General features: G+C 45.8%; 1 protein-coding gene and 1 pseudogene across 1 annotated transcript; both read left to right on the top strand.

Annotated features, from left to right (window-relative positions):
• Positions 1–14,600: 14,600 nt before the first annotated feature.
• LOC146341002 (vomeronasal type-2 receptor 26-like) lies at positions 14,601–21,210 on the top strand. Its single transcript, XM_084808251.1, has 3 exons — positions 14,601–14,697; positions 19,197–19,323; positions 20,203–21,210. The coding sequence occupies exons 1-3, from the start codon at positions 14,674–14,676 to the stop codon at positions 21,099–21,101; spliced, it is 1,050 nt and encodes a 349-aa protein (XP_084664377.1). The 5' UTR covers positions 14,601–14,673; the 3' UTR covers positions 21,102–21,210.
• An 11,923-nt stretch (positions 21,211–33,133) lies between these two features.
• On the top strand, positions 33,134–56,889 carry LOC146341001 (vomeronasal type-2 receptor 26-like; annotated as a pseudogene).
• Positions 56,890–72,089: the final 15,200 nt, after the last annotated feature.

Raw genomic sequence — 72,089 nt, 5'->3', positions numbered from 1 at the left:
CCCTTTGTTCTGCTTGTGAACCCTTGACTGCACAACCACTCAAATCAAGTGTGAAAGCACACTGTTGCACATGCTATTGCAGTGCTCTGGTGGAATTTAAATCTTCCCCTTCTGAAAATCTATTCCTCCTTGCAGGAGGTATCTATAGTTGGGGGACCAATTTGGAACAACCAGTTTAAATGCAGAAGGAATTGAAATGTGCCTTATCTAAGTGGTTATTAAAACTACTTTAAAACTGCTTGAACTAAGTAGTGTTGGCATGCAGTGATAATGTATTACTGCTGCTCAAAAATGGAGGGGACAGAACACCTAGGCCCCATTTACACGAGCCTTTTACGGGCAGCTGTGAGTCAAGGTCCTTCGGGACATACGATGCAGTCGGCACTTTGCAGCCATCTGTGGTTTTCTGCCTGAAAAGGCGGATTTCCGAAGAGGCGTTTTGCCGCAATGTTTTTGATTTCCTGCGGGTTTCCCGCAGTTGCAAGCCATCTGTCCCTTCCCCAAACTGACTTTGCATTTTGCGGTGGGCATGTTATAGGTGTGCCGAGTGCTTGCGTCACTCTGTGACGCCCCTTCACTCCCCCCGTTCCTTCACAGTTGCGCAGTTATGGAGGCACGGAGAGCCATTTTCATTTATTTAATCACGCTTTTGCATGCTTTCGCAGCTTCGCAATGGCTGTTTTGGAGTCAGTGTCCAAGGGCCAGGGAGTCTCGGGGGAGCAGAAGGTCCAGGACCAACTTTGCTCCAGCCACCATTTCAGAGTGATGGGTAGGCGCGTGCCTCTCACGCCTTGGCGAGTGCGAACCATCACGAGCGTATTGGACTGGGGAACCGCCAAACCGTTGGTGGTTCCCCAGCCATCGTGCACTAGATTAATGCTATACACAACACACTGTGGTAAAAGTCCAAAACTGGACTTAGAGGTCCGTGCCCAGCTGCCCTTCAATTAAGCTCTGGACACGCAGGTAAGATCCAACTCGAGTTTATTCGTGTACAACGAAGGCAGCTCTGTCAACCCAGAGCCAGCGCAGATCAACACTCACCAGTTACATTTATAATCATAGTGTGGCTAAATAAGTGACGTCAGCCAAGCCTAGCACGCATGTCTGCTCATTATCAACTAAACTTTTACTGAACCACCACCCCCAGCTTCTTCCCTGAGAGTTTCTGCAACTTTCTTAAAATTTATTACCCAATTATTTTGGAAGCACGATGATGCATAGGTGTGGGGTGAGTTGCTGTGCCAACAAGATAACGTATCTCTAGTCCTAGCAGTTTCTCCTTCAGTATGGAAGAAACAGAGACAACAGTTTTAGGCCTTTGAGGAATCTGCCACATAGGTATGAAGAAGCCGAGACGACATGGCTTTGCCTTAGTTATTTTCCACAACGCACACCCCATATCTTTTTCCTGATCGGTAACCACCAACTCTGACCCATATTGTACACATGCACCTATCTATTTATTTCGAAATGAAAACCTTCAGTCAGCAATTGTTCATTAAACAACCCCTTCGCCTCCCTTAGCCCTCAGAATTGTTTCTGCTCAGAGCACAGAGGCCGGGTCTTAGCAGGTCCTGCACCCTGATCGGCTTCCTCCTCTTCTTCCATTGGCTCTGAGGGGTGCGCGTCTCAGAGCCTGTCACTGGAAGTAGCCTATGTATGTTTTGCTTGACAAGCTTAATTTGTGGTTATTTACCAGCTATTCCACCCCCCAGCCATAGGGAGTTGAAAGGAAAATGGAGCTCCAAGCTGGCCACATGCTTCTTTTTGTGGGCCGGTATCTTGAAGCTGGCCAGGAAAACTTTACTAATGAGAATGCAAGCCTTTAAAAGCTTGCCTGGCACCTACACTGTATTCCTTTCGGGGCCAGGTGAAGACCTTTTTATTTTTCCAGGCATTTTAGCATTTTAGCTTTCTAAACTTTTAGCTTTGCTGTTTTAAATTTGTATTTTAAACTCCTGCACTGCTGCTAGGTTTTATTGTGGTTGTATTGTTGTATTGTGGTTTTAATGTTCTATATATTTTAAATTGTTTTATTGTGTGCTGTTTGGTTTTAATTTTTGTGAACCACCCAGAGAGCTTTGGCTATTGGGCGGCATAGAAATTAAATAAATAAATAAATTTAAAAGGGAGGGAAAAGATCAGGCCTGAGCTAGCAAGATGTAAACTGAACAGTCACATACGAACTGTCAGAACAGACTAGTAGATGAGCTAACCCCAGAAACTCCCATCTGCACTGCGATATAAACCAACATGTATTTAAGCTCATACACATGTCAGGGTTGGAACTGAGCCCATAGAGCCCCAAAGCAGCTCTGATTCTGAGGAAGAGCTACAACCCATGGGAGAGGAGCCCGCTCGTCTCTCAGAGGTGCAGCTGCAGGGAGAAGACCCCCCTGCTCGCATTCCTGAGAGTGATAGTGACCCTGGCAGCGAAAGAGCGGGAGATTGGTTGTTGCCAGATGCAAGGCGCTGGTGCAGAGAGAGGCACGAGGTGGAGGGTGCCAAGAGGAGGCGCTCAGCCCGCTTGGCACTACGGCAACGGCTGCATCCCAATGCCCCATGGGTAAGGGCGGAAGCCTCCCCTTCTAGCCCATAAGTTTCAGAGCTTCTCCTGCCCTTCTCCAAACGGGGACCAACTGTGTACATGGAGCTTAGGTTACTCTGCTATGATACACTATGCAGTTCCTTGCTTAGTCGCTGGCAGTTAGCATCTGAAAGAGTCAGTAGGTTGTAAAGGAATAAAGCCTTGGAAAGCATCCCTTTTGTCTGCGTCTTGTTTTGGCTACTGGAGGGGACTTTAAGAGGCAGCTAGGGCGCTCCGGACAACACACAATTCACATCCTATGGTAATTCCAGCTGTCAGCGGGCATGGCTCTGCCATACCCAAGTACTCCTCCCTTTCCCCAGATGTCGATCTCGGCGAATGAACTTTGGCGCAAGCTCAGACTCCATTTTGGATTTAGGTCCCCTGCTTCGCACAGGCCCAAGGCCAGAACCTGACAATGCAAGTCAAACCTCCGAGCCCGTCTGCCCCACAGAGAAGCCAACAGTGGCACAAACATTTTCTCTCTCCCTCCACTGTGTGAAGGGAGCTCAGTGTTCAGGGACTGTGGTTATTGTGAAAATGACAGTAATTCTTGATGAATCCCCTCTGGATTTTCATCCAGCAAGTCAATAACAACTAAAACCAGGAGAAAACATGCTTCAGGTAAATACACTCTGAGCCCTTCTGTGTGGGGCTGGGCTGGTGTCTGATCACTTGGTGTCTGGTAATTTCTTGCGAAGATCGACTCCCCCTGCTGTGGGCTGTAAAGTTGGCTCTCTTTCAGGTTTTGTTTGTCTCTGACCTAGGAGTAAGGTCTCTCTGTGCTGCTGATGATTTGGCTGCATCTGCTACTGTTTTGGATGGTGTCTCAGGCCACCCAGAGGATGCTGAGGACCACCTGCCCCTTCACCAGGCCTAACGAATTGCAAGAATATCACAGCCCCGGAGACCTCATTGTCGGTGGGAATTTACCACTTGGCATGTATTATCATGAAGAGACACAAGACTTCCATAGTTTAGCCCTAGTAGACTTCAGCACTCATCCTTTGTAAGTTTCCACAAGAGGGATCTGGGGCAGATGTTTGTCTGCTTTGCTTTCAGATTGGAGAACTACTTCCAGGCTTATCAAAATTTGGCTTCAGTGTGTAATGAGAAGCAGCGGGTTCTTCTCCGGCTTCATAGCAACATAGTAAGCTGCTTTGTACTCTCTGTGTGTGTGTGCGTGTGCAAGGCAGCGAATGGGAACTTGGAGGCTGGGATTTGGGGACTCATCCAAGAGGTTGGGAGGATACTTCAGATTTTGGTTCACCCTCCCAATGAAGTCACTGTCAGGTGGTGTGCTTATAATTGCATTTGGAATAAACGATTTTCAATTTTTGGGCCAAAAGCTGGCTTTGCAGAGTGATTCTAGTGAATCGAGTTGTGGAGTGGGGGCGTGATCTAGGTAGAGTTTTCCCTCATGTATCTGCATCCTTCCTAACTAGGAGAACACTTGACCTGAGGCTGTTTGGTGGAAGGAGGGTAGGCAGAGTAAGCGATATTTTTGTTTCGTGTTAAGAATTGGAAAATGACTAAGAAATGCCCTCCGGCCCCTGGACTGACTTCAGCGGTATGGAAGGTAGACCTGGATTTACTGGTAAATCTCTGGGTGATCTACAGTAGCTCAGCAATAATTTCTGATTCTCCATTGTTTCATAACAACAGTAACAAATGAACGCTTTCCTGCCCTATATTATACTTGGGGGTAATCAGGAGTGAGGTCTTGTGCCTGTAAGCCCTGTTAAGCTCTGGAACTCAAAACACTGCCCACCTCCAAATACTTTAATTGAAAGCACAAGTTTGTTTGTTTTTGCACCAGGCTCCGGTTGGGGGATCTCAGGGTGGTAGTAAAAAATGAAATAGTTCCTGCCCACTCCCAGTCTAAATCAGAAGTTTCCAGCCTTAATTTCCCAGCTACTAGACTCCTATCATCCATGGCCAAATGCTGGCTGGGGACAATAAGGTCTGAAGTGCAAAAAAATCTGGGGACCCAAGTTTGGTAAACAGGGATCACATTCCCATGGGTGGGCACTTCAGGCATTTAGCAGGGTGGAGATACGGTTCTATAGAATGCAATAACTGTGTGTGGTTTTTTTTAGCCCTAGAAGTAAGTCCTCTGGTAATCAAAGGCTGAAATAATCAAAGTAAGTCCTTTGATAATCAAAGTCTGAAAATCTGGAGACCCAAGTTTGGTAAGCAGGGATCACATTGTAGTAAAAACGTAACCTAAAAGCCATTGTATGTGCCTTAAGCAACACGTACTATTGTGAGAGCTGTGCATGCCTGGAATGAGTGAGCATGAGTGACCCTAAGATAAGGTAGCCAGGCAAACTGCTGGCAACCATTCAAAGTGACATGCTGGCTAAGGAATGTAAGCTGAGGTGATAAAACTGTAGCGCGGGAGTTTCCCAGGGTCAACTCTGCTTTTGAGCGTGAGCTCCTTTGTTGAACTGTTTGCAAACAATAAAATCAAGTTGGACCCAGCCTGAAGTTGACTCTCCTCTTTGGGGCAAATTGGACTAGCCTCCAGGGGGCGAAACTAGCATTTTGTGCAACAATCTGGCAAGCAGTCAGGAGTCCCCTTGGACCACCCTGGGGTCAAACGACAAGACCGGCGAAGGTGCCTGTGGGGTGTGCTGGACCGCCTTTGAGGTCTGCCACGGCACCAGAGAATGGGGGTCGAGACACCTGGGAGGTTAAACGTGTGGACTCCGTTGATTGAGTCAACCAGGCTGAACGGGTCCGAAGGGACGGCACCAGGGTGCTGGGTGGAGTAAGTATTTGATTTCCCTTGTGTCTTTCTGTTTGACGTGCCTTCGGAGCGTCTGCGGTTTGTCAGGCTCCGTGTATGGTTTTGAAAAGAGGTAGGCACAATGGGGTCGGGTAGCTCCCGTTAAGAAAACTCTGCAACCCCACTGGAATGCATGCTCAGGAACTTTAGGAAGTTCAAAGGAGATTTTAGAATTAAGATGGCCAAGGGTAAATTGACCTTCTTTTGCCAACTGGACTGGCCAGCATTTGGAATTAGTTGGCGAGACATAGGATCCTTCGATGTAAATCTTATAAATGCTGTATATAAAAATGTGGTGAATAATGGGCAATGGGATCAATTCCCCTATATTGATTGTTGGTTGAATTGGTGCGGAAAGAATCCCCCTTAGTTACAGAAGTGTAAATGTGTAAATGTGTTACTGGCAAAGGACCGCAGGGGCAAGAGACCCCGGGTGCTGTCTGAATCAAGTAGTGAGATAGATTTGCCTCAGGGAAAGTGAGGTTATCGGCATTTGGATAAGTGCTGACCAAAATCCACTGAAGGCGAGAAAAGGTTGAATATAAAGTTCAGTATTGTAAAGTCATGATGGTATGCTCCGCGGTAAAGCCCAAAGCCCCTGTTCTCCCCGATTCAAGCCCCACGGAAGGAGTTTGAAGATTGGGAGACCCTGCCCAAGGTGCCCTGAGCTCCCCCCCATCTTATTTGGTCTGTTAGGTTGGGAGGAGAGGTTGTTGGGGGAGGGAGGGGGCCCTCCAGAGACAGTTTGTCTGCCACCATATCCAAGTTTGTTAGAAGAAGCAAAAGCAGTTCAAAAAGTTGCAACTTCTGAAGAAAGAGATTTGTTTGAAATCTTAAAGACTGCGGCAAAATCAAGAAACAAAGACAGAGCAAGTTCTTAAAATATCACGGTCTGTGTAAGCTTATCTCTGTCATCCTGCTCAGAGCAGAGCCAAGGGGGAGCTACCTAACCCCCCTCGCCTCCGCTGGTTTAGCCTTAGCAAGCAGAGAGGCTGGAAGGTGTCTGTGAGGACCTGACAAAAGAGTGAGATTTACAAAAAACAAGAAAAGCATCGCAGCTGGAAAGCTGAGCAGCACTGCTCTGTTCTTATCTGTGGAGGACTCTAGAAGAGGTGTAAGGTTACACCTTCTCCATTTGAACTGATGAAGAGACAGAGAGCTTTTGTTAAAAACATCCCATCTTTATGGCCCAAAGCCTTCTTTGTTTAAATCTATCATTGTTCAGACTTTTGAGAGGCACTCTGCACGTGGACTGGAACTTTGGACAGTTAAAGGCTTGCTGTAAAAAGTACTGTGAGGCTTGTCATAGCCTTAAACTCCCGTTGTTGTAGATTGTGTGTTTGTGATCAGCTCAGTGTACAGTTTGATTTGTGATTTCAACACTCAGCTAAAAAGCTGCCTTTGACTGAAAGAACTGGGCATGTTTCGCCTTGAGAAGAGAAGGCTGAGGGGAGATAGGATAGTGCTCTTCAAGGACTTGAAAGGTTGTCACAGACAGGAAGGCCAGGATCTCTTCTCGATGATCCCAGAGTGCAAGACATGGAATCATGGGCTCAAGTGACAGGAAGCCAGATTCCGGCTGAACATCAGGAGAAACGTCCTATTAGAGCAGTATGACAACGGGACCAATTCCTGAGGGGGGTAGTGGGCTCTCCCACACTGGAGGCATTCAAGATGAAGCTGGACAGCCATCTGTCAGGGATGCTCTGACTTGGATTCCTGCACTGAGCAGGGGGTTGGACTCGATGGCCTTGTAGGCCCCTTCCAACCCTACTATTCTATGATTCTATGATTTCCAAGGCTTTGATTTCATTTATCCTAATGAAGCATACAGATGCAAATTGCTAGAGATTCACAGACTACAAAGGAAACAGCCTTCAAAAAGTTCAAAGAGAAACTACGAAAGTTAGTTTCCCTTTAAAAAGGGGGGCAGCAAATTCTCTTAACTTAAGAGGTGAGAGGGAACGATCCCCCCCGTGATACCTCTAAGCCCAGCTGTGTTTCTGAAGCCTGAGAAAGTTCCTGCCCCATGTGTTCCAGCTCTTTCTCAAAATCTGAACTGTTCTGACGTTCCATTTGCTCAGAGGCAAACCTGACACTCTGCTAAAACTCATGCAGCGTGGAGTTGCCGATGCAAAAATGGTGGCTTGGAATTCTTTGCATGTATAAGAATGCCCTTCCCTTGATCTTGATGGGCCCTGACCATGCAGTCAGTGGAGCAGTATAATTGTTAGATCTGCTCCTCCATGCCCTACGATGCAAAACAAATGTTTTCCAGTCATGGTGTTAGATTTTAATGATATAAAAAAGGTATAAAAGAAGGCAGAAGAAAGTAGCAGACGAAAAGGCTTAAAGAAGAAAAAGAGCTTATCCCAAATGTGTGTCATTGAAATTAGTAAGAAGGTCTAAGCAAGTGAGTCTCTGTCGAAGCAATGGCAAACAGCCTAACTTGCAGAGAAGACAAATAAAGAGTTAAAGTCAGTGCATGGTACAGGGCGTTTGAAACATGATCTGCAGAACAGGCAAGCCAAAAGATAAGTGTGCCCGTTACACTTGTAGAGGGGGCACATATAGAGGGGGGCTATAGTAGCCATAAAAAGGGGCGAAGCCCTCATATGAAGCTTTAACGAGAGCCAGTGTGGTGTAGTGGCAAGAGTGTTGAACTAGGAGCTGGGAGATTCGGGTTCTAGTCCCCACTCGGCCATGGAAGCTCACTGGGTGACTTTGGGCCAGTCACACACTCTCAGCCCAACCCACCTCACAGGGTTGTTGTGAGGATAAAATGGAGAGGAGGAGGATAATGTAAGCCACCTTGGGTTCCTTGCAAGAGGAAAAAAGGCAGGGTATAAATGCAATAAAATAAATAAATAAATAACAAAAAATATTACCCACCAGAAGTGGACAATTAAAAAAAAAGGCTTTTCTTAAATTGAAGCAAGCCTTAATATCACCACCTGCTTTAGCCTTATCAGACCCCAGATCATGAAATTTTTAGATGCTTTGATGAAGCCAAAAGAAATAGCTATGGTGCATGTGAGAGAGCACATGAAAAGAGTGCCATTCCTGAAAAAAGGAAAAGGCAATGCTGGCAGCCACCATGGGCGGAAATATAAACCGCGGCTTGAGAGCACAGAAGCGACCGGGGGCGGGGGCAGGGGGCGGAAAAGGAAAGGGCTGACCTATATATGTGGAAAGGGCTGACCTATATATGTGGAAAGGGCTGACCTATATATGACAATAAATGTGCGTACTGCCGAGATAAGAGACATTGAAAGAAAGATTGTCCAGAGTTGAAAGAGAAGAGAAAAGAGACTCACACTGAAGGCTGCCAAATGCGGGCAGAGTCCTCCGGGGGGGAGTCTAGCTGAAGGGGACTGGAATCTAAGGTCACCACCCTACGAACAAATGCTCAGGAGAATCCCAAGGTAAAAGTAAGGGTTGGTGGCAGGGACTGTGAGGCCGTAGTAGATACTAGAGCCACGTTTTCTATGATCCCTATGAAGCCTCCCCCAGCCAGAGAAAGTGAAAAGCATGTAGCTGTAGAAGGAATTGAAGAAAAAAAAGAAAACTGAATTGCCCGTGTGTAAGCCCCTCCTCACGAAGATTGGAAATAACATACTGGAACATGCCTTTGTAGTTTCATCTGCATGCCCAGTTGCCCTCTTGGGGCAGGACTTGTTAACAAAACTGCAAGCTAAAATCTTCTTCCATGATAATCAGATTGTAGTACAGCTGCCAATAAAGCAGGGCTCAAATTATCAGATGGCCCTTCAAGCAATCAAGATTGTGTCAGAGGCCAAAGGGACTGAGATTTTAGGAAATGTTGATCCGTGTGTGTGGGCAGACAGAACCCCTGCCCAAGCAAATGCATAGCACCAGTTAAAATCTTCTTTAGAAAGGGAGAGAGCCCTGTATGCGTGTGGCAGTATCCTCTGAAGAAAGCCACCTGTGCAGGCTTGAAGCCGCTCATTGAGAAGTTCAAAAAATTATGGTTGGCTAATAAAGGGCTCATCTCCCTTTTAACACCCCGATTTTGGGTGTGCCCGAGGCAGATAGCACCTCCTTCAGGTTGGACCAACACCTGAGAGCAGTGGCTAACTGCCCTTTGTGCCTCAAAAACGATTCAAAGTTGTTTGAGCCCCCAGCTCAAATGAGAAGTCGCCCATGGGCTTAATATCCTTTTCAGAGATTTCAAATTGACTTTTCAGAGTTGCCCCAGACTCATGGCTATCGGTACCCGCTAGTAATAATAAAACCAATTGACTGCACCGCACAGACAGTAGCCAAGATCCTGTTAAAAAGTAATCCCTAGGCTCTTGTTACCTAAAGAGAGTGAATCAAATCAGGGGCCCCATTTTGTTGGACAAGTGACGCAAGTAGTGGCCCAGGCATAACAAACTAACTAGAAGCTACACCCCCCTTGGAAACCTCAATCCACAAGTCAAGTTGAGAAGATGAACCGCGCCTTAAAGACAATGCTCACTAGAATTTGTTTAAAGATTAAGTTGAAGGGCCACAGGCCTTGCCAATCACCTTGACTCGAGTACGGTGCACCCCCAAGGGAAGTATTAAATTGACACCCTTTAAACGTTATATAAGTGCCCACCTCGGATATTACCTATGGCTGATAGCTTAAATGTGAATTTAGAAGTAAGAGTTTTAAGATTCAAGATTATGTTACTGCCTTGCAGTCTGTTTTGTTTTCACAGGTTTGCGACACCTCACCAATCCTGCCCTTTAGTAGGGATGTACGAAAGTCACTTACCTTTTCGACAGGGTGATTTGCGGTGGGGGGGAGGCACTCCGCACCTTCCCCCGAAATCCTTCTCTGGCCGGTTCCGCTCCATGGAGATTCCGCAGAGCTGCAAGCCGGGGCCACCCGCAGCCAGAAATCCGACCGCTGGGCAGCCTTCCTTCTGGAAACAAACAAATAAACTGTGTATGCAAATGGCGGCGGCTACGGCGGCCGCCATTTGTGTTCCCTTTTTTTCGCAGTTTTAGCCTACGTAAATATTTATGTAAGCTATTATGGCGAAAAAAAAAAGGGGAACAGAAATAGCTTAGTGGGCGCCATTTGCGTTCCCTTTTCCCCCGCAGTTTTAGCCTACGTAAATATTTACGTAAGCTATTACGGCGAAAAAAAAGGAATGCAAATAGCGCCCACTATGCTATTTGCATTCCCCTTTTTTTTTGCTGTAATAGCTTACGTAAATATTTACGTAGGCTAAAACTGCGAAAAAAAGGGAACGCAAATGGTGGCTGCCGTAGCTGCCGCCATTTGTGTAAGTGGGTTTTTGTTTTTGTTTTGCTTGCCGTGATAGGCTATGTAAATACTTACGTAGCCTATCACGGCAAAGGGCAGATGGCAACAGCGGCTGCAGCGGCCGGTCGGAAGACCAGCCGCCGGAGCCACCGCCGGAGCCGCTGCTGCTGGAACATCCGCACCAGGTAAGCTTTGTCCCAGGGGGGAATCCGTGGGGGGCGGGGTGTGGGGTGTGGGGGGCTGTTCCGCCATGGATTTTGGGGGGCCGAATGCCAGTGCATTTGGCTTCACTGAAATCCGTGGTGGAATTCTCCGTCATCCCTAGCCTTTAGACGCTCCAGTGCATAATCTCAATCCTGGTGATTGGGTGCTAATCCAGTCCTAGAAAGATGAACCACCTACTGAGAAGCGGAAGGGTCCGTTTCAGATCCTACTTACCACTCCCACTGCTATAAAAGTCGCTACAGGGAAGAAGTGGATTCATCACACTGAATAAAGGCATCACCTGCACCAGAGAGGGTCACACCGGAAGCTGACCCACCTGAAGGCAGCCCTTGGAATAATGAACCTCTGGAAGGACTGAAGTATTTGTTCATGACAGAGCTTTCTCCTAATGCTTACTCATGCACATTATTCTCTCCTTAAGTTTAGTTGCCTCAACACTCCCCACTCCAGTATAAAACAACAAAATACATTAGTTTAAGAGGCATGTTGAGCTTATGTTTAAGCAGAATAGAGATAATTTTGCTCTCTATTACAAACACCCATCAACTGTCAGAAACTTTACTTTGTTGCCTGCCTTAATTAGAGAACCACAGGTAGCTCTACAGAACGAGGGCACTCTCGTTTCAAGGGTTCCTGATGAACTGAACAAAACGGAGTTCCAAAGGTTCAAATTCCAGACTTACACCAAAAATGTGTTTTTGTTGTCAACATTCTAGTAGCTAGAACAAAGGCGTCCTAGGCCTCACTTGCTGTTTACAGAAAACTGTCAATGCCACAGCAATAATAGTTTGTGCCTTTAAGTGCGTAGTCCACTGCTGGACCAAAGAGAGTATAAATTTGAGAAAAGCCTTTTGAGGGGGGAATTGTAGTAAAAATGTAACCTAAAAGCCATTGTATGTGCCTTAAGCAGCACGTAGTATTGTGAGAGCTGCGCATGCCTGGAATGAGTGAGCAGTAACCCTAAGAGAAGGTAGCCAGGCAAACTGCTGGCAACCAATCAAAGTGACACGCTAGCTAAGGAATGCAAGCTGAGGTGATAAAACTGTAGCGCGGGAGTTTCCCAGGGTCAACTCTGCTTTTGAGCACGAGCTCCTCTGTCGAACTGTTTGCAAACAATAAAATCGAGTTGGGCCCAGCCTGAAGTTGACTCTCCTCTTTGGGGCAAATTGGACTAGCCTCCAGGGGGCGAAACTAGCATTTTGTGCAACAACGTTCCCATGGATGGGCGCTTCAAGCATTTAGCAGGGTAGAGATAAGGTTTTGTAGAATGCAATAGTGTGTGTTTTTTTAGCCCTAGAAGTAAGTCCTCTGATAAAATCTGAAATAATGCACAGTTAGTCAGTACTATATTTATCAGAGGGTATAAGCTTTTGCAGAAACCTTCAAACATACTGAAATGTACATTACTTTCCACAATGAGAGATTAGCTTCCATCTCCAAGAAGAAACCCCCAAAGGGAAAATAAAAGAAAACCCATATATTCTATTACCCTTGCAGTCTCCTCCAGTTCTATGTGCCAAGTCCTTTCATCACTGAAACAGCAGAGTGGCCCCCTTTTTAAAGTTACGAATCTATCTGTATCATTTGACATATATGCGGACATATTTTCTGGACCACAAAAGGTTCTTCACTTCTTCTGTAGATGCTTTGTAAAGGGAGCGAAACAGAATGCACTAAGCAACCTCGGAAGCTGCCTTCTGGCAAGTCAGACCCTTGGTCTGTCTAGTTCAGTCTCTCCTGCACTGAGCGGCCAGCATCTCTCCTTCCCTGTCCTGCCCAGCAATTCTGCCAGGCATGGAACCTGGGGGCTTCCATGTGGAAAGCAGATGCTCTTTCGGTCCTTTGGCCAAAACCCAAGTAAGATGCCAGTCCTCTGCATGCTTCTTTAAACAGGAACACCAGGAACTGCCTCGTACTGAGTCACACCATTGAGCCCCTCTAGCTTCGTATCCAGCAGCAGCTCTCCACGGCGTTAGGCAAGGTCGCTCTCTCCCAGGCTCGTTTGCATATGCCAGGGATTGATCCTGGGACCAGCCGCATTTGAAGGATGTGCTCCATTATCTATCTCCAGCCCTTCCTTAAAAAAGAAAAGACGTTTACAGTCCCCATGGGCTGATTTAAGTAGGAAGCTTCTTTATACCATGTCAGAGCTTTGGAGACATTTGGTCAGTATTGCCTGCACTGATTGGCAATGGCTCGCCAGGGTTGCTGAGGACTTTCCCAGCTCTACCTGGAGATGCTGGGGATTGGACAGGGGACCTTTCGCATGCAGAGCAGGGACTCTGCCGCTGAGCTGTGGCCCTGCCCCTCAGTAGTTGTGAACTACATGTGCAAAATCTTCCTTCACTACTGAGCGATATTGGAGATGTACCGATGGTTGCTGGGTTAAGTTTGCTTTTTCAAAAGGATCAAATTCCTGGAGGACAAGTCTATTGGCAGCTCTTCACCATGACGGCTAAACAGAGATCCCATGATGAGAGGCAGGCTACCGCCGAACAGGAGTTGTTATGTGGGGGAGAAGAAGAAAGGGGGCTGTTGCCTTCGTCTCCTTCTTGTGTTTTGCAGGATTAGGCTGAGATTGTATATTGAAGGGGTTGATCCTGAGTCCAGTTGCATTCAAATGATGTGATCTGTCACTGAACTTCATCTAAAAATAAGACAAGTTTCCATTCCTCATGGTTCTGAATAAAGGGCTGATTTAAGTAGGAAGTGCTTTATACTATGTCAGTGCTTTGGTTCAACTAGGTCTATATTGACTGCACTGACTGGCTGCTGGGTTTTGCTTTAAGGAGGAGCAGAGAAATTCCTGGAGGGCAGGTCTATTGGCAGCTCTTAACCATGACAGCTAGAGATCCTATGATGAGAGGCAGTCTACCACTGAACAGGAGTTGTTATGTGGGGGAGACGAAGAGAGGGGGGCTGTTGCCTTCATTTCCTTCTTGTGGGGATCCCAGCAAGGATCTTGGCTGACCGCAGTTGAAAATAGGATGCTGCACTAGATGGAGCAAAATTGGCCTGAGCCAGCAGGGCTTTTCTGATGTTCCACTTACTATGTATTTCTTCAACAAATTCATGGAGGAGGCTGATTCAGTGACTACCCATTGATCACTTGATAGATCTTCCCTATGGGAAAGGTCCTGGCCAAGTTTCACTTAAAAAATAAAAATAATCCCTATTGTTATTTTATTACTGCATTTTGGTTTTACCTGTAAGCCACCTTGGAAGCATTTGAATCTTGAAAGGTGGAACATAAATAATGAAAACAGATAGTGGATAAATGAACTGTTATTGCGCTGAATTAGATCTCTGATCGAGCAGGGCTCTTCAGATATTCTTATGAACTGCTGCTAGCCAACCTTTGTCTTTATGTCAATAGAACATTCTGATTTTCTCTGTGAATCCTTGCTGTAGATGGCTTTTGTCTAGAAGGTTTTGTCTTTGTTCAAATTAGGTTTTAACTAGATGGACTTTTTAACCCTCCACTTCTCATAACTTCTGTTGGGATCCTCACCCAATGTCACTCTCATCATTGCAGGATGATATCCAAGTACTACCAGCAAATCCTGGCCTTGGTGTTCGCCATTAAGGAACTCAACAAGGATCCAGTTCTCCTACCCAACCACACCCTTGGCTTCCGCATCTACAACCACAGCAACATCGCAAGATGGATCCACTTTGAACAGTCTGTCTCTCCTCTCCACGCGGGGGCAAATGTCTCCTAATTATAAATGTGACAGGCAAGATAAGCTGCTCTCCGTTATTGGGGGTCTCGACTCCAAATCCTCAAGGGAGATTGCATCCTTAATGGGCATCTTCAAGATCTCACAGGTAAGGGGATTCATGTGGGTATAGATGTGGGGGAGCTGCGGAACTCAGGAACTGTAAGATGGACAGACCAGTCTCTGAAAACAGCTTTGCCCATGCAGTGGGTGTGTTGTTACCTTGATTCTGGATGGCAGGAGTAGGGGGCCTTCTGACCACAGCTAACCTGCCATGCAATTACGTTGGTGGTCGGATTTTGAGTAAACTGCCACACGAGAGCCTTGGTGGTAGCCAGGAATCTCAGGACGCACTTGCATAACTAATACCACCCAGCAATGTGGCTGTTATGTAAAAAAAGGTTTTGGATTGGGGAATAATCAGGGAGTCTTGCAATACCTTAAAGAATCACGAACATACAAGGTCCCGCAAGACTCCTTGTTCTTGCTGCAATTGACCACCACTCCAGGGATAGGAGGAAGCAGCCCCCCTCCCCCAGCACAGACACACAGCATTATAAAATGCCTCTGTTTTTATGTATTGGGACACATTTCCATACAAAATAGCTTATGTTTCTGTTTTGTTCTTTAGGATGTTAGAGGAAGGTATATGGGGTGGGGGCTCTTTGGGGTTGTCTGATTAAGCACCGCTAATCTTGTGCCATATTTTCTTCTTTCTGCATTCTGATGCATTTCTACACAGAATGGAACTGGCTTGACCAGACCATCATATTTGGGGAGGGGCCTTAAAGCCAGAAAGCCCCCAGCATACTTACAAAGAGACACATTTCTTGGATGTCCACCCAGAGGCCTATTCACTGCAACTGTTAGAACCTGTGTCAGAGTTAGCTCCATGACAGCCCTTTTTGGGGGGCGGGGGTGATATCCACACTGTGGGGAGGGAGTCTTAAACTAACCATACAGCTTGACTTTATATTTAGAGATCCATTTTTTAAATTAACATCTTCCTTCATGATAACACTTCATGCATCCAAAGTGGGCTATAGGAGTCCATGGAAGCTTATGCCAAAACAATGTGTCAGGGCTTCTTCACACAGAGCTTTGATCCTACGATTGAGATGGCTCCTTCACGGAAGTTTGCGGGCCCTTTAGATGATGTCGTGAACCTCTAGGGTGTCTCTTGCACTAAATGACCTTTATACCATTTGTAAATAGATTGGAGATAATGAAGTATCAAAATTACCCTGCTTGTGTTCTGCTTGAGTTCCCTCCGTGAAAAAGGAAAAGCCGAAACAAGAGGAGCTAAGCCAATTAAACATAGGGAAGACTCCGATAAGGGGGAGAAGGAGGGGGGAAAGGGAGGGGGAAAAGGAAGCATGTATAAAGGGAGTCTGTTGTGATCCTGCTTTTAAAATGGAAGCAGAAAGCCCCGTTTTAAATGCCGGATTTTAGGCTGGTGTAGTGATGCTCTTGGTCTTTAAAATGCCACAAAATTCTGCCTTGGACTAACAGGAAATTCCTTCCTTCAGCTCGGTTATGGCTTGTTTGATCCAGTTCAGGGAGAGAAAACAGAATTCCCTTCCTTTTACCGGATTGAGCCCAATGAAATTGCTCAATATCTGGGCTTAATCCGGCTGCTCCTGCATTTCCACTGGAACTGGATTGGACTTATTGCCTTAACTGGTTATAATGGTGAAAACTTCATCCAGACACTGACACCAATGCTCAAGGAGAAGGACATCTGTGTGGCCTTCATGGAAATGTTCGAGCCAACAAACCTGCTCCTTACACAGCAAGCGCAAGCAGGCTCTATCCCTAGTTCTTGGTTTGAGCCCCAAGTGATTATTGTCTTTGCAGACATCATTGTTATAAAACTATTAGCAATGTTCTTGCTTGTTCATGAAGAAAAGACCAATATGACATTTAGGAAGGTTTGGATCCTGACATCCCATTGGGAAATTTCTGCGGAAGGACCAAAATTAGGCCTGGCCCAACTTTTCCATGGTGCTTTGCACTTCAGAGTCCACAGAAAGGATGTGCCAGAATTTAAGCAATTCGTACTAGCTTTAGATCCACTCCAACCACAAGGAGACATCTTTCTCCATGAATGGTGGATAATAACATTTAAATGTCAGTTTCTGAAATCAAGCCAAACATTTCGAAGGGAACGGAGAAACTACAGGGGAGGAGAAGCTACAGGATGTGCCGGGTTACAGGTTCGAAATGACCATGTCCAGTCAGAGCTACAGCATCTACAAAGCCGTCTATTCCATAGCACATGCACTACACGCTGTCTCCTCATCTGGATCCAAACATAGAATGATGGGGGGAGGCAAGAGGCTTCTGAATATCCAGCCATGGCAGGTAACATCCTCTTTCAGATTTGGCAGTCTTATAGGAGGCACCTTATAGGAGGCACAAATGCCAGCACATTCGGCCCCCCGAAATCGGTGGCGGAACGGCCTGCCCCCCGCCCCCCCCGGGACCAGACTTACCTGGGGCGGATCTCCCTGGCGGCGGTGGCTCCGGCGGCGGTTTGGTGGCGGCGGCTGTGGCGGCCGGTCTTCCGACTGGCCGCCGCCACCGCCATTTCCAGTTAAAAAAAAAAAAAGTGATAGGCTACGTAAAGATTTACATAGCCCATCACGGCTAAGTTTTTTTAAAAAAACGTGATAGGCTACGTAAATGTTTATGTAGCCTATCACGGCTGACTTAAAAAACAACAATAACAACACGCGTACGCAAATGGCGGCAGCCACGGCCGCCACCATTTGCGTTCCTTATTTTGGCACGTCTTAGTCTATGTCAAGATTTAAGTAGACTAAGACGGTGAAAATAAGGGGAATGCAAATAGCGTAGTGTCCGCTACGCTATTTGCGTTCCCCTTATTTTCACCGTCTTAGTTTACGTAAATCTTGACGTAGACTAAGATGTGCCAAAATAAGGAACGCAAATGGTGGCGGCCATGGCCGCCGCCATTTGCGTACACACATTTTTTTTTTTTAAAGTCAGCTGTGATAGGCTACGTAAACATTTATGTAGCCTATCACGGCTGACTGCAGGGATGCAAACGGCAGTGGCTATGGCTGTCGCCATTTGCGTCCCTGCTAGCCAGAGGCCGGATGTCCGGCTGCTGGCGGAGCCGGCTGGCGGCTCTGCAGAATCCCTGCGGAGCACAGCCTGCCGGCTAGGATTCCGGGGGGAGGGACGGAGCGCCTCCCCCCCACCATCAACATAATCCGCGAAAGGTAAGTGCCTTTCGTACATCCCTACTGCAGAACTAGGGTGTATGAACCCCAACTTACCTGGGTCCGCTGGGGGGTCCGCGGGGGGGGGGAGGCGATCTATTCCTCCCCCTGGAATCCTCTATGGGGGGAGGCGATCCGTTCCTCCCCCCTGGAATCCTGCCCGGCTGGCTCTGCTCTGCGGCCAGTCCGCAGAGCCACCGGCCGGGCCAATCCGCAGTGGGGCCTCCATCTGCTGTCGGGCTGCTGCGGACGCAAATGGCATCCTGCATAGGGGACGCCATTTGCATCCCTGCTTTAGCAGTGATAGGCTACGTAAATATATACATAGCCTATCACGGCCTAGCGTAGGGATGCAAATAGCGGCCGCTATGCCGGCCGCCATTTGCAGCTGCAGCAGCCCAGCAGCGGATGCACTGGACAGCCGACACAAGGTAGGTCCGTTCCGGGGGGGCGTTCGGGGGTGGTGGTGGGGGGTTAGTCCGTTCCGCCACGGACTCCAGGGGCCTGGATTCTTTAGAATCAGGCCTCACTGGAGTCCGTGGCGGATTTCTCCGCCTTCCCTATGGAGAACTCACTCACAGTTACCCCATTTTCAAAGTATCTCTTCCATTCCAGATGCTTGCTGCTTTGAGGAACGTCCAGTTTAACAACAGTGTTGGAGACCAAGTCTTTTTCTCTAAAAAGGGAGAGAGATATGATATTGTGAACTGGATTTTGTTCCCAAATATATCTTTTGCTCCCATGAAAGTTGGGCAAGTGGATCCAGAAGATCCTGCAGGCCAAGACTTCACCATTCATTCTGATGCAATCATGTGGGCTACAAAGGTGGGGTTGAAGTGCATGTCATGGGAGAACTAAAGAATGTTGCAGTTTTACCACTTGAAAACAGAAGGTAGAACTTACTTCCGGTTTACTTACTTACTTTCTAGATAAGACCAAAGGGCTATTCAGTCCAGGGAGGGGACACTGTCCAGTGATAAAGAACAATATTTGCAGGCAAAAGTCCCAGGTTTAGTCCACAACATCTCCAAGTAGGGCTGGAAAAAGGTCCCATGCCTGAAAGCCTGGAGAGGCGCTGCCAGTCAGTGCAGACAATGCTGGGCTAGGTGGACCAAGGATAGGTAGAAGGCAGCTTTTAAATTTCATGTTTCTGTCTCAGAATATATACATCAGCCTCTATTATGAAGGTTCTAAGTAACCTGCAGACATCTAGAAAAGGTTCAGCCTTCCTAAATTAGTGATCCTATCCATCTTGTAATGGGAAACTCCGTTGAGTAACTCCTTTTTACTGCAAGTAAGTCCTTTTTACTGCAATATTCATCACATGTAAAACCTCAATTATTTTTCTCTTCCCTTTTAGAAGGCACCTTTTGCAAGGTGTGTGGAGCGGTGCTCTCCAGGGCACCAGAGAACAGTTCCAGAGGGGAGTCCAGTCTGCTGCTACAGATGTGATCGTTGTCCAGAAGGGACGATTTCTAACTGGACAGGTAGCTCAAGCACTGAGAGCCATATAAATGTACAGAGCATACCGGGGTCAGTATGGAGTGGAGGCAAGGGGAAGATCATAGACAAGGATAAGCATCTGCCATTCCCCTAGGAATATTTTCTTCATTAATGTATCATGGTGGATTGCACACCTTTGTGGAGTGCTGGTTTGCAAGGTATTCACAATTTCCTGAAGAAAACCTCTATTTAAATTTTAAAACATAACGACTCTCAGTAAATTATTAACACTTGCAAGTACTGAATCTGCTGGGTTTTCTTAGCTATTTGCATTGTCTCATATTTCCATAAACACCACATTTCCAAAATCGGTTGTTTTGGCATCAGGCCTGAAGCAGTTTGGGCAGAACATTGATCAGGGGAGGACACCCTTGTAGCATGTCAAACACATTCCTATTCCTGTCCATAGCGATTTCTGTAGCCTGTTCCTTGTCCTTTGCACCAAACATCTCCTAAGAGGGCACTCCATAATCTGAAGAACATGACAGATAGTTATTTATTTGTTTGTTTGCCCATTCAGAAGGCACTGCAGGTAACAAATAGTGGTTATGTTCTTACAGTTACCAGTTCTTTACTTTCTAGTTATATAATTTGGATTTTTCTTCCTTGCAGAATATTGGACATGACTCTGATGCAGAGGGCATATGGAGGTGAAAAAAAGGCATTTTGCACCTTTTCTGACTCTGGTCTTATTAAATACATAGCTGAAGCCTAAAGAGAAAATAATAAAAGGGAAGTTGTACCCTGAGGTGTATAGTAAGCTAGGGAATGAATATTTCCATCTCCTTATGGACTGAACTGTCCCCACATAAAGAACATCTATGTCCTGTTTGAGATACTTCAGTAATTTTTGATAATTCCAGATGCAGATCACTGTGACCCGTGTCCAGAAGATCAACATCCAAACAGGAACCAAGAGCAGTGTATCCCCAAGAAGATCCACTTCCTTTCCTATCAAGAGACATTGGGGTCTGGTTTAGCTTCTCTGGCTCTTTTCCTTTCTCTGATCACATCCCTAGTGCTGGCAATCTTCATTATACACCGTGAGACGCCGATCGTCAAAGCCAACAACCGAGACCTCACCTATGTGCTCCTCATCTCCCTCCTGCTCTGCTTCCTCTGCTCCTCCCTGTTCATTGGTCGACCCAGGAAGGTCACCCGTCTTCTCCGTCAAGCTGCTTTTGGCATCATCTTCTCTGTTGCTGTTTCTTCCATTTTGGCAAAAACCATCATGGTGGTTATAGCCTTCATGGCAACCAAACCCGGAAACGTGGCCAGAAAACTCTTGAGGCGACAACTCACGAACTCCATTGTCCTGGCCTGTCCCCTCATACAAACTGTTATCTGTGCTATTTGGCTACTGACCTCTCCCCCATTCCCAAACTTGGACCTCCATTCCCTGACAGGACAGATCATAGTGGAATGTAATGAAGGGTCTGTCACTATGTTTTATACTGTCTTGGGGTACATGGGTTTCCTGTCCTTCATTAGCTTCACAGTGGCTTTCCTAGCGAGGAAATTGCCTGACAGCTTTAATGAAGCCAAGTTTATCACCTTCAGCATGCTGGTGTTTTGCAGTGTTTGGGTCTCCTTTGTGCCCACATACTTGAGCACCAAGGGGAAGTCCATGGTGGCTGTAGAGATCTTCTCCATCTTGACCTCTGGTGCTGGTCTCCTAGTTTTCATCTTTCTTCCCAAATGCTACATTATCATGCTGAGGCCCAATCTCAACACCAGAGATCATATAAGGAAAAAAGCTTAAGGCATCTAACAGTTTGGAGCATGACCTGCTATTCTAGTTCCCTTTCCCATATATTTATTTGGGAACATTGATAGAATTCCTAAAAAAATGAATGTGACGAGTTTCTTGTTAAACAACAGATTCCTTTCCACGCTGGAGCCATTGCCCACTGCTGAGGTATTTGCTCTTTCCCAGTCAATTTAGGGCTTCTTCACATGGAGCTTGTATCCTGCTATTGAGATTGGTTACTAATGGAAGTGTGCGGGTCCTTCAGATGACGTCGTTAACCTCCAGGGTGTCTCCTGCACTAAATGACCTTTATTCCATTTTTTAAAAGATCGGAGATAATGAGCTATCGAATTGCAGCACTTGAGTTCCACTTGAGTTTCCTCCATGAAAAAGGAAAAGCCGCAATAAGAGGAGCTAGATGAATGAAACATATGGAAGACTCCAATAAAGGGGAGATGGGGGGGGGAAGGGAGGGAGGAAGCGCGTGTTAAGGGCATCTGTTGTGGTCCTGCATTTAAAACAGAAGCAGAAAGCCCCATTTTAAATGTGGGATTTTAGGCTGGTGTAGAGATGCTCTGGAAGAGGAAATGAAATGGTGGTCTTTATGGCATGGCATTCCCCATAAAAATTCTGCAGTTGTTCAATCACTTTGAAATGGTGCCCATTCGCTATTAAGAATGACTTTAAAAAAATAGTACACAGAACTGGCATCAGCAACAAAATGCTCAGGGTTCTCCCAACAAGTCATATCCTCCTCTGGGATAATATAATTTGTAAGGACTTCGAGCAGGGCTTTCCAGTCCCTCACACCTCTTTTTCTCTTCCAACTGACCCAACATCCCATGGCTACTGAGAATGCTCAGTTTTTCCCTTTGAAGTACATGGATTTATTTGATAAACAAAAACCCCACAGTTTACAAAACAGTGTTAAGGCTATACAGCTTTCAACCAAGCACCAAAAAGCAAGGAAATTGTGAGCTAAGGGCTTTTTCAAATGGAGCTTTTATTCTGATATTGAGATTGCTCACTCATGGAAGTTTGCGGATCCTTGTCATGATGTCGTCAACCTCCAGGGCACATCCAGAGGCATTTCGTGGTTATTCCATGTGAAAAAGATCCAGAAAAAATGAGGTATCAAAAAACCTTGGATTATTACACTAGTAAAACAGCCACTAGATGGCGCTGTTTCACTGAGTTCTATGGAACCTTGAAAATTAAAAGCTTCCCCTCCCAGCAATCATGTGGTCACTGTCTGGGAGCCAGCTGTAAACATGGAAAGGTTCCATAACAGTAGGGCTGCGGCTTTTTTCTTTAATGTAAAGGCAGCCTAAGACTCACAAGCCTTAACACCACATCCTCCCTAAGGAGGCAGAAAGTGCAAGGGAAATTCTCATTCTCCCAAATCAGATAAACCATGTGGACAGGATGGAGAATATGTGACTGTGGGGTTGTGGAAAACTGATGATGAACAACTTAGGACCACCTATTTCTCTCTTTTTTAGAGCATCTCCTAATGCTGAGAGTTGCAATCCAACACATCTGGGGGGAACCAGGTGGGGGAAGGCTGCTCTAGATAGGGATGTACGAAACCCATCTGCGGTGGGGGGGAGGCGCTCCATCCCTCCCCCCGGAATCCTCCCTGGCTGGCTCCGCTCCGCGGCAACTCCGCGGAGCTGCCGGCTGGGTGCATCCGCAGCTGGACATCCGGCTGCGGCAGGTCTGCGGACGCAAATGGCGGCCAGTGTAGTGGCCGCCATTTGCATCCCTTCACTGAGCTGTGATAGGCTATGTAAATATTTATGTAGCCTATCACGGCTCAACGAAGGGACGCAAATGGCAGCCGGTGTAGTGGCCGCCATTTACGGCTGCAGCCCGGCAGCGTCCAGAGCCGCCACTGGAGCTGCCGCTGCTGGCGGAGCCGCCGCCAGGTAGGGTCCATTTCGCGGGGCTTTTGCGGGGTGGTGGGGCAGGTTGCTCCGTTCTGCCACAGATTTCGGGGGGGCCGAATTCACTGGAATTCGGCCTCCCTGGGATCTGTGGCAGAATTCTCTGGCATCCCTAGTTCTAGAACATGGGTGGGCAGAATGTAGATCTACAGATGTTTTAGAGCGCAATTCATAGGAGCCCCTGCCAGCATGGCCAGTGATCAGGACTGGTGGAAGCTGAAGTTCAAAACATCAGGATAGAACTATTTTCTGCCCTCACCTGTTCAAACGCATGCTGATTTCCAGAATTAAGATATGCAATCCACCAAGAAACTCCAAAATAGGTGCATCACTTTAAATGGATTGTCTTAAACCAAATGAGGAGACAACGAATGAATCTTGATTCCTAATCCAGACAGCTCTTCAGACATCAAAATTAGTTTTCAGCACATGGCATGGGCTTTCTGTTTATTGGATGTCAGATATATGGTCTTGAGGGAGTTATGTGGAGGATTTCTCTTATGTGTTCAGCACTGTGACACTGAAGGCAGAGCTAGAACCTGGTACTCTCATGTGTCAAGATTATTTTAAAATTAATGATGAAATGTATTTTTGTGTTCCCCGTGACACATAACACCGGAACTGCAGTGCAGCACACCAGAAGAGCATCAGGTTGGGGGAGGATGCTTTATCCTGGAATCCTCTACATGTCTTCTTGTTGTTGTTCAGTCGTTCAGTCGTGTCTGACTCTTCGTGACCCCATGGACCATAGCATGCCAGGCCTTCCTGTCCTCCGCTCTCTCCCAGAGCGTGCTCAAGTCCATATTCATTGCATCAGTGATGCTATCTAGCCATCTCATCCTCTGCCGTCCCCTTCTCCTTTTGCCTTCAGTCTTTCCCAGCATCAGGGTCTTTTCCAGTGACTTTTTTCTTCGCATTAGGTGGCCAAAATATTTGAGCTTCAGCTTCAGTATCTGTCCTTCCAATGAGCACTCAGTTGATTTCCTTTAGGATTGACTGATTTGACCTCCTTGCAGTCCAAGGGACTCGTAAGAGTCTTCTCAAGCACCACAGTTCGAACACATCAATTCTTCGGCACTCAGCCTTCCTTATAGTCCAGCTCTCACAGCCATACATTACTACTGGGAAAACCATAGTTTTGATCCATTTACACTGACCATGTATTAAATTCCAAGAAGCACTCATGTCCTGCTGTGGGTTTCCTGTGCACGGCTGGTTGGCTGCTGCATGTACCAAATGCCGGACTGGGTGGACTCCTGGTCTGTTCCAGCATGGCTCTTATGTTCCTAAGGGGAGGGCCTAGTCCCACAGTGGAATACTGGGATGGAAAGGGCCATCAACATGGTGTCACCTAAGCATCGTCTCTGGCACTGTGGAGCTCAGATGGCTCTCTGGTTTTTAGGAGAGCTTCGTACAAGGAAGCAGGCTGGATGATGCATGTATTGCAACGAATGTCACTGAGCACAAGTGAGCTCACAGATTCACACCTACCATGTGGTGGGGGGAGCAGCAAAGTAGGTGTTCTTCTCTGCCACAACTGCACTTTGCTTGAATACCTCTAAGGACGGGGAGCCCATATCCTCCCTCAGCAGTCAGATCCATGGTCTGACTGCTCTGATCTTTGAGAAGTTTTTCCTGATGTTCAAGTGAAATCTTCCATCCTGGAATTTAATCCTGTTATCTTGTGCCCCACAGCACTGGATGACAGAGAAGAGGTTGCAGCCCTCTCCTGTGTGACAACCCTTTAGGTACTTGAAGAGTCCTATCATATCTACCCCACCCCACCTCTTCAGTCTTCTCTTCTCAAGGCTAAACATACAAAGTTCCTGAAATCATTCCTTGTAGGACCTGATAACAGCTTAGGGATTTCATTATATTTAATGGTGTATCAATATCACAAATAAATAAATAACCTTTGTTACCCTTCTCTGAACTCGTTCCAATTTGCCTTTCTTGAAGTGTGCTGTCCAGAACTGCACACAGTATTTGAGGTAAGGCCAGAGCAGAGCAGAGTGGAGCTATTCCTTCCCATAGAGCGGAACCATACTTTGATTGATGCAAGCTAAAATTGCATTTGCCTTTTTTCAGACACATCACACTGCTGACTCATATTCAGCTTGCGATCGACTACAACATACTAAGATCACACACATTCACACGTACTAAGCCAAACGTATCTGATACCTGTCCTTTTGATTTCTTATCAAAAAAGCTGGACTATAAGGAAGGCTGAGTGCCGAAGAATTGATGCGTTCAAACTGTGGTGCTTGAGAAGACTCTTACGAGTCCCTTGGACTGCAAGGAGGTCAAATCAGTCAATCCTAAAGGAAATCAACTGAGTGCTCATTGGAAGGACAGATACTGAAGCTGAAGCTCCAATATTTTGGCCACCTAATGCGAAGAGAAAACTCCCTGGAAAAGACCCTGATGCTGGGAAAGACTGAAGGCAAAAGGAGAAGGGGACGGCAGAGGATGAGATGGCTAGATAGCATCACTGATGCAATGAATATGGACTTGAGCATGCTCCGGGAGAGAGCGGAGGACAGGAAGGCCTGGCATGCTATGGTCCATGGGGTCACGAAGAGTCGGACACGACTGAACGACTGAACGACAACAACAACAACAGTGTAAATGGATTTTTTGGTCCCTCTTGGACACCAAAAAATGGACACTACAATACTGGAAGGATAAATGCTCACCTCCTATAATGCAATGGACTGAAGACCTAACAACACTAGCCATCCCAGGCATACATTTCTTGATGTCATTCTCCAGAGCCTGTCAAACAGACCCCCCCTTAGAACAGTCATGTGCTCTTCTCTCTGGCACTGATGCTTTCACCACTGCCCAGGTAGCAAAATTTGCCTTGGCAGCAAGCAAAATACATGCCAAAGTTCAAGCAGCCTAGTGGGGACGATTCTATTGGATGTGTGAATTTATGTATATACAAATATACTGTTTTTTTATTCCTTTTTTAATATATATTGTGGTGGCCTATGGCTTTAAGCAATAAGGTTCTGTCTGTCTGTCTGTCTGTCTGACTGTCTGTCTGTCTATCCCACATTCGAAAGAGTGGTATATAGGTGCCACTGACGAATGGAGTTATTTGGATATTTAGGGCACAATCCTAACTAGATAGGTGGCTGCCTCTGACCTCGGAAGCGACCGCCTATCCAAAGCAAGGCAGGAGAGGCACGGGGGGATCGTTCCCTCTGCACCTCTCCTGCCTTGCTGTTTTTCACTAGACAGCCATTTTCAGCTGTCTAGCGGTGGTGGTGGGGCGACTGGGAGAGGAAGCTGCTGTACGACACATTGTGGATATGGCAGGTTTAGGCAGAGAAAAGGCCTACAACTTTCAGCATGCCCCATGCTGGGAGTTGTAGGCCTTTTCTCTGTCTAAACCTGCATAGGATTGCACCCTTGGTCTGCTTTTATTGAAGTTTATGTATAATCTTTTCTTTTTTCTTTTCTAGAGTGTTGTAATATTTGAAACTGACACCTTTACAGCATGTAGTTATACTTGTGATTTTTTAAAAAATTGTGTTGCTCCTGCTTGTTGTTTATTCTATTTTGCTGAAGCTTAGAACTAAAAAACTGATTAAAAAAAAGGACATGAGTGCAACAGCACCCACCCACTGATGTTCCCCAGCATCTGGTGTATATAGGCATGCTGCCTCAGATACTGGAGGTAGAATATAACCATCAGGACTAGTAGCCGTTGATAGACTTCTCCTCCAGGAATTTGTCTAACCCCCTTTTAAAGCCATCGAAATTGGTGGACATCACTACATCTTGTGGTAGCGAATTCCATAGTTTGACAATGTGCTATGTGAAAATGTATTGCCCTTTATCTCAAGCTGCAATCCTGCCCCTTCAGCCTGTACTTTGCCTTTGCCAGGGGGGTCATAGACCCTCTTTTGGGAGAAGACTGAGCCAAAGTAGGAATTGAGCACCTCTGCCTTTTCTTTGTCATCTGTTATCATTTTGCCATCCTTATTTAATAGCTGAACCACCATTTCTTTCCTCTGTCTTTTACTATTCACGTATCTGAAGAAAGCCTTTTTGTTGCTTTTAGCATCCCTTGCTAACCTCAGCTCATTCTCAGCTTTAGCCTTCCTGACACCATCCCTGCAATTCTGTGCTAGCTGCCTGTACTCTTCCTTTGTTGCTTGGCTTTCTTTCCACTTCGTATACGTGTCCTTTTTTGTTTTCAGGTCATCTCTAAGCTTTTTGTGAAGCCACATTGGCCTTCTGTTGTCTTCCACCTTTTCTTCTTGTTGGAATGGTTTGTAATTGTGCCTTGAGAATTTCCTTTTTTAAAAGCTCCCACCTATCTTGGACTCCTTTTCTCATTAGAGTTGCTCACCATGGGACCTGACTGATCATTGTTCTGAGTTTATTAAAATCAGCTTTCCTAAAATCCAGGGTACGCGTTTGACTACACTCGGCTTTTGCTTCCCTTAGAACCAAGAAGTCAAGTACAACATGGTCGCTTTCCCCCAGAGTTCCTGTAACTGCTACTTTATCCACTAAGTCATCTCTGTTGGTTAGGATCAAGTCAAGGACAGCCAATCCTCTAGTTCCTTCCTCTACTTATTGTAGGAGGAAGTTATCCGCCACACATGTCAGGAATTTCCTGGAGGGGCCATGTTTTGCAGAATTTGTCTCCCAACAAATATCGGGGAAATATTATAAGTCCCCCATAACTACTACATCACACTTCCTTGAAACATTGGCTATTTGCTTTTCAAAAGTTTCATCCTCATCTTCTCCTTGATTGGGTGGCCGGTAGTAGATTTCAACCACCAGATTCCTTTTATTCTTTGCAATTATCAAAATGATAGTAATTCCTGATGAACCCTCCATGGATTTCCATCTACCAAATCAACAAAGAAATCTTGGGGAAAACATCCTTAATATTAATATGCCCTGAACCCTTTTGTGCGAGGCAGGGGTGGTGTCTGATCACTTGGCGACTGCTCATTTCTGGCTAAGATCTAATTCCCCTGCAGGGGCCTGTAAAGCTGGGTCCTTTTCAGGTGCTCTTTGCTGTTGACTTAAGAGGGAAGGTCACTCTGTCCCACTGATGATTTTGCTGCTGTGTTTCAGCTCCTGCCTCAGGCCACCCAGAGGATGCTGAGGACCAAGTGCCTCTTGACCAGGCCTAATGAATGGCAAGACTATTACAGGCTGGGAGATTTCATTGTTGGTGGGAATTTACCACTTGGCAGTTATTATTATAAAAATACAAAAGACTTCCAGAGCTTAGCCCCAACTAGGATCTCTGGTCATCTGATGTAGGTTTTCTCAAGAGGGATCTGGGATAGTTGCTTGCCTGCTTTGCTCTCAGACTCGAGGGCTCTTTCTAGGGTTATGCATGAGCAATGCTGCTGATGTTCAGTGTTTTCTGGTTTGATATATGGCTCTCAAAGGCTTGTCATGATTAACTTCATCTTGTAATGAGAGCTCATGACTCATGAGCGTTATTGGCCAAATGCTGGGAACAATAGGATTTGTACTGAGAGGACCCAGTGTTTGGAAGCACTGATAGCATCCCCCATGGCTGGATGCTTCAGACGTTTTGCAGTGTGCAGATGGGATTCAGTAGTGGGCAATAACTGAGTAGTTTTTGAAACCGCAGAAATAAGGGTTCCAATGATCAAAAGCTGAACTACTTAACATTTAGTCATATACATTCAGCAATGACAGATTAGCTTCCCTCTCCATGAAGAAATACCAAGAGAGAAAAAGAAAAGCTCAATACTTGATTACCCCTATCATTTGACATTTAAGTCAAGATATGTTTTTGACCCAGTAGCATTTTGACCATCTTCTGACCTGGGAGTCCAATGGTATACTGACATATCTCTGGTTGTACTGATCCATTTAGTTTTCATGGCAAGAATACTGGGGTGGGTTGCCATTTCCTTCCCCAGGGATTGTATTTAGTCTGACCTCTCTGCCATGAGCTTCCCATCTTGGGTGTCCCTTCAGACTGACTACATCCTTTGTAGCCAAAGGTATGCAGTCGGTAAAAACAAGACCTGGAGCTGATTGTAGTTCAGATCACGAACTTCTTATTGCACAATTTAGAATCAGACTAAAGAGAATAGGGAAGACCTACAGATCAGTTAGATATGAGCTCACTAATATTCCTCATGAATATTCAGTGGAGGTGAAGAATAGATTTAAAGGACTAGATTTAGTAGATAGGGTCCCGGAAGAACTATGGACAGAAGTTTGCAACATTGTTCAGGAGGCGGCAACAAAAAACGTCCCAAAGAAAAAGAAAACCAAGAAGGCAAGATGGCTGTCTGCTGAGACACTGGAAGCAGCCCAAGAAAGAAGGAAAGCAAAAGGCAACAGTGATAGGGGGAGATATGCCCAATTAAATGCAAAATTCCAGAGGTTAGCCAGAAGAGATCAGGAATTATTTTTCAACAAGCAATGCGAGGAAGCAGAAGAAGATAATAGAATAGGAAGGGCAAGAGACCTCTTCCAGAAAATTAGAAACATCGGAGGTAAATTCCAGGCAAAAATGGGTATGATCAAAAACAAAGATGGCAAGGACCTAACAGAAGCAGAAGAGATCAAGAAAAGGTGGCAAGAATATACGGAAGATCTGTATAGGAAGGATAATAATATCGGGGTTAGATTTGACGGTGTGGTCAGTGAGCTAGAGCCAGACATCTTGAAGAGTGAGGTGGAATGGGCCTTAAGAAGCATTGCTAATAACAAGGCAGCAGGAGATGACGGTATCCCAGCTGAACTGTTTAAAATCTTGCAAGATGATAGGGATGTCAGAGAATTTCTCCATGAATCTTGGGGAGGCCGAATGCCAGCGCACTCGGCCCCCCGAAATTGGTGGAGAAACGGTCTGCCCCCCCCCCCGGGACGGGACTTACCTTGCTCGAATGTCCCTGGCAGCGGCGGCTCCGGCGGCAGTTCGGCGGCGGTTCGGCGGTGGTTCGGTGGCAGTTCGGCGGAGGCGGCGGTCGGTCTTCTGACCAGCCGCCGCTGCCATTTCCAAGGAAAAAACAACAAACAAACAAACAAACAAACAAACGTGAAAGGCTACGTAAAGATTTACGTAGCTTATCACGCCTAGATTTTTAAAAAACACTGTGATAGGCTACGTAAATGTTTACATAGCCTATCACGGCTGACTTTGGGAAAAAAAAAAGCGCGTACGCAAATGGTGGCCATTTGTGTTCCGTATTTTGGCACATGTAGTCTACGTAAACATTCACGTAGACTACGGTGAAAATAAGGGCAATGCAAATAGCGTTGCCCTTATTTTTGCCGTAGTCTACCTAAATGTTTACGTAGACTACATGTGCCAAAATAAGGAACGCAAATGGCGGCGCCCATGGGTGCTGCCATTTGTGTATGCGTTTTTTTTTTTTTAAAGTCAGCCGTGATAGGCTACGTAAACATTTACGTAGCCTATCACAGCTGACTGCAGGGACGCAAATGGCGGCGGCTACGGCCGCTGCCATTTGTGTCCCGGCAGGAGAAGAGGTTTCGCGGCCGGAGGGACGGGGCACCTCCCCCCAGGCCAGAATTTTGGGGGGAGGGACGGAGCGCCTCCCCCCCACCGCGAAGCAAGCATCGGGATCAGGTAAGGGACTTTCGTCCATCCCTAAAGATGATGCTGTCAAGGTGATGCATGCCATATGCCAGCAAATTTGGAAAACACAAGAATGGCCAACAGATTGGAAAAAATCAACTTATATCCCCATACCAAAAAAGGGAAGCACCAAAGAATGTTCAAACTATCGAACAATGGCACTTATTTCACATGCCAGTAAGGCAATGCTCAAGATCTTGCAAGGTAGACTCCAGCAATTCATGGAACGAGGAGAATTTCCAGATGTACAAGCTGGGTTTAGAAAAGGCAGAGGAACTAGAGACCAAACTGCCAGTATCCGCTGGATAATGGAGAAAGCCAGGGAGTTTCAGAAAAACATCTATTTCTGTTTTATTGACTATTCTAAAGCCTTTGACTGTGTGGATCATAACAAACTATGGCGAGTTCTTGGTGGGATGGGGATACCAAGTCATCTTGTCTGCCTCCTGAGGAATCTGTATAATGACCAAGTAGCAATGGTAAGAACAGACCGTGGAACAACAGACTGGTTTAAGATTGGGAAAGGAGTACGGCAGGGTTGTATACTCTCACCCTACCTATTCAACCTGTACGCAGAACACATCATGCAAGGTGCTGGGCTTGATGAAGCCAAGGCTGGAGTTAAAATTGCTGGGAGAAACATTAACAATCTCAGATATGCAGATGATACCACTTTCATGGCTGAAAGCGAGGAGGAGCTGAGGAACCTGATGACGAAGGTGAAAGAAGAAAGTGCAAAAGCTGGGTTGCAGTTAAACCTAAAAAAAACCAAGATTATGGCAACCAGCTTGATTGATAACTGGCAAATAGAGGGAGAAAACGTGGAGGCAGTGACAGACTTTGTCTTTCTAGGTGCAAAGATTACTGCAGACGCTGACTGCAGCCAGGAAATCAGAAGACTTTTACTTCTTGGGAGGACAGCAATGACAAATCTTGATAAAATAGTTAAGAGCAGAGACATCACACTGACAACAAAGGTCCGCATAGTTAAAGCAATGGTATTCCCCATAGTAACCTATGGCTGCGAGAGCTGGACCATAAGGAAGGCTGAGCGAAGGAAGATAGATGCTTTTGAACTGTGGTGCTAGAGGAAAATGCTGAGAGTGCCTTGGACTGCAAGAAGATCAAACCAGTCCATACTCCAGGAAATAAAGCCAGACTGTTCACTTGAGGGAATGATATTAAAGGCAAAACTGAAGTACTTTGGCCACATAATGAGAAGACAGGATACCCTGGAGAAGATGCTGATGCTAGGGAAAGTGGAAGGCAAAAGGAAGAGGAGCCGACCAAGGGCAAGATGGATGGATGACATTCTGGAGGTGACGGACTCGACCTTGGGGGAGCTGGGGGTGATGACGGTCGACAGGAAGCTCTGGCGTGGGCTGGTCCACAAAGTCACGAAGAGTTGGAAGCGACTGACCGAATAAACAACAACAAAATGTTTTTGACCAGAAAAGACTCCCCTCTCTAGATGCCCTGTAAATGGTGCAAATGAAATTGACTGAGCAGCCCAGAAAGCTTCCATCTACTGAGACAGTCCATATAGTCACATCTATATGAGACAGTCTCTTCTGTGCCGAGTAACAGTGGCTTTCCTTCCCTGTCCTATGTAGAAATTCTGATGGGGATCAAACCTAGGGCCTTCCATTCCAAAGCAGATGCTCTTTTAGTCCTTTTGCTAAAATTAAAGCAAGATGCCAGTCCTCATAGCTCAGAATAAAGGGCTGCTTCAACCAGGAACACCATGAGCTACCTCATACTGAGAGGTACCTCAGACCATTGGCCCTCTCTAATTCAGCATCTAGCAGAAGTTCCGCAGGGTCTCTCTCCCCCAGGGTTGCCTGTATATGCCAAGGATTGAGCCTGGGACCATGATTCTTATTCAGACCGTTGACCCTCTCTAATTCATTTCCTAACTAAACAATCCCAGATATTGTAACCTTCCCTTACAGGAGAGTTGCTCCAGCCCTTTGATCATTTAGTTCCCCTTTTCTGCACTTTTCCCAACTCTACAATGCCCTTTTTTAGGGGCAGTAAGCAGAACTGTACACAGTATTCTAAGTGTGGTCACACCATAGATTTGAATAAGGAGAGTATGATCTTGGCAGGTCTATTCATAGAAGAATTGAAGAATCTGAATATCTCCATGAAACCTTTGTGTAGATACCTTCAGTCTAGAAGGTTTTGGCTTTGTTCAAAGAGGGTTGAGCCAAATGGGCTTTTTAATGCTCCACTTTTTGGTAGTTCTGTTTGGATCCCCACCCACCTCCCAATATCATTCTTATAATGGCAGGACGATAATCAGGAACTATCAGCACTTCCTGGCCTTTGCGTTCACCATCACTGAGCTCAACAAAGTTTTGACTGTCCTTCCTAACACAACGCTCTGCTTCCGCATCTCTCAAAACATGGACCTTGTCAGTGTCATCCATGAGAACAGCCTCTCTCTGCTTTCCACTCGAGGGTGAATGGCTCCAAATTCTAAGTGTGACTTTCAAGATAAACTGCTCTCCATTATTGGTGGTCTGGACTCCAACTCCTCAAGGGAGATTGCATCCTTAATGGGCATCTACAAGATCCCACGGGTAAGGGGATTCATCAGGGGTTAGATTTGGGGGACTGCAGAGCTTAGGAACATTTAGATTGTCAGATCAATTTCTGAAAACAGATTTGCCCATGCAGTGGTTGTGTTGCCCTGATTCTGGATGCCAGGAGCTGGTGGTCTTCTGACTTTGGCTAAGCTGCCATATGATAACCTTGGTGGTAGCCAGGAATCTCAGGTGGCTATTGCATGAGTAACCCCAGGCAGCAATGGTTCTGTTATGTAAGAGAAGGTTTTGGACTGGGAGAAATAACAAGATGCCTTCTGATACTTTAAAGACACACAAATGAGAAAGGTACTCCAAGACTCCTTGTCGTTCTTGCTGTTCTTGACTAATGCAGCAAACGCTCTCGGGATTGGGGGATGTCCTCCCCCCCAACACTATAATTTTTTTCAGTGTATTATATATTGTACTACCAGTGGGGCTAGTCCTGATGGCCATATGCTACCTCCAGCAGCGTCAGAGGCAGTATGCCTATGTACACCAGTTGGTGAGGAAAACCATTGTGAGGGTGTAGGGATGTACGAATCCCCCACTGTCCGGTCTGGGTGTGTGTGTGTGTCCTCTGTGGGGTGATTCGGGCCACTTGGGGCCCCGCGGAGTCCTCCAAAGCCCTGCTGTGTCTGCCAGAGTTGGCAGAGAGACTCTCCGGCTCCTTAAAAAATGTGATATGCTAATGGCGGCTGCCATTAGCCTATCGCAGGAAAATTACAGCCGTAAATGGTGTATTTTATGCCATTTGCGTCCATAAAGCACTTTCTTTTACCTAAGTTGCAGCTGTTTATGGCTGCATTCAGGTCAAAGTAAGTGCTTTATGGCTGCAAATGATGTACAATATGGCATTTATGGCTGTAACTCCATAAATTCCTTCTAAGCCTAAGTTCCTAGCATTTGAACCCCAAAAGGGACCTTAGTAATACAAATAATTAAGGGGAAAGGGAGAGCAGAGGAAGAAGGGGAATGACTGGGAGCGCAGACCAGTAAACAAAAGCAGTGGGGTCCAGTCACACTGAGGGGATTGCTTGTCTGTGTACACGTGCGCGCGCGCAGACACACACACACAGAGGCCCCAGAAACTCACTTAGCTGCTGCTGCTGCTGCTTTTTCTTCACAAGGCAATTATTCCCTTCCCACCCCACACTCAACATTCTGAGTGCTGCATTATGAAATCTCATAGGGATTAATTATACCAATAAAAATTATTTTAAAAAATAAGTAAATTGATTTTTTTTTAAAAAGAAATCCCATTCCACCAACTACAATAGAAAGGGAATAGGAAAACATATATGGTTTTCCTATATAGCCTCCAGCTTTTTGGCAAATGATGGGTACAAATGGTTGCCAATGCATGTTTTCTGTGCCGATGCTGTGTGACCAAGTATGTATTTTATTTTGTTTGTTAACTGCCCTTTCTCTCTCAGTCTTTAACCACTCTTCCTGAAATGTTCAGGTTATGTAAAATAAACATTTCTGTCTGGCATGTGTGATTTTCAGGAAGATTTTCAATTTTATTAAGGTTAGAATAACCCACCCTCTGATTTTCATTTAACATTACAGAACCTTTTTTACTTTTTCTTTTTTACTGATAGTCTTATCTATTGGAGGCACAACTGCCTCCAATAATAAAATGACAGTGTGTACACACACACACAGAGTTAAGTCCTTGCACTTCCCCGGTTTTCATTTCTAGTTACTGAATGTTCTTCCTTGCAGAATATTGAACATGAGTCTGGTACAGGGGGCCATCATGTGGTGTGTGTGCAGAAGCAAGCTGTATGTTTTTTGACTTAGGTTTTATGATTCCCAAGCTTAAACAAAAAATGATCAAAGGTGTAAAATACACGAGAGAATGGGTATTTCCATCTCCTTCTTTGAGTGCTAAACTGGCCCCCATAGAAAGAACATCTGTGTCATGTTTGAGATATTTGAACAGATTTCAAATATCCAGATTGCTGCACCGAGTGCCCAGAAGATCAACACCCAAACAAGAACCAAGACAAGTGCATCCTCAAGAAGATCCATTACCTTTCCTATCAGGAGACACTGGGGTTCATTTTAGCTTCTCTGGCTGTTTTCCTCTCTCTGATCACATCTCTTGTGCTGGCAACCTTCTTTAAACACCGTGACACACCAATTGTCAAAGCCAACAACCAAGACCTCACCTATGTGCTCCTCATCTCCCTCCTCCTCTGCTTCCTCTGTTCCTTTCTGTTCATCGGCCAACCCACAAAAGTCACCTGTCTTCTCCAACAAGCTGCTTTTGGCATCACCTTCTCTGTTGCTGTTTCTTCTGTGTTGACAAAAACTGCATGGTGGTTCTGGCCTTCATGGCCACCAAGCCAGGAAACATAGCAAGAAAACTCTTGGGGAGACAACTGACAAACTTCATTGTCCTGGCCTGTCCCCTCATCCAAGCTGCAATCTGTGCTGCCTGGGTGGTAACTTCTCCCCCATTCCCATACTTGGACTTCTATTCCCTGACTGGACAGTTCATAGTGGAATGTAATGTAGGCTCAGCCACCATATTTTATACTGTCTTGGGCTACATGGGTCTGCTGTCCCTTGTCAGCTTTATGGTGGCTTTCTTAGTGAGGAAATTGCCTGACAGCTTTAATGAAGCCAAGTTTATCACCTTCAGCATGCTGGTGTTTTGCAGCATTTGGGTCTTCTTTGTGCCCACCTACCTGAGCACCAAGGGGAAGTCCATGGTGGCCATGGAGATCTTCTCCATCTTGGGCTCTGGTGCTGGTCTCCTTGTTTGCATCTTTCTCCCTAAATGCTATATAATTGTTCTGCGGCCCAATCTCAACACCAGAGATAATCTAATATGGGGGAAAAATATAAGGAATCTAACACTTTAGAGCATGCCCTGTTAGTCTAGTTTCCTACCAAGTATATCTGTCTGAGGAGGCTGATATAATGACTAAAACCTAATGTGCTGAGTTATTTGTTAAACAGCATGGTTGTTTCCACATTGGGGCCATTGCCTATTGATGAGGCAGTTGCTCTTTCCCAGTCAACTGGAAGTGGATTTAAAATGGTTGTCTGTATATTCCCCATAAACATCCTTCAATTGTAGAATTATTTTAAAGTCATGCCAACTCACTATCCAGGAATTAGTGTTATATATGACACATAGCAGCTACAAGGGAAACTTGCCATATGGTTCGGGGTTCCTCTTCTGCGATACTATATGTTGTATAGATTTCAGTTCCTGTATAAGGAAAACATTCTTCTCTCCCCATTATATTCTCAGTTCTTTTCACTGTATGGTGGATAGGTTTTTTTTTGGTGCTTCTTTAAATCTCAGGTTTCCACCAAGTGTGCTTATGTCTCCCTCTTGTTTCTCAGTAGCACCATTTTGGCTCAATTTCTGTTGGCACTCACCACCTTAGCTCACTACTAGAGGGACTCATACCACCAAAAATAATAAATAATGCTAAATTATAGAAAATGTCATACATTTTACATTTGCATGTAAAATGTATGAGTGTGCTGACATGGAAAAATAGATAATTAGGTTGAGATGAGGGAGAAGAGCCTAACAGCTTCCTTCAGAATTAGGGACCTTTCATGGAATATTCAAAAAATAACAATGTGGTCCTTTATATGTCTGCTCAGAGGTAAATCCCATTGAGTTCCATATGGCTTAATGTTAGGGAAGCAGGTATAAAGGCGGGAAGGAAAAAGCAGTGCCCCCACCCCCAGGGCAGTGAAGACTCTGTCTGAAAAACAATCCGAGTGAGAAGTTATGACATTATTTAGAGTTATAGCTGGAGACCAAAAGATGATTGAAACCTCTATTGTAATGTTACAGGAGTCTACTGACGGAATAATAGGGAGGCTGGATCTCTAAGAAACATAATTTCATATAGCTTTTTCCTGTATCAAGTGAGACATTATTGATTACTAGATATTGATATGTTTTATGATATGAATGTCTCCCCTTTTTTGCATTCTTGTTGTTGTTGTTATGTTACAAATAAAAAGATTAAAAGAAAAAATGGGAAGTGAGTATAAAACTGCAGCTGTAGTCTCATTCTTCAACAACATATTTAATATGTTGCAATTACTGTGATTTACTTATGCTAAAGAAAATACCTTAATAATTCCAATATTCCGTTTGCATTATATTTTCTCTTTATTTCAACTTTATTTCAGATTTCAAGGACATCTTTCTTGTCCATCTTTTTTCAGTTCCTTCCCTCCTGCTCCAGTTTTTCCACTTTGACCTTCCTATACTGTTTGGCGGCTAGATGGCAGTGAAAAAAAGAAGCTAAAGCATGACATCAGGCACTCTGTCTATCAGGTCTAATCCCTTAAATCTATTCCTCACCTCCACTGTATATTCATAAGGGATATGATTTAGGTCATACCTGAATGGTTTAGTGGTTTTCCCTACGTTCTTCAATTTAAGCCGAAATTTTGCAAGAAGCAGCTCATGATCTGAGCCACAGTCAGCTCCAGATCTTGTTTTTACTGACTCTATGGAGCTTTTCCATCTTTGGCTGCAAAGGACATAATCAATCTGATTTCGATATTGACCATCTGGTGATGTCCATGTGTAGAGTCGTCTCTTGTGCTGTTGGAAAAGAGTGTTTGCTATGATCAGCGTGTTCTCTTGGCAAAACTCTATTAGCTTTTGTCCTGCTTCATTTTGTACACCAAGGCCATGCTTGCCTGTTATCCCGGTGATTTCTTGACTTCCTACTTTAGCATTCCAATCCCCTATGATGAAGAGGACATCTTTTTTTGGTGTTAGTTCTAGAAGGTGTTGTAGGTCTTCATAGAACCGATCAACCTCAGCTTCTTCGGCCTCAGTGGTTGGGGCATAGACTTGAATTACTGTGATGTTGAATGGTTTGCCTTGGATTTGTACTGAGATCATTCTATCATTTTTAAGATTGTACCCCAGTACTGCTTTTCCCACCCTTTTGTTGACTATGAGTGCTACTCCATTTCTTCTAAGGGATTCTTGCCCACAGTAGTAGATATGATGGTCACCTGAATTAAATTCGCCCATGCCTGTCCATTTTAGTTCGCTGATTCCCAAGATGTCAATGTTCAATCTTGCCATCTCATGTTTGACCACCTCCAGCTTACCTTGATTCATTGATCTGACATTCCAGGTTCCTAAACAATATTGTTCTTTACAGCATCGGATTTTCTTTTCACCACCAGACACATCCACAGCTGAGTGTCCTTTCGGCTTTGGCCCAGCCGCTTCACTCTTTCTGGCGCTACTTGGAAATTCCCTCTGCTCTTCCCCAGTAGTATATTGGACACCTTCCGACCTGAGGGGCTCATCTTCCGGCGTCATATCTTTTAGCCTTGTGATACGTTCCATGGGGTTTTCTTGGCAAGAATACTGGAGTGGGTTGCCATTTACTTCTCCAGTGGACCACATTTTGTCAGAACTCTCTGCCATGACCTGTCCGTCTTGGGTGGCCCTGCATGGCATAGGTTATGGCTTCACTGAGTTACGCAAGCCCCTTCGCCACAACAAGGCAGTGATCCATGAAGGGGGGAGATCACATTACACCAGTACTTTTCCAGCTGCACTGGCTGCCTGTCCCTTTCTGGGCCCGATACAAAATGCTGGTATCAACATTTAAAGTATTAAAGTATTTTTATTTTATGTTTTCCTCAAAGCTATGATTTGGGAACTTGCAATCCTTTAATTAAATGCTGGTATTTTTTGTTTAGGAACCTCCTAGCCTTGAAGATTGGAGAGGTCCATTGTAGGGGGACGCTCTTTAGCTTTATTCTTGCTTTAGTATTTTGGTTCTGATAAGAACTTCAGTTATAAAGCAATGGGTAAGTTCTTCCTGAATAAAAATATACATTCCATTTGGTAACCTTATTCTCCTAACCAACACTTTTACTTATATTCACAGGTTTTTTTTTTTTTTTCTGTTGGGTATTTGTTCTACTATGTGTATAAATTTTTTTAGTTTGACCACTGAGGAAGACCTGTGTCGAAACGTGTTTGGTCATTTTATATTATTCTATATTGTGGTTGTATTGATCATTTTAATCTCTCTCTGTGTGCATTTTTAAATTACTATAAAAATTATAAAAAAAATATTTCTTAGCGTTTTTAACTGCATTAATTCATGGTGCATCCTAATTCAGTGTTTGTTGTGTTTTGAGCAGTTGGGATGCATATTTCCTTTGTGTTTGCATCAACATTTAAAGCCCTTAACGGCTTGGGGCTAGGTTATCTGAAGGATCACCTCCTCTCATATGTGCCTGCCTGGACCCTAAGATCATCCTCAACAGTCCTTCTTTATGATCCCCTGCCAAAGGAAGTGAAGTGGGTGGCTACCAGGAGGAATTTTCTTTTTTGTTGTGGCACGCCGGCTGTAGAATGAGCTCCCTAGAGAGATTCGCCCGGCACCTACGTTGTACTCCTTCTGATGCCAGGTGAAGACCTTTTTATTCTCCTGGTATTTTAGCATTTTCACTTCCTAATCTTTTAGCTCTGGTGTTTTAAATCTGTATTTTATATCTCTGCATTGCTGCTAAGTTTTATTCTAGTTGTACTGTTATACTGTGGTTTTAAATTTCCATATTTATATTGTTTTATGCTGTGCTTTGTGGTTTTAATTTTTGTGAACCACCCAGAGAATTTCAGCTATTGGGTGGTATAGAAATGAATTGAATGAATGAATGATTAAATAGCAACACCATTTTGAGTTCCCAACAGATATTTAGAAATGGATGATGCAGATGAACAAGCACATTGCGGTCTTCTTATGGTAGGTTGAGACTGACTCTCTTGCAGGAGTGAAATGGCCTTTTAAGTCACATGGGAAGCAGCCTTCTGCTTGGTCAAATGGTTGGTCCTTCTGGCTGAGGACTGTCTACACATTGATTGACAGTGGCTCCCCAAGGTTTGTTTGTTTTATTACACTTATATCCCACCTTTCTTCCATCATAGAACTCAAGGTGGCTACATGGGATTCCCAGGCAGTCTCCCTGCCAAGCACTGTCCAGACCACCACTGCAGCCTCGTGGTTGCATGCTAAGAGTCCTGGGAAAGGTGAAAGCCAACAGACCTAGGGCAGGAATAGGACCCGAGGAGCATGCGACGGAAGTGCTGACAGACCAGGAATGGCATTATTGTTCACCCCTGCACTGTCAGAATCAGGCACTACTCTGGTGCACCCAACTCCTCCTCCCTTTTCCAGCCATCAATCAGGGCTAACGAACTTTGCCACAAGCCTGGATTGACTCCATCTTGGATTTAGGATCTCAGCTCCACACAGGTCCAAGGCCAGAACCCAACAAGTAAAGCCACGCCTGTTCACTTGGAGGTGTGATGGTGGCGGAGATACGTGGCTCCTTTGCTGCTACTGCCGCCACATGCTTGGCAAGATTATGTGCTCCCACTTGTGCTCAGTCACAGAATGTTCGAATGGGATCATAGAGTTACAGTCGATCACAAGTAGGGATGGACGGACTCACCTCTGTCCAGTCCCTTCGGGCGATCGCTGAGCTGCTGTTGCTGCCTGCCCACACCAGCCCTGCTGCGGGAGCTAAAGGACGACTTGGCGACCACCCAAGAAGCACTGTGATGCCATCTATCCCCTTACCAAGCTGCATAATGGCTTGGCATAATTGCTTGTGCATAATTGCGGCTCTAGGTTACTTCCACATATCTAAAGTTGCATGTATGGCTGCCTTAAGGGGGCAATGACTCAAGATTACAGGTGTAAAGGGCCCTTAGTTTTTATGTCTTAGTTTTCAAAATGTCAGAAAACCCATTGTTGTTTTTGCTGTAAGAAACTAAGAGGGTTGCCCCTCTGGAAATTCCTTCCTTCAGCTTGGTTACAGCTTGTCTAACCCTATTGAGAAAGAGAAAGGAGTGTTTCCTTCCTTCAACCAGATTGACCCCAGTGAAATTCCTCAGTATGTGGGCATAGTCCGGCTGCTCCTGCTTTTCCACTGGAACTGGATTGAGCTGGTTTCCTATAGCGATGACAGGGGTGATAGTTTCATCCAGACACTGACACCTATGCTCAAAGAGAATGACATCTGTATGGTCTTCACCAAAATGCTGGAACCTGGTGACAAGGTCTTAATGATGGAAAAACAACTGATTGATATGTATATTCCTAGTTTTTGGCTTGAGTCCTTAGTTATTATTTTGTTTGGGAACTTGGAGGTTATGGTATTGTTTCTTCATCTCCAAGACATCAAGAAGTCTTTGAGGAAGGTTTGGATCTTGACATCCCATTGGGAAATTGCTGCAACAGGATCAAAATTTGGTTGGCTATTTTTGAAACTGACCCCCCAGCAGGCTGCACCCTCACCACTGATGCTGAAAAATAATAACCAACTGACTAACTAACTAACTAACTAACTAACTAACTAAATACAAGTTGACCCCTGTAGTTGCTATGGAGCGTAAAGAAGGCAAACAAGCTATTTTTGAGCCTTTTGGCACTCTGTAGCCACTACAGACAATTGTTTTTCCCCCAAAGGATATTTATTTTTACTAAATTCGGTGGGTGGCGGGGGCTGCATGTGGCTCATTGGCCAAGTGCTGCCCACCCCTGAACTAAACAATGGGGTACAGATGAATACCATCTCCTTCCTTGATGTCCATCACAGTATATTAGAAGATACCAGGCTCCACTCACAGTCACAACCTGTCCCTGTTTGCTCAGTGTCTTTTTTTTATTTCAGATGCTTGCCTCCTTGAGGAATATCCGGTTTAACAACAGCATTGGAGATGAGGTATCTTTCCTGGGGAATTGCAAGAGATTCAATATCCTGAACTGGATCTTCTTCCCAAATGAGTCTTTTAATCATTTGGAAGTAGGATGGATAGATCCAGGGGCTCCCCCAGGCCAAGACTTCAACATTAGCTCAGAGGCGATTGTATAGGCTATAGAAGTGGGGTTGAAGTAAATGTTCTTTGGTCATGGGAGAAATACGGTGGGTTGCTTGCAGCTGACGCTGTTTGCAGGTGTGGAATCACCTTTTTCGAAACAGGGAAAGTGGCCTCCTACCTGGTCAAACTGTTGGTCCTTCTAGCTCAGGATTGTCCACAATTTGACTGTCAGTAGCTCCGAAGGGTTTTTGATGAGGGTCCTTCCTAACCCTACCTGGAGATGCCAAGAATCAATCCTGGGAGGTTCTGCATGCAAAGCATGTGCTCTACAAGTCGGCATCCCAAAATAATGTAAGATTCCAGTCCTCAAGGCTCTGAATACAGGGCTGATTTACACATGAACGTAGGAAGATGCCTTCTACTGAGTCACAACTTGGCCCATCTAGTTCAGTAGCATCTACATTTCACTGGCAGAGGCTCTCCTGGATTCCAGACAGGGCTCCAGCCCTACCTGGAGATTCTGGGGATCTAACAGGGACCTTTTGCATGCAAAGCAGGGGCTCTAAAATGGAGCTATGGTCCTTCCCCTAAAATTAATTTAAGATTCCAGATGTCAAGATTCTGAATGTAACCACAGTTTCCCTACTGACAACCATGTGGGTTGGTGGAAACCATGGCACTTGCATTCATATAGCAGTGGAATGGGTGAGGGAGAAAAATTGCTGACCCCAAACTAGTGCATGGTGCTTCCAGCCCCCCAGTAGTCCTGGGTCCTGAAAGAGGGTGCGGAAAAGGTAACTGGGCTATAATAAGGAAGAACCAGGATTTATTTAACAATGAAGGGGGTAGGAAGCAAAACCAATATTCAAATGGATGAACATGAAATCTTCAGACAATAACATTGAGGGAGTGGAGTCTGATAGTTATATGGTCCACAAAGCAGGGTTATTTCTTCAGACCTGTCTCTAGGTCTGTAGTCCAGGACTCGGAGGTAGCCAGACGGTCTCCGGAGGAGGAGAGGATGCTACTACGGCTGCTGCTGTCCTTCTCGGTCTTTTCTCAGCCTCCTCGGGACCTCTCTTCTCCATCTCTCCCTCTTCGCTGTTTCCTCAGGAACCTTCTTTACAATCTCTGTCTTCTTTTTTCTCCTCAGACTAACCCCCCCCCCCCCGCAGGATCAAAAGGGTTGAACTTTGGGGATCTCAGCAGAGGGCTGCACTGTACAAGGTGACATGAAAAAGGGGCTGCCTTAAAATAGGAACATGGGAAGCTGCCTGCTGACACAGAGTCAGGCCCTTGGTCCGCCTCACCCAGTAACCTTCCCAGCCTTCCCCACCTGGTGTGCTCCAGGTGTTTTGGACTTCAGATCTCATCAGCCCCAGCCAGCATGGCATAGGGATACAAATGCTGGGGGTTGATGGTCAAAACATCTGGAGGGCTGGGAAGACTTCTCCACACAGACTGGTGGCTCTCCAGGGTTTCAGACAAGAGCATTTCCCAGACCTACCCGGAGGTGCTGTGGATTGAACCTGGGCCTTTCTGCATGCAAAGTGCACGCTCGACCACTGAACAATGGCCCTCCTGTAAGGATTTTTCTTGGGCCTTGCAATTTACATTGGAGTACAATATGGGGGATGAGCCTCATGTGGTGCAGAGTGGTAGGCGGCAGTACTGCAACCGAAACTCTCCCCACGACCTGAGTTCGATCCCAGCAGAAGCTGGGTCCCAGGTAGCCGGCTCAGGTCGACTCAGCCTTCCATCCTTCCGAGGTCAGTAAAATGAGTACCCAGCTTGCTGGGGGAAAGGGAGTCACGACTGGGGAAGGCAATGGCAAACCACCCCACTATAGTCTGCCATGAAAACGCCAGCGCAAGCGGCGACCCTCTAGGGGTCAGTAATGACCCGGTGCTTGCACAGGAGGAACCTTTCCTTTCCTTTTACAGTATGGGGGGGTGTGTTAAAGCTATATATAAGCTATATATTGGCAATAGGGCAAGCAGGGGAGTAAGATCCACTGTATTAAAAGCATGCTAGATGCTGATGCTGATACGAGATTTTTGATAACCTCCCAACTTTATCAACTGTGTCTTCCCTCTAAGGAAACTAGGCACGAAGTCAGGGGTCATAGATAAGAACACGTTGTGGTTTGGGATTCTGGAAATAAAGTCTGGAAATAAGGTCTGGAAATAAAGGGAAGAAAAGAGGAGCTGCTGACCACATAAAAGGAGAACTTAGACCTGTTTTGCAGTAAACAAGAGGTAGGAGGGAACGTTTGGGAGCTGTGTCATGAGATGGGACGTATAGGATGACACGGACCAATAGTTGTAAAGGTTTTGGGATATGTATTAGAGGGGAGGACACCAACTTTGAGAGGGTGTATCATGTGGTGCACGGAAGAGATCTGGGTCTTCTTTCTTTACTCTGGGCCAAGCCTGCTGCACTGTGGTCTGTGTTATAGGCCACGGCTGAAGCCAGGTTTGGGAGTGGGAGAGAGTCCCTTTACTATTCCTGGTAAAGTAGGGCCTCATCTGAGTATGTCTTATCTTTGCTTTGTTGCTGCATGGAAGGTTTGTGTGCTTGTGAAACTTGTCTTTATCTTTCCTTAAGAAATGTCATTGTTTTAGTCCTTATTTATAGAATTTAAGTAAATCTGGGTGAATGTGAACACTCTGGTCTCAGTTCCCAAAGGAACGACGCCTGCCACATCAGGGCTGAACTCAGGCTGCTTAAAGTAGGTGTGCCTAGGGACCCAATACCAGGGACCCTGACATTTTAGCCTCCAGTTTTTCCCGTACACTACTAGCTCAGCTGCTCTGGCTTCCCCTCCAACATGTCAGAGTAAAATGTTGGCAGGGTGAATGGAGGCACGCTGGAGATGTGTGTTCAGGGAGACAATGGGGGCCCCTTAGCTGTGCTGCAGGGGCCACATTTACTCCTTCCTGCATCCTTCTCTTGCCCATTGAATGACCAGAATAACCCCCCAGGCTTCAGGACCGTTCCAACTGCATTTCTCCATCTCCTTTGGAAGGGTCAGAAATTCCTGTTCATTACACGTCTTGAATCTCCTCTTGGACAGGGCCCCGAACCTTCTGGACTAGCTACCATTGTGGTATCTGGACATGTTTCATATCCCTGGCACAACTGGTCTAGCCCAGCAGCCTTCTCCACCTGATGTGTTGGACTGCAACTCCCATCATTCCCAGCCACATCGCTATATGGGTTAAGAACAATGGGAGCTCCAGTCCAAAATATCTGAAGAGCACCAGGTTGGGGAAGTCTGGTAGAGACAATGCTATCTGTGGCTTGAGAGATGGTCAAGAAGACTGAATGCCAGGCATCCATGAGGGTGTAGAGGTGGGTCATGGGAGACAATGTTAAGGCAACATGTCATCCGAGATCTGATGGTTCCTCCAGGTACACAAGCCCGGACACCATCTTAGATGTATGTGCTCAGCTTCAAACGTGTCAAGGGCCATAAACTGACAGCTCAAGTGAAGTCCAAGTGGTCCATGGAGAAGCAAAGAGTGACTCAAAGCAGTTCTTCTTGCATCAAAGTGCAAAATGAGCCCAGTGCTCTGAGGCTGTGATTATTTTCCTACCCTGGACTTATCAAAATGACAGTAATTCTTGAGGAATCCCCCATGGATTTCCATCCAGAAAGTCAATAACAAAGAAATCCTGGAGAAAGCATGCTTCATATAAATACGCCCACAGAGCCCTTCTGTGTTTTGGTGTGCTGCCTAATCTCTTGGCGTCTGGTCATTTCTTGCGAAGATCTAATTCTCCTGCTGGGCCCTTTTTCAGGTTCTGATGGTCTCTGACTTAGAAGTGATGGTATCTCTATGCTGATGATGGTTTTGCTGCTGCTGTTCTCGCTGTTATGGATAGTTCCTCAGACAACCCTCAGGATGCTGAGGACCACCTGCCTCTTGACCAGGCCTTTTCACCTGAAAGAAGACTATTACAGGCCTGGAGACCTCACTGTGGGTGGGAATTTACCACTTGGCAGTTATTACCCCTTGAAGACAGAAGACTTCCGTAGTTTAGCCCCAGGACAGGCCTCCACCCTTCCTGCGTAAGCTTTGACAAGAGGGAAGTGGGACAGATGCATGCCTGTTTTGCTGTCAGATTAGAGGGCTCTTTCCAGGGAAATGCGTCACCGATGCTACTGATATTCATGATTTTCTGATTTAATACACAGGTCTCAGAGGCTTGTCATGATTGGCTTCGACATGTAATGAGAGCTGGAGCCCTGAGGGTTCTTCTCTGGCTTCATTCTGAGGGGGTTTGTGCAAGGAGCAGAGGGAGAGCTAACCAATATTTTGGTTTCATGTTGACCATCTAGTCATGACTAAGAAATGTCCCCTTGCCTCTGCCCCAAGCAGACTTCATGTAAGACACAGTCAGTGATCGTATGTCTGGATCTACTGGTAGATCTCTGGGTGATCTGCAGTGGATCAGCAAGCATTTCTGACTTCCAATTGTGTAAAGTAGCAGCAACAAATGACTCGCTATGTGCTACCTCCAGGACCAGAGGCAGTATGCCTATGTACACCAGTTGCTGGGGAACATGGGTGGGAGGGTGCTGTTGCATTCGTGTCCTGCTTGTGGTTTCTTGGTTGACAGCTGGTTGGCCAGTGTGTGCACAGAATGCTGGACTAGCTGGACTCTTGGTCTAATCCAGCATGGCTCTTCTTATGTTCTTCAGATAAACTGAGGGTAACCAGGAGTGGGGTTTTGTGTGCAAGGCCTGTGGTCTGTGTTACGTTCTAGTCCTCAAAATAAACTCCTAAGCTCAGAACATGAAATAGTTCCTGCAAGTTTGAAGTCTGTCCACTCCTGATCTGTTTCCCAACCTTGAATTCCAGATGTTGTTTGCACCACAACTTCCACCATCCATAGCCAAGTTGTTTGGACCACAACCTCCCTCATCCATGGCCAACTGCCGTCATCACTTGGCCAAGTGATCCACGGCCAAATGATGAACCCTCCCCATCCATGGGGATGGTTTCAGGGTATCCTAAACTTGGGTGCCCAAAGGAGTTATACTGGGGACCCAAGTCTGGGATACACTGAAAACATCGCCACAGTGGGATGGTTCAGGCATGGTGGGGAAGAGATTCTGTAGTATGCAAGAATTGGGTGATTTTTAGCCCCAGATTGAAGGGCTCAGATAATCAAAGGCTAAAATCATTCACACTTAGTGAGTCATCTATTTACTGCAAGGAATAAGCTTTCACAAAAGACTTCAAACATACTGAGCTACATAGATATACATGTACTGTCTATACATAGAGACGCATTGTCTCAGTTGGCATTCTCCTATGTCCTACATGGTATGGAAATGCAGCCTCCTCGGTCAGCTGTCTCATGGTGTATTGTGAGTGGTCCAGCGATAGCTACTGTGCTTGCTTTTGCCCGTGGCAGTATTTTTGTGTCCTGAACACATTCAGTGATGGAAGGGATGTCCTAACCTGTGAATGTGGTCTCCCCAGATGAGTAATCAGATTACATCTGGGACACCTTCTTAAGGCAATCTTGCAAATTTGATCAAAGTTGGTGGGGGAAGGGGAGATATATTACTATTCTTCTGGGTTTGGTATAAAGAATGGTTAAAACTATGTATGTATTCTGAGGCCAGAATATTGGCACTCCTTTTTCATATTGGCTCTGTGACTAAAAATGTAATTAAATGGTGTGTCAGAGGTACTGATCATTCATCTCTGGGTTTGTGTGTTATAGCGCAGTGGCCTTTTTTAATGGAACCATCTGCCTTGTAGCATTTGTCTCGTGGCCTTGAGATGGTATTTCCCTCGAATAAGGAAAATGGAGGCTTCCGTGTGCAAAGCAGGGGCTCTTTTGGTCCTTTGGCTAAAATGAAAACAAGATGCCAGTCCTCATGGCTCTGAATGAATGGCTGCTTTGAACAGGAACATCAGGAGCTGCCCCGTACTAGTCAAGCCATCGATCCTCTCTAGTTCCATATCTAGCAGTTGCTCTCCAGGAACTCAGACAGGGTCTCCCTCTCCCAGGGTTCCCTATAGATACCAGGGATTGATCCTGGAAATATTTGCATTCGAAGGATGTGCTCTATCGCTGCACTACAGTCCTTTTTCTAAAAAGTAAGACAAGTTTCCAGTTCTCATAGTTGTGAATACAGGGCTGATTTAAGTAGGAAACTGTTTTATACCATGTCAGAACTTTGGTATTATTGCGTCACTCTTGCCTGGAGTGGGTTACGTTTGCTCCTGGGTTAGGTTTGCTTGAAAAAGATCAGGCCAATTCCTGGAGGACAGGTCTATTGGCAGTTATTAACCATGCTACCTAAATAGAGATTCCACGATGAGAGGCAGTCTCCCACTGAATAGTGGTTGTTATGTGAGGGAGAAGAAGAAAGGACACTCTTGCCTTCATCTCCTGCTTCTGGGCTCTCAGAAAGCATCTTGGCTGACCACAGCTGGAAATGGATGCTGAGCTAGGTGGAGCCACCTTGGTCTGATCCAGCAAGGTTTTCGCTATTTTTAAGCCCGATAGAGCTGTCCTGTGGGAAGCATCCTGGCAAACCTTTACTTGTTAACAAATATTGTCTTATTTTGGTTTTATTATTGCAGTTTGGTTTTACCTGTAAGCCACCTTGTTCACATTTGTATCCTAAAATGTGGTACCTAAATCATGGAAATAGTTAATAAACAAATCAATTATGAACGTGCTGAATTATTCAGTGCTCTTCAGATGTTCCTGTCAAATGGATCTAACAAAGCATTGTGTTAATAACGTTGACGTTGTGTGTCAATAGAATTGACGTTGTGTGTCAATAGAATGATCTGAAATCATCTGCAAATGGTTCCGGTAGATGTCTTTGGTCTAGAAAGTTTTCTATTTGTTCAAAGGTGGTTGAACCATGTAGACATCTTAACCTTCCACTTCCCATCAGTTCTGTTGGGATCCTTACCCCCCTCCCAATGTCACTGTCATCACTGCAGGACCATAATCAACAACTACCAGCACTTCCAGGCCTTGGCGTTCGCCATCACTGAGCTCAACAGGGATCCAAATCTCCTTGCCAACACAACTCTTGGCTTCCGCATATATGAGCACATGGACATTGTCAGGGTGATCCATGTGAACAGCCTCTCTCTGCTTTCCACTTCGGGGCAAATGTTTCCAAATTATAAATGTGACAGACAAAATAAACTGCTCTCAGTGATTGGGGGTCTCGACTCCAAATCCTCGAGGGAGATCGCATCCTTAATGGGCATCTACAAGATCCCACAGGTAAGGGGATTCGTCTGGGGATAGATGTGGGGGACCAGCAGAACTCAGGAACACTAAGATGGACAGGCCAATCTCCGAGAATCGATTTGCCCATGCAGTGGGTGTTTGTAGGGATGTGAGAACTCACCCCAGCTCGGCTGCTCTGGGTGTGTGCTGCAGTGACGCCCCCGCTCGCATCCCCCCGGACTCATGCTTGGGCCACCCATGAGCTCGGTGAGTTCCCCAGGCTCACCGCGATCCCGTGCGCTGAGCACCCGCCATTTTCCCGCCTTTGATTTCTACGTAAAAAAAGAAGTGAAAAAAAATGTGCATATTTAAATATGTGAAGTTTGGGGCCAGGAAAGCTTAAGAAGTGCAATATTACCTCTAATAGTGTGCTTATTAAGCTTTCCTGGCCCCAAACTGCACATATTTAAATATGCACATTTCTTTAACTTCCTTTTTTACGTAGAAATCAAAGGCGGGAAAATGGTGGGTGCTCACCCGACGGGATCGTGGTGAGTCTGGTGGGGTGCGAGCAGGCACAAGGGGGTGCGAGTGGTGGGTGAGCAAGGACAGCATCTCAGCGGGTGCAGTCCAGGGGTTGTGGGTGGGGCGGGGGGGATGGATTCCTGGACCCAGTTGGGCACCTGCGACATCCCTAGGTGTTTTGCTTCGATTCTGGCTGGCAGGAGCAGGGGCCTTCTGACTTTGGCTAACCTGACACACCATAACTTTGGTGGTAGCCAGGAATCGCAGGTGACTGTGGTGTGATTAATCCAGCCAGGAATAGGTCTGTTATGTGAGGAAAGGTTTCATATTGGTAGAAATAACATGAAGTCTTGTGACTTTGGTCTGATCCAGCACGGGCCTTCTAACATTGTCATTTCCAAATGAAATGGCCTGTGTTTCAATCACATGCCTTAGGATATAAACAGGAAGCACTGTGAACGGGGGCATTTCAGGGGTTTAATCCTCACTAATATTGAGCAATATTTTCTATTTTGTGTCCTGGTAGATGTCTAGACAGAATGGAATCAGTTTGACTGAATTGTCTTATTTGGAGAGGGACCTTAAAGCCAGAAGAAACCCCCCATAAGTGCACAAAGAGTCACATGTGTTGAATATGGAGAGGTCAGAAATTGTGTCAGGGCGATTTGGGGGTGGGGAGCCTCAAAGAAATCAGAAAGCTTCACTTCGAATCTAGATACACATTTTTTTTAATGGATAACTTTCTTAAGGATGCAGTTCATGCGTCTCAAGTAGATGCAAGTAGAACTACTGTAGTAGTCTAGAGAAGCATAGGTCAGAAAAAATGTGCTAGTCTTTAAAAAGTGTCACCAACTTCTATGGCAGGGATTAACAGGACATTCTTTCCTTCAGCTTGGTTATGGCTTGTTTGACCATGCTGAGGGAGAGAAAAGGGTATTTCCTTCCTTCTTCCAGATTGATCCCAACAAAATTGCTTAGCATGTGGGCTTAGTCCAGCTGCTCCTGCATTTCCACTGGAACTGGGTTGGGCTGGTTGCTCCCAGTGATGAGCGTGGTGAAAATTTCATTGAGACACTGACACCAATGCTCAAGCAGAAGGACATCTGTGCGGCTGTCACAGAAATGTTCAAGTCAACCGATCCTCAGTATATGCTTCGAGTAAGAACTGGGTCTATTCCTAGTTCTTGGCTTGAGCCCCAAGTGATTATTGTCTTTGGAGACTCCAGTGTTATAGGACAATTAGTGCTGTTGTTGAGTAATCATAATAAAAAGACCAAGACCCCCTTGAAGAAGGTTTGGATCATGTCATCCTATTGGGAAATTGCTGCAACAGGATCCCCCTTGGGTGAGCAATATCTAAAAACCATCCATGGTGCTTTACAACTCAGAGTCCACAGAAGGGATGTGCCAGGATTCAAGCATTTTCTCCAGGCTTTAGATCCCCTCCGACCGCAAGGAGACGTCTTTCTCCGTAAATGGTGGAAATGGGCATTTGGCTGTCAGTTTCTGAAATCAGGCCAAATCTTTCAGTGGGGAGTGAGAAAGTGTACTGGGAAGGAGAAGCTAGAGGACCTGCCATACTTCAAGTTGGAAATGAGCATGTCCAGTCGCAGCTACGGCATCTACAATGCTGTCTATTCCATGGCACATGCGCTACGTGCTGTGTCCTCATCTGGATCCAAACGTGCAGTGGTGGGGGAAGGCAAGAAGCTTCTGAATATTCAGCCCTGGCAGGTAACGCCCTCCTTCATATCTGGCAACCATATAAATGATATGCTGGTATTTTCAATGGTCTGATTCTAGGAGCAAAGGGTGAGCCTGGCAGAAGGGCTGTTAGTCCATTCTAAAGGTCCTAAGAAAGATATTCCCCGCGGATATTCTTTCATGGCTATCATTTCTTTTAAAGAGCCATAGAAAGCCAGTAAAGGGTAGGGGAGTCTTATAGGGTTTGTGTAGCTCTTGAGGAGGAAGGAATCAGGCAAGCCTCTACCCCAATCATGTAATTCTAGTCTGTAAAGCAGTATAGTCTGTAAAGCAGTATAGCCCCTTCATGGATCACTACCTTGTTGTGGTGAAGGGGCTTGCGTAACTCAGTGAAGCCATAAGCTATGCCGTGCAGGGCCACCCAAGACGGACAGGCCATGGTGGAGAGTTCTGACAAAATGTGGTCCACTGGAGAAGTAAATGGCAACCCACTCCAGTATTCTTGCCAAGAAAACCCCATGGAACGTATCACAAGGCTAAAAGAGATGACGCTGGAAGATGAGCCCCTCAGGTCGGAAGGTGTCTACTGGGGAAGAGCATATACTACTGGGGAAGAGAAGAGGGTATTTCCAAGTAGCGCCAGAAAGAGTGAAGTGGCTGGGCCAAAGCCAAAAGGACACTCAGCTGTGGGTGTGTCTGGTGGTGAAAAGAAAGTCTGATGCTGTAAAGAACAATATTGTTTAGGAACCTGGAATGTAAGATCAATGGATCAAGGTAAGCTGGAGGTGGTCAAACATGAGATGGCAAGATTGAACATTGACATCTTGGGAATCAGCGAACTAAAATGGACAAGCATGGGCGAATTTAATTCAGGTGACCATCATATCTACTACTGTGGGCAAGAATCCCTTAGAAGAAATGGAGTAGCACTCATAGTCAACAAAAGGGTGGGAAAAGCAGTACTGGGGTACAATCTCAAAAACGATAGAATGATTTCAGTACGAATCCAAGGCAAACCATTCAACATCACAGTAATTCAAGTCTATGCCCCAACCACTGAGGCCGAAGAAGCTGAGGTTGATCGGTTCTATGAAGACCTACAACACCTTCTAGAACTAACACCCAAAAAAGATGTCCTCTTCATCATAGGGGATTGGAATGCTAAAGTAGGAAGTCAAGAAATCACCGGGATAACAGGCAAGCATGGCCTTGGTGTACAAAATGAAGCAGTACAAAGGCGAATAGAGTTTTGCCAAGACAACAAGCTGATCATAGCAAACACTCTTTTCCAACAGCACAAGAGGCGACTCTACACATGGACATCACCAGATGGTCGATACTGAAATCAGATTGATTATGTCCTTTGCAGCAAAAGATGGAGAAGCTCTATACAGTCAGTAAAAATAAGACCTGGAGCTGACTGTGGCTCAGATCACGAGCTTCTTGTTGCAAAATTTCGGCTTAAATTGAGGAACGTAGGGAAAACCACTAAACCATTCAGGTATGACCTAAATCATATCCCTTATGCATATACAGTGAGGGGATGAATAGATTTCAGGGATTAGACCTGATAGACAGAGTGCCTGAGGAACTATGGACGGAGGTCTGTAACATTGTTCAGGAGGCAGCAACTCAATCCATCCCAAAGAAAAAGAAATGCAAGAAAGCAAAGTGGCTGTCTGAGGAGTAGGGATGGACAAAAGTCCCTTACCTGATCCCGCAGCTTGCTTCGCGGTGGGGGGGAGGCGCTCCGTCCCTCCCCCTGAAATTCAGGGCAGGGTGGGAGGCGCCCCATCCCTCCCCGCTGAAATTCTGGCCGGGTGGGAGGTGCCCCATCAGCCAAACTCCTCGAAACTGCTGGGAAAGCATATTTGATTAGGTAGGCCCGAAGAAGATGCATTGTTAGCATTAAACTAAGGAACAGAGTACAGGGGGAGAAGAAACCCTGTCTCCTAACTTGATGGCAATCACAGTCTTTTTCAAGAGACCAGAACTCACTCATGTTTACCCCATTTTCTATGTATTTCTTCCATTTCAGATTCTTGCCTATTTGAGGAATGTCCAGTTTAACAATAGTGTTGGAGATGAAGTCTCTTTCACTGAAAATAGCAAGAGATATGATATCCTGAACTGGATCTCCTTCCCAAATGGATCGTTTGTTGCGGTGAAAGTTGGAGAAGTGCATTCAGGAGCTCCCCCAGGCCAAGGCTTCACCATCAACTCTGATGAGATCGTGTGGGCTACAGAGGTAGGGTGAAGTAAATGTTATATGGTCATGGAAGCAATATAGAGCATGTTGAAGTCCCATCTTTTGAAAATAGAAGATGTGTTTCTAGAGGAGGCCAAGGTGTATTGAATTCAGGTAGGGGTCATTGTCCACTGGTAAAGAACCATCTTTGTATGCAACTCTCCTAGTTTCAGTTCCTGGTATCTCCAGGTAGGTCTGGAAAAGGGTCCCAGGCCTGAAAACCCGGACAGCTGCTGTCAGTCAGTACAAACAATATTAGGGCTAGATGCACCAGGGGTCTGATTCAGTAGAAGGAAGCTTCCCAAGTTCTTCTCTGTCTCAGACGATATTTTATTGTCTGCTGTCAAGTGTGGAGGGAAGGAAGCACCCAACTCAGATGGGATTGCAGCATGGAGGGAAGGAAGCACCCAACTCAGATGGGATTGCAGCATGGAGGGAAGGAAGCACCCAACTCAGATGGGATTGCAGCATGGAGGGAAGGAAGCACCCAACTCAGATTTTTTTGCAGGGGTCCATCCCCTTGACCTCATCAGGAGCATACAGCAGCTTCCCATGTTCCAATTGCTGTCTCACAAACAGTATACATTCTATATGAACCTCTATTATGATGTTTCCAAGTCGCCTGCTGACATCCAGGACAGAATTTGCACACCCAAATTAGTGATCCTTTCCATCAGGTACTGGGAAACTCAGTCCCTGGATATCTTCAAGTGGTTTTGTTTTTGGTATTTTAGAAGATGCCCTTTGCGAGGTGTGTGGAGAGGTGCTCTCTAGGACACTGGAGAAAAGTTCCAGAGGGGAAGCCGGCTTGCTGCTACAGATGTTATCTTTGTCCGGAAGGGACCATTTCTAACAGGACAGGTAGTTTTAACATTGATAGCCATATAAAAGTGCAGAATGTCCTGGGGTAGGAGAGGAGTGGGGACAAATGGAATCATAGACAAGGAGAAGAGTCCACCATTTGCCTGAGGAATATTTTCCCCATCAATACCATTTTGGATACATACCTTTGTGGTTTACTTGTTCACAAAGTATTCACAGTTTCCTGAAGTAGTCTTCCATTTCAATAATAAAATAATGACACTTAGTAAATTATTAATACTTGCAAATAAAGAATCTGGTTTTCTTCCATGTTCGCGCTGGCTCAGCTTTCACTAAACATATTTTACCAAACATTTACCAAACATACTTTTTCACCAAACATATCCTGAGAAGACACTGCGTAATAATAAGAAAATGACAGATAATACTTTTTTTCCCGATTTGTTCGACCATTTAGACATCAGGGCAGGAGTAGGAATGTACGAAACACTTCCCTGGTTTCGTCCAGGGACATCCGCGGTGGGGGGGAGGTGCTCTGTCCCTCCCCCCAAAATCCTCGATGGGGGGGAGGCGATCCGTTCTTCCCCTCTGGAATCCTGCCTGGCTGGCTCCGCTCCGCAGCCAGGCTGCGGAGCCACCGGCCAGGCCAACCCGCAGCGGGGCCACCAGCTGCTGCCGGGCTGCTACAGACACAAATGGTGTCCTGAGTAAGGGATGCCATTTGCGTCCCTATGGTAGTCTGTGATAGCCTATGTAAATATTTATGTAGCCTATGATGGCTAAAGTGGGAACGCAAATGGCGTAGGGGACGCCATTTGCGTCCCTGCTTTAGCCGTGATAGGCTACGTAAATATTTATGTAGCCTATCACGGGCTACCATAGGGACGCAAATGGCATCCCCTACTCAGGACGCCATTTGCGTCTGCAGCAGCCCGGCAGCAGCTGGAGCTGCTGCCGCCAGAGCCGAAGCCGTAGCCGGAGCTGGAGCTGCAGCCAGGTAGGCTCCATTTCGTGGGGCTTTCGCGGGGCGGTGGGGCGGCTTGCTCCGTTCCGCCATGGATTCTGGGGGGCCGAATTCACTGGAATTTGGCCCCCCTGGGATCTGTGGCAGAATTCGCTAACATCCCTAGGCAGGAAACAGATGATGGTAAAGTTCTCCCAGGTCCCCGGTTTTCATTTCTTGTTCCTTTTCTGACTCTTCTCTTGATTGCCAAAGCTTTAAAGGAATATAATCAAAGATTTAAAATAAGCTAGAGAATGGATATTTCCATCTGCTTCCTTGGCTGCTGAACTGGCCCCCACAAAATGAACGTCCCTGTCATGTTTAAGAGACTTCAATATTTATTGCTCATTCCAGATACAGATCGTTGTGCCCTGTGCCCAGACAATCAGCAACCAAACAGGAACCAAGACCAGTGTATCTCCAAGAGGATCCACTTCCTTTCCTATCAAGAGACATTGGGCTTAGTTTTAGCTTCTCTGGCCCTTTTCCTCTCTCTGATCACATCTCTGGTGCTGGCGATCTTCATTAAACACCATGACACACCAATCGTCAAAGCCAACAACAGAGACCTCACTTATGTCCTCCTCCTTGCCCTCCAGCTCTGCATCCTCTGCTCCTTCCTGTTCATCGGCCGACCCACAGAGGTCCCCTGTCTTCTCCGTCAAGCTGCTTTTGGCATCATCTTCTCTGTTGCAGTGTCTTCCATTTTGGCCAAAACTGTTATGGTTGTTCTGGCCTTCATGGCTACCAAGCCAGGAAACATGGCCAGGAAACTGTTAGGGAGACATCTGACAAACTCCATTGTCCTGGCCTGTCCCCTTATCCAAGGTGTTCTCTGTACTGTCTGGCTGGTGACCTCTCCCCCCTTCCCTAACTTGGACTTCCATTCCCTGGCCGGAGAGATCATAGTGGAATGTAATGAAGGCTCTGTCACCATGTTTTACACTGCCTTGGGTTACCTGGGCTTCCTGGCTCTCATCAGTTTTGTGGTGGCTTTCCTAGCTAGGAAACTGCCTGACAGCTTTAATGAGGCCAAGTTTATCACCTTCAGCATGCTGGGGTTTTGTAGCGTTTGGATCTCCTTTGTGCCAACCTACCTGAGCACCAAGGGAAAGTCCATGGTGGCTGTGGAGGTCTTCTCCATCTTGGCCTCTGTGGCTGGGCTGCTTGGATGCATCTTTCTCCCCAAATGTTACATCATTGTTCTGCATCCTGATCTCAACACCAAGGATCTTCTTACAAGGAAAAACTATTAATGATCTCACATTTAGGCCCATGCCCTGCTTATTCAGTTGCCACTCCAACAGTCATTCTAATTTCCTATGAAACTGGTATTCATAGTGGAGCTGGATGAATGATCCAAGAGTTAAGCCGCTTTCAGAAATCTCCTCCAGGAAAACATGTGGAGGAGAATGCTGTGAACTATCTCCATCTCATCAGCCTAGGGATGTTTGTAGGAGGGAACCAGCTCCAGTCCCGTGTGAGAAATCTCTGTGCCCCATCCTTGGTCCGTATGTTTGCCATCCTGGCTTTCTGAAGCTCATAGAACTTTAGACTCTGGAGGGACCTTGGAGATCATCTAATCCAACCCCCTGCTTAATGCAGGCTTTGCAATGCAGGATGCAAGCACAACATTCCTGACAGGTGGCTGAAAGCGTCTGCTGAAAAACTTCCAGCCAAGGAGAACCCAACACCGCCCAAAGCAGTCACTTCCACTTCCAAATAAAGTTCAACTGACAAGAGAGTCAGTCCAACCTCTGCCCTGATATAAAACACACCTGGAAGTAGGTCAGTTGGCTGAACTGCAGGTAGAGCTGAATATTTTATGTCCTTATATTTAAAGCATGTTGCTGAAGAACCCATTTTTTTTTTAAAAAATGCATGCATCCTAATCCCTTGAACCAAATCAGAGGCGTTTCTTCAACCTCCTTTGCTTCAACCTGCTTCTCTAGGCTGAAGCTCATTCTCCCCACATGCACCATCATCATCATCTTTATTCGGATGCCGCTTTCCCACAAAACTGCGCCAGAGAGGCTCACAACATAGCAAGTGAACAGCAATAAATACAATTTTGTTGTTGTTGTTGTTCAGTCGTTCAGTCGTGTCCGACTCTTCGTGACCCCATGGACCATAGCATGCCAGGCCTTCCTGTCCTGCACTCTCTCCCGGAGCGTGCTCAAGTTCATATTCATTGCATCCGTGATGCTATCTAGCCATCTCATCCTCTGCCGTCCCCTTCTCCTTTTGCCTTCAGTCTTTCCCAGCATCAGGGTCTTTTCCAGGGAGTTTTCTCTTCGCATTAGGTGGCCAAAATATTGGAGCTTCAGCTTCATTATCTGTCCTTCCAATGAGCACTCAGGGTTGATTTCCTTTAGGATGGACTGATTTGACCTCCTTGCAGTCCAGGGGACTCGTAAGAGTCTTCTCCAGCACCACAGTTCGAAAGCATCAATTCTTCGGCGCTCAGCCTTCCTTATAGTCCAGCTCTCACAGCCATACATTACTACTGGGAAAACCATAGCTTTGATTAGACGGACCTTTGTCGGCAAGGTGTTGTCTCTGCTTCTGACTATGCTGTCTAGGTTGGCCATAGCTTTCCTCCCAAGGAGCAAGCGTCTTTTAATTTCATGGCTACAGTCACCATCTGCGGTGATCTTGGAGCCCAAGAAAGTAAAATCTGTCACTGCTTCCATTTCTTCCCCTTCTATATGGCAGGAAGTGATAGGGCCAGATGCCATGATCTTAGTTTTTTTAATGTTGAGTTTCAAACCAGCTTTTGCACTCTCCTCTTTCACCCTCAACAAGAGGCTCTTGAGATCCTCTTCGCTTTCTGCCATTAGGGTGGTATCGTCTGCATATCGGAGATTGTTGATAATTCTCCCGGCAATCTTAATTCCGACCTCTGATTCATCCAACCCGGCATTTCTCATGATGTACTCTGCATATAAGTTAAATAAGCAGGGTGACAATATGCAGCCTTGTCGTACTCCTTTCCCAATTTTGAACCAATCGGTTGTTCCATCTCTGGTTCTTACTGTTGCTTCTTGACCCTCGTACAGGTTTCTCAGGAGACAGGTAAGGTGGTCTGGTACTCCCATCACTTTAAGAATTTGCCACAGTTTGTTGTGATCCACACAATCAAAGGCTTTAGCGTAGTCAATGAAGCAGAAATAGACGTTTTTCTGGAATTCTCTTGCTTTCTCCATGATGCAGCGAATGTTGGCGATTTGATCTCTAGTTCCTCTGCCTCTTCGAAACCCAGCTTGTACTTCCGGTAGTTCTTGGTTCGCATACTGCTGAAGCCTAGCTTGTAGGATTTTGAGCATCACCTTGCTGGCATGTGAAATGAGCGCAATGGTGCGGTAGTTTGAACACTCTTTGGCGTTGCCCTTCTTTGGAAATGGAATGTAAACTGACCTTTTCCAGTCTTGTGGCCACTGTTGAGTGTTCCAGATTTGTTGGCATATTGAATGCAGCACTTTAACAGCATCGTCTTTTAGGATTTTAAATAGCTCGGCTGGAATACTGTCATCTCCGCTAGCTTTGTTGTTACTAATGCTTCCTAAGGCCCACTTGACTTCACTCTCGAGGATGTCCGGCTCAAGTTCAGTGACCACACTATCATGGCTATCAGGGACATTCAGATCTTTCCTGTATAGTTCTTCTGTGTATTCTTGCCACCTCTTCTTAATCTCATCTGCTTCTGTTAGGTCCCTGCCTTCTTTGTCCTTTATCATGCACGTCTTTGCACAAAACGTTCCCTTGAGATCTCCAATTTTCTTGAAGAGATCTCTAGTCTTTCCCATTCTGTTGTTTTCCTTGATTTCTTTGCATTGTTCATTTAAGAAGGCCTTCTTGTCTCTCCTTGCTATTCTCTGGAACTCTGCATTCAGTTGGGTATATCTTCCCCTTTCTCCCTTGCTTTTCGCTTCCCTTCTTTCGTGAGCTACTTGTAAAGCCTCATCAGACAGCCACTTGGCTTTCTTGCATTTCTTTTTCTTTGGGACGGATTTCGTTGCTGCCTCCTGAACAATGTTACGGACCTCCGTCCATAGTTCCTCAGGCACTCTGTCTATCAGGTCTAATCCCTGAAATCTATTCCTCACCTCCACTGTATATTCATCAGGGATATGATTTAGGTCATACCTGAACGGTTTAGTGGTTTTCCCGACGTTCAGCAATCAATATAACAATATAAAAAAAAATACAGTCGAACTAGTTACAAATAACCATAATGGAGCTGTGATAGTTCAGCTAGGTAATTGTAGACCCTGGACTTAAACGGCCTTAGGGGGGTCCCTCTTTGCACTGCCATGGGCATTTCTGCAGCTCCAAAGCACACAACCCACATTTCCTCCCTCCCTCACTGCCACTAAATGCTTTCCAGCTCTTTGTACCTACTTTGGTAGAGCAAAAACATAAAAAGCGGTTTTATGCACCATTTTGTAGTAGGAAAGTAAAACTAATAAAATGAGCACTTTGAACCATGCATATGCCCAGCCATCCTGACGTTAAAACTTTCTTAAAAGTAAGAAGAAAACGGATGCAGCTGTGGACATGGTCAGCCACGCTTGACGCCTGGAGTTGGGATCTTTTGCCGCTGCCCCCATTGTTGCCCTCTGGGTGATAATCCCCCCCACCCGCCCTGAGAGCTGCAGGGACCTGGACTTTGGCCCTTTTGTCCAGCCCTAGATGCAACCCTGGCAGCTGCTGTGTCACAGCTGGGGCGGGGGCTTCTTTCAAGGGACTGGATTATCACACATTGCAGCACAGGTTTGCCCTCGGAACATGCTTGCAAAGTTTGAGACAGCCAGAAGATGGTGAGGACTCCTGGTCTCGTTAACTGGTGCTTAGGAAGGCTCAGAAGTGGAGAGAACTTTCCACAAGAGAGATAAGGCTGGGGGTTGCAAGATTTAGATAAAAGAGAAGGAGAGGGGTAAAGGGGTTTTGGATTTCCTAGGTTCTGTCTGCCTGCCTGCCTGGGACAAACTACTTGTCCCAAAGTTTGGAGCCAGTGGGGCTTAAGATAGAGACCGAGGGATACTGGAGTTTACTGCAATATTTCCTTGCATTCTTTTAAGATTTCCATTATTTCCTACTGAGATGTCATTCTATATTTGTAAATAATAAAGGAGCTTAAGTGAAAGACAAGGGCTCACACCTCTTTTTCATGTAGGAATTACGACCTACAAAGGCTATTAATTCTGACAGAGGATCAGCAATCCCTGGTTAAGCAGAATTCTGATCCCTCCTGTTTCTGGTAGTAGTAAGGTCTGGAAAATCTCTATATAGACCCAGTGGCCATGGTTCTGGGGATAATGGGAATTGCAGTCCAACACATCTTCTGGAGAGGGTTCAGAGGAGGGCAACAAAGATGATCAGGGGACTGGAAACAAAGCCTTATGAATAGAGACTAAAAGAACTGCGCATGTTTAGCCTTGAGAAGAGAAGACTGAGGGGAGATAGGATAGCGCTCTTCAAGGACTTGAAGTGTTGTCACAGAGAGGAAGGCCAGCATCTCTTCTCGATCATCCCAGAGTGCAGGATACGGAATAATGGGCTCAAGTGACAGGAAGCCAGATTCCGGCTGAACATCAGGAAAAATTTCCTGATGGTTAGAGCAATACGAAAATGGAACCAATTCCCTAGGGAGGTAGTGGACTCTCCCACACTGGAGGCCTTCAAGATGAGGCTGGACAGCCACCTGTCGGGGATGCTCTGACTTGGACTCCTGCATTGAGCAGGGGGTTGGACTCGATGGTCTTGTAGGCACCTTCCAGCCCTACTATGATTCTGTGATACTCTTCTGACTCCTACAGCTCCATCTCTGGGACAAACTTCCCTTTCCTCCCAAGAATCCACAAGGCGGTCACAGCTTGTAAGATTACAAGTGCATTCTGCATCTAAAGAATAATGTAATATGGGCAATCTGAAGTGTTCAAATCTGTGACTTGGACAAGCAGAAGGAGGAGAAAACAAAAAACTGTGGAAAGATTCTCAACAAACAGTTCAGCAGAAAATAATCTATTTCACCTGCCCTGCTGCTGCCTCTGCAGCTTCTCATGCAAAATCAGACCCAACATCAGCAGTACCAGCTTGTATTTCTCCAGAACCCACTTCAGAGAATATCGTAGTTGCTGCAATTTCTTATGACCTATGGAAGGGGTCCCAAATTGGTGCCCGTGGGCACCGTGGCACCAAAGAACACCTCCAACGGCGTCTGCGAATGGGTCCCCAATGTGGTTCCCTTGGGCACCCAATTTTTTTTAATTAAAAAAGTATATTTTTTTCTCCATGGCTTAATTATACATACATGGATTTGTGTGAAATGCATACAACTTTCTAGCAATTATACATGGGCTTCAACAAAAGTGGACCAAATATCCAAATAAGTATCCATTTGAAGGTGGTGTCTACATGCCATCCCTTTGAATATTGATAGCGTTGCAAGCTCCTCAGTCCATTGCATTCTAGGAGGTTCATCCTTCCAATGTTGAAATATCAGTCTTTCGGCTATCAAAAGGGCACAGAGAATCCATTTACGCTGACCACTTCTTAATTGCCATGAAGCAGGTAAATAATTTGAAAGATCATATACTTCAGTGTTAAGGAAAATAGATCCAATGCTGTTTTGGTTGAATAGTCAGGAATTTATTAAAGCACTACACTGCCGTGGGAGAGTCAGTTGTAACAGAGTCTCCTCAGACACAAGAAACAGGATGCATTTATACCGACTGTTCGGGTGCAATCCTGTGGCTGCTAGACAGCTGCTAGAAGGCCATAGGACTGGTCAGTTCTGGGAAACAACCTCAGAGCCCATGCTCTGAGGCTGGTTCCTGGAGAACTGCCTCCCTCCTCTCCCCCACCGACTCATAGGCAGCGCTGATCGTCCTCGGGCTCTGTGCTTGTAAGGGCAGTGCAGAGCAGGGCAAAAGGGGGGCGTAACCTGTACAGAAAATGGGGAAATGGAAGAGTCACAGCCCACAACCACGAGAAAGTTAGGTTATTTCAGTAATCTTGATCTTGAAACTTAACATACATCAACATGCTGGTATAAAGGTCATAAAATGGACCTGGACCGGCTATTGAAGGAATACTGGCTATGAAGAACCAGACGTCACAGTGTATGGGGGTGGGTGGGGGTTGTTAAGATGTTTTTTAGAAATACTGGTGGCTTGTAAGAATCCTAAGAATGATTGTGAATATGCCCCTATGTTCGACTGTTTCGATTCAATTTCACTCTAGTCATTGTGTAGTAAAGAACTGTAACCTGATGCCATTGTACGTGCCTTAAGCAGGCGTAGCATTATAAAGAGCTGCGCATGCCTAAAATGAACAGACAGTAACCCTAAGATAAAGTTGCTAGGCAAACCGCTGGCAACCAATCAAAAGTAACATGCTGGCTGAGAAATGCAAGCTAAGCAATAAAACTCTAGCGCAGGGTTAGCCTGGGGTCGACTCTGCTTTTGAGCGTGAGCTCCTTTGTCGAACTGTTTGCAAACAATAAAATCGAGTTGGACCCAGCCTGAAGTTGACTGTCCTCTTTGGGGCAAATTGGACTAGCCTCCAGGGGGCGAAACTAGCATTTTGTGCAACAATCGTTTCGGTGGTTTCCAATCCACATTTATGTTCTTGGTTCATTGGTTAAATTTTATGTCTCCATTTCTGTCCACTGGGAGTTCAAAAGCTAGGACTGGGTGTCCATTTGGACACACAACGATTACTTAAAAAGGCCTTGTTGCCCTTTCTCCCTCCATCTTTAACCAATCTTCCTGAAAATTTCAGGTTATGTAAAATAGACATTTTATTTCTGGCACATGCGAATTTCAGGAAAACTGGTGAAGCCCTTTCCATTTTCTTGGGTTAGAACGCCCCCTCCCCCAATTTCAAATTAACATCAGGGAACCTTCATTCTACTGATTTCCTTATGTATTGGAGCCATAACTGTGGTTCAAATGATATGCTCAGTGCGATGCCAGGAACCGCTGACCACTGCTCCAAGTGGTGAAACATGGAACTGCAACCTCCCAGGGCAAATATTCCAGATCTGGCCTGGCTCCACCCACCCAGGTTGGTCATTGGCTGCTCCTTGGTAGGAAAGACTATAAAGAGCTTCCTTTTCCAGCTGAGCCCTGCTAGAGCAATGAGACCTACCTGGGCACTGCTTATGTCTTGCATTTCTGGTCTTGCTCTTGGTCATGACTCCTGGTTGCTCTCAGATCCTGAACGCTCTTTGGCCTGGCTCCCAGTTTTTCTGAAGACCACTGCCCATGACCAAGTCCCGACTTGTGGATAACACATTACTTAGATAGGTCTCCACCAGTCAAGAGGGCTAAACTGAAGACGGGCCCTTTCACCCGAAAATAAATCAAGAGAGCGGCTGAATGGGGGAAAATGGCATCAAAGCTTCCAGGGCTTCCCAAAGGCAGCATGTCATCCTAGGTCAGCCTTCCCCAGCCAGGTGACCTACAGATGCATTGGACTACATATCCCATCATCCTCAGATAACACATCTGGAGGACACCATGAAGCATTCAGCCATGTAACCTTCTACAGTCTCACTTTCAAGGTGCAGTTCTAGCACTCAGTATAGAGGGATGCTGAGAGAAAGTTTGCACTGGCCCGACTCCCAGCGTTATCAGGACAGTACATCGCAGCTGAGATGTGAATGCTGGCCCTTGGTCTGTGAGATGCGATGCATGAGATATTCATTTCAGTTCCCTTTTTGTCATGATTTTACCGAGTTCATACCTTCTGGACCGAAGATGGACTCGGATCCAATCTGCTGTTGAAGTCTGTACATTTCCAAGCTTGCAATTTAATTTAATTCATGACCTCCCCTTCCCAAGTGTGTTCAACAGCATGTGTACACTTGAAAATGAGTACATTTCAAAATGAGTACATTTCAAAAATACGCACATTTCTAAAAATGCACACAATTGATGTTATGTTTGGAGGGAAATGAGAATGGAAATACACATGGATCTTAGTGCAAAAAAATAAAAATAAAGCCCGCAATCTGATATGGACTCGAGTCAGAACAAGCTTTGAGATGGAATTTGGGAAACTTCAGCCAGGTCAGGTTTTGGCAATTTGCACATGCTTACCTTTGAGTGGTTCACGGGGAAAAGTCTCCAAGGCAAAAACCTGACTGGTCTCACAAACAATGGCTGGTGTGACTTGCTGGTGGCATCATCTACCATCATCAAGGATGAACTCATGGCCCTGGGACATGAGATAGATGGGCCCCACATTATGTGCATAGCTAGTTGTTCAAAATGTTCTCCCACCTTTGGAGTTTTGGAATATACCAGTTCACACTGCTCACCTGTCCTACTAGTTCAGCTTATTCAGCCTTCCCTCGGATGTGACCAGAGGTTGACATCAGAGTAAATTGAGGGGAGGGTGAAAGGAGGCATGTGGAGATACGTGTTGAGAGAGACTATGTGGGCTGCTTACGTGTGCTGGGGGGCACTGGGGGCACAGTCACTCCCACCCCATCTTGCCCATTGAAGGCACAGACCAATCTGCCAGGCTTTGGTAGCCTCATGATCGGACCAAGGTATAATTGGTATAGACCTGCCTTCCCCCACCTTGTGCTCTCCAGATGTTGGACTGCACCTCCCCTCATTCCCAGCCACGATAGGCAATGGCCATAATGGTTAAGAAAGGTGGGCGTTCCAGTCCAAACCTTCAGGATGGCAACAGGTTGGGGAAGGTGGTAGAGACAATGCTATCTAGAGGCTGAGGGATGGCAACAAAGACTGAATGCCAGGTATCCATGATGGTGTAGAGGTGGGTCAACTGAGACAGGGTTAAGGCAACATGTTATCTGAGGTCTGAGGGTTCCCTCAGGTAACTTTCTGTAGGATCAATCTCAGGCTGCAGTTCTAGCACTCAACCAGAACATCTGCATGGGGATGGCAGGGGAAGGTTGATGCTGCCTTCTGAGATGTGAACCTTGGATTTAGATGCTCAGCTTCACACAGGTCCGAGGGCACACGCTGACAAAGTCAAATTAATCAATTTCAAATAGTAGCCAAGAAGTGGGCCTTCTTTCCTCCCACAGCCACCACATGGTAGGCATGATAATATGCTCTAATTTGTACTCAGTCATATTTATTCTGATACTTGCACCACTTGAACTTGAGGCATCTTCTGGGCTGCTTCACAGCCCAAAGCTCTCTTGAAACCCAGGGAGCAACATGGGCTCCGGAGAGCCAGAGAGGACGCTTAGGTGCAACAATGAGACTAGGGCCTCAGCAGGGTGTCAGCCATGCCAAACAAAAACTCCCCCAAAGCATTGAGGAAAAGGGATGTCACAGGCGTCCAAGAGGGGGGTGAAGTCTGGTGGACTCTCCCCTGCTTGGCCTTCCGGACTCCAGTCTGCATACCAAAGCGCTTGCCCAACTCAGTGCGTGCCAAGTCAGGTGAGTGTGATGGTCCCCGCTGGTCCACCAAGCTGCCATTTTGCGTAAAAGTGGCAGCTCAGTCTTTTACGTCAAGGGCCTTTTATGCAAACAGTAGCTGCAAAGCAGCCATTTACACAAGTTTACAGGCGTCAATAGACCATTCACACCTGTAACCTTGAGTAAATGGCCGCTATATAGCTCCCATTTGCATAAAAGGCTCTTTACATGAAAGGATGAGCCACCATTTTTCTACAAAATGGCGGCTTGCTGAGAGAGTGGGTGGTTGCAAACTGCTCACTGGGTGCCCACTGACTGCCCGGTGGCTCACCACGGATGGCAAGCAGGGGCAGGCAGCCGGTAAGGGTCCGGCAAGTGGCACATGAAGTGGCCCTGGGTGAGTCCATCCCTATTCACGAATCCCTCAGACTCCATAGGTCTTCCTAGGTGGACCATCCTAATAGGTCCCCTGTCCCCCACAGGATGCTATAGCTGCAGACAGACCAGGCATTCTGTTCAGCAATGACTATTTGTCCACCCTGGCCATGCTATAATCAGGTACCAGCTCAACTCTTTCCCAGCCATCAGTCTGGTCCAAGGAATGTTGGCACAAGCCTGAACTCCATCTTTGAATCAGGGACTCAGATTCACACAGGTAAAAGGGTGGAACTTGACAACTTAAATCAAGGCCAGCTGGTCCACGGAGAAGCAAAGAGTGGCACACATCTGTATTTCTCCATCCAAAGTGTGACGGGACCCCAATGCTCTGGGGCTGTGGGTCTCTGGTTCTTTCCCTAGAATGGGATTATCAAAATGACAGTAATTCTCAAGTGATTCCCCAGGGATTTCCATCCAAGAAGTCAATAACAATGAATTCCTGGGAAAACATGCTTAATATAGAGATGCTCTGAGTCCTCCCATGTGGGTCTGGGGTTTTGTCTGATGACTTGGCATCTGGTCATTTCTTGCTGAGATCTAATTCTCCTTTAGGGGCCTGTAAAGTTAGCTGTCTTTCAGGTTCTCTTTGTCTCTGACCTAGAAGGGAAAGTCTCTCTGTACCACTGATGATTCAGAAGCAGCTGTTACTGCTGTTTTGGATCCTGCCTCAGGCCACCCAGAGGATGCTGACGACCAAGTGCCTCTTGACCAGGCCTATTGAACTAAGAAGCTATTTCAGATTGGGAGACCTCATTGTCAGTGGGAATTTAGCACTTGGCAGTTGTCATTATACAAAGACACAAGACTTTCATAGTTTGGAGCCATTAGGGATCACCACTACTCTTCAGTAAGTTTCCACAAGAGGGATCTGGGGTACACGTTTGCCTGCTTTGCTGTCAAACTAGAGGGCTCTTTCCAGGGATATGCATCAGTGATGCTGCTGATGTTCAACTTTTCCTGATTTGATATATGAGTCACAGAGGCTTGTCATAATTGGCTTCAATCCATAATGACGGTAATGACAGTAACGGTACGGATATGCGTACAAGGGAAACTCGGGTTCATCAAAGTTCTCCACATTCCACTTCAAAGCTTCTTCCATCTCATGTGTGTATCAGAGTGTGAGCTTTGCTTTCCTCTTCCCCCATGAAAATTTGTGCATATTTTCTGAGATGGATATATCAATTGTGTGCGTATTTGAAATCTATGCATTCTTCTCCCATTGGTTAAAACGTCTTTGTGCACATTTTTGAATAATATGCATCTTTTGACACACATTTTTTGAGCATACAAATGCTGTTGAATGCATTTGTTTTGGTCTGTGAATCACATTTCAAGCTCAGAAATGTGTGGTGTTTGACAGCGGTTACATCTGAGCCATGTTCAGTTTGGCAGGTGCAACCTGGGAAAATCCAGGAAAATCCTGATCAAAAATGAACTGAAATAAATTTCTCATACATCCCAACTTGGGGGTTCTTCTTTGGTTACATTCTGAGGGGGTTTGTGCAGGGGGCAGGGGCAGAGCTGACCCAACATTTGATTTCATGTTGACAATCTGGTAATGACTAAAAAATGCCCCCCCCTAACCCAAATGGAGGCTGAGGGAGGTGGCTCTGGCTGTACTGGTAGATCTCTGGGTGATCTGTAGAGGGTCAGCAAGCATTTCTGTAACAGTAGAAGCAAGAAATGATTCCTTTGTGCCCCAAACAATACAGCTGAAATGAAGAAAACTTAGGGGTAGGCAGGAATGGGGGTTTATGTCCAAGACCTGTGGTGTCCGTTCAATTCTGGCACTCAAAACCAACTCCTCTAAGCTCAGTGTAATTTCATTCCAACTGTGTCTGTCTTTTTTTGCACTCGTCTCTGGTTGGGGGATCTCCAGGTACTAGTGAAAAATGAAGTAGAACCTGCAAGGTTGAAGTATGCCCACTCCTGATCGGGTTCTCATACTTGAATTCCCAGAAGTTTGGACCACAACTCCTAACATCCATGGCCAAATGCAGGGGACAATAGAAGCTGAACTAGGGATCCAAGGTTGGGAGACACTGAAAGCGTCCCTGCGGCTGGGTCCTTCAGGCATTTTGCAGGGTGTCGGTGAGACACACCATTTGGATAGTTTTTGTGGCCCCAGAAATAACAGCTCTGATAACCAAAGGTTTAAATAAATAACAGCAAGTCAGTCAGTATTATATCTATTGAAAGGAACAAGCTTTCACCACAAAACTTTGAACATATTGAAACATACATTACCTTCAACAATGACAGATTAGCTCCCTTCTCCAAGAAGATAATGCAAGAAATGCGGGGTGGGAGCTCTATACTCTGTTATACTTAAGAATCTTCTCCAGTTTTATGCACAAAGTATTTTCACTAATAAAAGAGCAATTTTAAAAAATTAATTATCTGCCTGTATCATTTGACCTTGCGAAGAGAAAACTCACTGGAAAAGACCCTGATGCTGGGAAAGACTGAAGGCAAAAGGAGAAGGGGACGGCAGAGGATGAGATGGCTGGTTAGCATCACCGATGCAATGGATAGGAACTTGAGCATGCTCCGGGAGAGAGTGGAGGACAGGAAGGCCTGGCATGCTATGGTCCATGGGGTCACGAAGAGTCGGACACGACTGAACGACTGAATAAACAAAAAAAAATCATTTGACCTATATGTTCAGATATATTTTGGACCACAAAACACTCAGGAATTCCTGTCTAGATGCTCTGTAAAGGGAGCAAAACAAATTTGACTGAACCACCCAGAAAACGTCCTTCTCACAAGACAGACCATCGGTACTTGTTCTGTCCCTTCTGCACGGAGTGGCAGTGATTTTCCTTCCCTGTCCTACCGGCCGGGGGTTTACTCTGGGGGCTTCCATTAGCAAAGCAGGAGCTCTTTTGGTCCTTTTGCTAAAACTAAAGCCAGATGCCAGTCCTCATGGCTCTGAATAAAAGACTGCTTTAAAACCTGGAGCTGTCCCGTGTGAGTCAACCCATCGATCCTCTCCAGTATCTAGCAGAAGTTCTGCAGGGTATCAGACAGTGGCCATATCTGGACGTCACAATAACCCATGGTGGCTTAATAAGCTACTCATAGTAGCTTATTTTTTAAATAGTCCACGATGCCTCACCACACGACCAGGCTAATAAGCTACTGTGAGTAGCTTATTAGGCTACTGTGTGTAATTTGACTCAACCCCCCCCCGCCCCCTGTCCTGCAGAATTCTCCCCATAGCCATTGCTGACAGAGGCTTCAACTGCAAGGATTTATAGCCATCTTGGATTTTCACAGCTTCAGTGTCAGGGTGCTGGGTTTGGAGGGTGCATCAGTTGTCTCTTGAATACAGCTCCCTGTACAGCTGTGCCAAAATAACCCACGGTGACCGCCAGATGACATGATGACCCACGATGGGTTAAGCCATCATGGCTTCATTAACCTATCATGGGTTATTGTGATGTTCGAACCCAGTCAATGTCTTTTTCTCCCTGGGGTTATTTATTTATTTATTGCATTTATACCCCGCCTTTTTTCCTTTTGCAAGGAACCCAAGGCGGCTTACATTATCCTCCTCCTCTCCATTTTATCCTCACAACAACAACCCTGTGAGGTGGGTTGGGCTGAGAGTGTGTGACTGGCCCAAAGTCACCCAGTGAGCTTCCATGGCTGAGTGGGGACTAGAACCCAGATCTCCCAGCTCCTAGTCCAACACTCTTGCCACTACACCACACTGGCTCTCCTATGTGGGTTGCCTATGTATGCCAAGGATTGATCTTGGGACAAGTTGCATCCGAAAGAGGTGTTCAGTCATTTCAGATGTTCTTATGTAAGGCATCTAGCAGGAATTTGTGTCTCTTTGTGTACAATCTAAATTTCTCTGTAGGTGCCTGTAGCTACAATTTGTTTGTAGCTACAGTTTGTCTTGTAGCTGTCTTTGATCCAGAAGGTTCAAAGAGGGTTAAACCAGAGCGACTTTTTAACCCTCCACTTTTCATCTGTTGGGATCCTCACCCACCTCCCAATGTCTCTCTCATCATTGCAGGTCAATAATCAAGAACTACCAGCACTTCCTGGCCTTGGCATTTGCCATCACTGAGCTCAACAAGGATCCGACTCTCCTTCCCAACACAACGCTCGGCTTCCACATCTATGAGCACCTGGACATTGTCAGTGTGATACATGTGAACAGCCTCTCTATGCTTTCCACTTGGAAACGATTGATTCCCAATTATAAATGTGACAGGCAAGATAAACTGCTCTCCGTTATTGGGGGTCTTGACTCCCAATCCTCTAGGGAGATTGCATCCTTAATGGGCATCTACAAGATCCCACAGGTAAGGAGATTCATCTGGGGATAGAAGTGGGGGACCTGTAGACCTTGGGATCATTAAGATGGACAGGCCAGTCTCTGAAAACAGCTTTGCCCATGCAATGGCTGTGTAGTCTCAATTCTGGATGGCAAGAGTAGGGGGCCTCCTGGCTTTGTCTAACCTGCCACAGAATAACCTTGGTGGTAGCCAGGAATCTCAGGTGCTATTACATGACTAAGCCCAGCTAGATATTGGTCTGTTATCTAAGAAAAGGTTTTACATTGGGATAAATAACCTTGGTTGAATCCAGGAGATTTGGGACACCATAAAAACTCACAAACGAACACCGTGCCCCAAGACTCCTTGTTGTTCTTGCTGCGATCAACTAATGTAGCTACCCTTCTGGGGACTGGGATAATTCCCCTGCCCCCCAAATATAATATTTGTCAATGTTTTATGTATTGGGCTATCAGTGGCTACTAGTTCTGATGGTCATACGCTACCTCCAGCAGTAGCGCGCCTATGTAGACCAGTTGGTGGGGACCATGACCAGGAGGGTGCTATTGCACTCATGACCCCTTTGTGGGTTTCCCAGAGGCAGTGGTTGGCCACTGTGTGAAGAGGATGATGGATTAGACGGACCTTTGGTCTGACCGAGCAGGTCTCTTTTTATGTTCCTGTTTCCATCTAAATGATCCTATTTCCATATACAATGGCCTATGTTTCAGCCACACGCTGTAGGATGTACACAGAAAGTTTCAGTGTAAACAGAAAGTCTCGGGTGGCAGTGTCTGACATATTAGGGGTGTCTGATTGAGCCACACTAATATTGTATCATGATTTTTATTTTGTGTGTCCCAGCTAAGAATCGAACCAGTTTCAATAAACTACTGTATTTGCAGCAGGGGCAGAAAGCCCCCAATCTGTGTACCAAGTGTAACATTTTTTGGATATTGGGTCAAAGACCTATTCATTGCAATGGCTAGAAATTGTGTCAAGGTTACCTGCATGGTAGCCCTGAATTTTCAGGGTGATATCCCCACTGGGGGAAGTCTTAAAATCATTGCAGAGCTTCACTTTATATTAAGATATCCATTTTAAAAATGGACATCTTCCTTCAGGATAGCACTTCATGCATCTGAAGTTGGCTACAACAGTCCAGGGAAGCTTTTGCCATTTAAAAAAATGGCTAATCTTTAAAATGCCACAAAATATTGCTGCAAGGGACTAACCAGAAATACCTTCCTTCAGCTAGGTTATGGCATATCCAACCCTGTTCAGGAAGAGAGACGGGTATTTCCTTCCTTC

Source organism: Heloderma suspectum, chromosome 6 (assembly GCF_057233095.1).
Source record: "Heloderma suspectum isolate Gila_16-S chromosome 6, 16-S_ref, whole genome shotgun sequence".
NCBI lineage: Eukaryota > Metazoa > Chordata > Lepidosauria > Squamata > Helodermatidae > Heloderma > Heloderma suspectum.
The sequence above is the reverse complement of the archived record's forward strand: the minus strand, read 5'-3'. Positions and strand labels throughout refer to the sequence as shown.

Excerpts from the sequence above, each read along its gene's own strand:
- LOC146341002 (XM_084808251.1), top strand. The coding sequence starts at position 14,674 with ATGGGCATCTTCAAGATCTCACAG. Across the intron at positions 14,698-19,196 it reads GCATCTTCAAGATCTCACAG|AAGGCACCTTTTGCAAGGTG; the intron begins GTAAGGGGATTC and ends CTTCCCTTTTAG. Across the intron at positions 19,324-20,202 it reads GACGATTTCTAACTGGACAG|ATGCAGATCACTGTGACCCG; the intron begins GTAGCTCAAGCA and ends TGATAATTCCAG.